The sequence below is a fragment of the Myodes glareolus genome, chromosome 18 (genome assembly GCF_982192425.1).
Source record: "Myodes glareolus chromosome 18, mMyoGla1.1, whole genome shotgun sequence".
In the NCBI taxonomy this organism is placed as follows: Eukaryota; Metazoa; Chordata; class Mammalia; order Rodentia; family Cricetidae; genus Myodes; species Myodes glareolus.
The window spans coordinates 7110115-7182203 of NC_142043.1; the positions used below are offsets into that span (position 1 = coordinate 7110115).

Here is a 72089-nt window from a genome sequence, read left to right on the forward strand (position 1 = left end):
CATCCATCCGGTGCTGTTTGTGTGGCTAGATACCCTCTGTGTGCTTCCTTAAATGAGTTTAAAGATGGGGTGAGATGAAGGTGTTCCCCCCAAAATCATTCTGAAATAAATTCCCATTCTTAGCTACTTAAGAGAGTATAAATATAACCTGACCATAGTTCTGTGGAAGTCAGACATTTGGGGAATGATGACTATTCAATAAGACCATGAGTTGGGACCCTTGTCCCAAGGGACTGGTGGCTTTACTAGAGACCTAAGCTAGAATGAAAGGGAGAAAGAGAAACTGGGCCTGTTGAGCATTTGAAGCCTCAAAGACCAGCTCCAGTGACACACTTCCTCCAGCAAGGTCACATCTCCTCGTCCCTGTCAAGTAGCACCAACCCCCAATGACCAAGCATTCAAATCTATGAGTCTGTGGGGCCGTCCATCCCTATTTAAACCACAAGGGGAGTCAGACAGGAACGCAGAAGGTAATCAAGGTTGGAACAAGGCTGAGAATAGTTATCTTAAACCATGGTTCAGATGTTGTCACTGAATAACAGGACACTCCAACTGTAAGGCCCTTCAAGTGGATACCAACAGTTGCAGCTAAGCTTGTGAGACTACCACAGCCAGGACAGATGAAGTCAATTTTTTCAGTCACTTGTCTGTCCGTCCATTCATCCATCCATCCATCCATCCATCCATCCATCCATCCATCCATCCACCCATCCATCAAACCATCAACCCATCCACCCATCCACCCACCCATCCATCCAGATTGGTTACATCTGTGTCTCTGTGCCCAGATGTGACCTGCAGGAGGAGGGACTTATCTTGGCTCATAGTCTCAGAGAGGCCATGCATGTAAAACATGACGGTGGGAAGACCGTGTGAAGGTTCTGTTCATTTCCTCATAGACACAGAACTGGGAAACAGGAGGAATGTGGGAACCAAACAACTACATTTCCTGTGGGGTGTGCTTCTGCTAGGCAGACCCCATGTCCTGAGGTCACCACGACCTCCCCAGACAGCCTGTCCATCTGGCGACAAGAGCCTACGGGGATATTGCATATCTAACCCATAGTACTATCCATCTGTGTGTCCACTAACTCTTTATCTTCCCTCCAAGCCCCTCCAGGCAGTCTCTCTTTTTTTCTTTTTATTACTGTTTACTCATTTGGGGCTGTGGGGGGCAGCAAGAGTGTGGAGGTCAGAGGACAACCTGTGGTAGTCAGTTCTCTCCTTCCACCATGTGCTGCCAGGGATCAAATGCAGGCCCTCCAGTTTGGTGTAAGGTCTGAACCCACCAGCCATCTAGCCAGCCCTATAAACCATCTTTTATTTTCTTTCAAGACAGGGTTTCTCTGTGTAACAGCTCTGGTATCCTGAAACTCACTTCATAGACCAGATTGGCCTTGAACTCACCAAGATCTACAGACTGACTCCTGAGTGCTAGGATTAATAGTATGCACGTCATCACCTCCCAGCTATCAGTCTTAAATATATTAGTAAAAAACTCACAAAGGCTTTATGCTCTATGAATCCCTCACAGGAAACAGTCCTAAGGAGCCAGGAGAAGCTCCACTCCTTCTAACAACCTAGCCTTGGAATTCCACAGCAACACTTTACCTCACTCTGCTGTCAGAGCCCCGCGCCCACCCAGATTCAAAGTCAGAGACACCTATCCTTCGGGAGGAACAGTACTGGAAGAAGAATATGGAAGAATGTGGAGGAATCGCGGCTGCCATATTTGAAGTTACAAGTCGCCACAGGCTGAGTTCTGCAGAAGAAAAGCTGAAATTGTGAGTCCTTTGTGAAGGGATGGGGATAGAAAGAAGGTGTGACATGAATAGACAACTCCCCGGCTCAGGTCGTCAATGGGAGTCCACTGAATGGATTCTGGCCAGCTCACGCATGGCAAGCATGGCTCTGACAGGCCTTGCCCTTATCCTCCATCCCTCTGCCTTCTAAACACTGTTAGGTTACATTCCCAAAGCAGGCCACCAAGGTCTATTCCCTCATTTGAACACTCTCCTCCTCAGGCTGACTACCAAAGTCCAAATATAAAAGGCCCCTTTGGCTCACCTAATGAACGTGCCTGTTTAAAGTTAAACACCTCCTCGTAAGACAGGGCTTCCCATTTTACCTTGGTAAACTGTTATTTGTCTGTGAGCCTCTTCCATCCCCCATTTATCCAGAGGTAGTCTTTTGTCTCTCTAGGACAAAGCCCCTGTCCCTCTCCCTTTTTCCATCCCATTTTCCTTGTCACTCATCTCCTTTACCACAGCATCCCAGCCCATTCTAACACAGCTCCCCTTCTCCTACTCCTTAAAATTATATCTGTGAGGTCATTTGCTGCTGCTTTCCTGCCAGAGTCAGAAATCAGCCACTTTTTTTTCTTCCCTCCTTAATAAAGAATCTTTCTGTAAAGCAAGTGTTTGGGTGTAGTTTGTGCGCAAATGGGGATCTGGAAGGGAGCCCCTGTTGTGTGAGAGTCCCCTTTATCCACAGCATCTGGCCCTCCAGGGGCCTAAACAGCCCCCTCTGGCCCACAGCAGCCAGCTTCTTTCTAGGGAGACACAGGTACCTCACAGAGAGTTAGGTTCAAATCCTTGAGAGCACTCATTGCTCATGTAAGCTTTGCTCTGGGGGCCTTCAGCAGCAGTAGGTGAAAAAGACATCGGGGAAGAAAGACTGTGACCCAAGAGCCTCTCCTACAGTAGGACACAGGACATATTCACGAGCTCTCGACCAATGAGGAAAGACAAGGTCCATTACGAGCTGTGAGATGTTGAAGACGGGAGCTGAAATCACATGACTGATGTGGTTAATTCATATAGATGTAGGAACTGTATTGGTTAGTTTCTCACTGCTGTGACAATATGAAAGGGCAAAGTACGCATTCTGGTTCAGGTTTCAGAGGTCAGACGATGAGTATTTCCATATAACATGACAGCAGCACTGTGCATCAAGGACATTCTTCAGGCAGACAGGAAGCAGAGAGGAGGCGTCCCAGCTCCTTGTCCTTCTTAGAGTCCATCTAGGTTCTCAACCCACAGAATGGTGTTGTCCATATTCAGGGTGGCTCTTCCCTGACTTCCTTCACAGACCAGTGCTGTCCTCACAGTGTCCTAGGTGATTCTAACCCAGGCAAGGTGACAGGGACTAACTCTCATGGGAACCCAAGCACAGGACACTTAGAGTCAGGACTAGAGGCTCCTGGGGGTGATCCTAATCTTTGGGGGCTGTGGAGGATGCTGGAACCCAGAGGGTTTCTTAGTGAACTGGAGGCCAGCTGGACTACAGAGTAAGACTCCATCAAGGACAAAAAGGGAGAAGAAAAGAGCAAAGGAAAGAGGAGAGAGAGGAGAGGTGAAAGAGGAAGAGGAAGGGAAAGAGAAAGGAAAGACACTGTGGGGGAGGGCAAGAGGAACCACAAAGTGAACAGAAGCAAACACTAAGTGCATTGGTCCATAAATGAGTGAGTTAAAAGAAGCAGCTGGACTAAGCACTTGGCCAAGCTCCTGGAGTCCAGTTGAAGAGAGGGAGGAGGGATTATGTGAGAAAAGGGGTCAAGATTGTGATGGGGAAACCCACAGAGACAGCTGACCTGAGCTAGTAGGAACTCATTGACCCTGGACTGACAGATGGGAAATCTGCAAAGGACCAGATGATGCCCTCTGAAAATGGGTAACAGTTCTGTGACTTGGGCACTCAGTGGGGCCACTGTGTGGTACCAGGATTTATCACCAGGGCATGAACTGTATTTTTGAAGCCCATTCCTTATGGGAGAATACAATTCTCAGCCTTGATAGAGGGGAGGGACTTGGTCCTGCCTGAACTTGATAGGCCAGACTTTGTTGACTCCCTATGGTAGGCCTTACCTTCTATGAGGAGTTTGGGGAGTTGGTTGAGGGAAAATGTGTGTGGGGAAGAGAAGGTGAACTGTGGTTGGTATGTAAAATGGTAAAAAAAAATACTTTAAAATAAAAAATTTCATTTTAATAAAAGTAAGCGGGGAAAGCAACAACTACAGTAGAATACTGAGGTTTTTGTTCAGCTGTGATTGGCCCAGTGCAAGTGACATCACAGGGAGTCATTGTGACATCAGCTAGAGACCAGACCATATAAGGAGCTGCCTGGGGCTGGGTTTTGTCCTTGTATCCCAGAGGAGGAGTTGGTTGGTGGATAAGGATTTGGACTCAATTATTCCTCGTATTCTTGGATATCCAAAAGTGGGTGATCCTGAAAAAAGTGAGCTTCTCTTGTTTTCTGTTCGACTTTCAACATTTGGCATTATTGATTGATTCTTTTCGACCATATTCAACTTGTTTTAAATCGTGGCTGTTATTTCTATTCTTTCACTGACTGAGATTTTCCTTTTTATCCAATCTCATTTCTTTGTCATTCTTCACTGTTCTCTGTTTTTTTTTTTAACTTTCTGGTTTGTAGGCACACAGTGAGGAATTTACTGAACTGTGCTGAAGATTCACCAGTCTTGTGTAATCTCCCTGCCAATGTCAGGTGACCAGTGTTTCTATTAACAAGAAATTCATCTTTTCTTCTGACTATGATGAAATAAATATTTTCATGTTTGTAGAATAAGATTGTTTATAACAGAACATTCTCTCATTCTATGCTTGTCCCTGGCAGTGGCATTTCTTTTCTTTTCAGGGGTGACTATGTTTTCTTGATGTTGGACTATGCTTGCTCTTTTGTCAATTTTTGTATGTAGATTGATTCTTCTGTTCTCCTGAAGGTATCTTGATCATGAAGTATCATCATTTTAATGTGTTACTAAGAAGTAAAGGAGCAAGTGCTTTCCTTAAGGATATTTTAATGTTCGTAGTCATTGCCCCTGTCAGATACTCATCTCTTTTCAAGGTGCTTTACTAGGCTAAAGAGTAAGGGCTTTATGAGAAGAGTTTGTTTTATAAAAAGATTTGAATGCATCCCTTGCTCAGTTTTATGGGCTAATGGAATATCTGTAGATCATTACAGTTATTTCTTGAGATTGTATGATCCGTCAGTGAATTATCCCAGTAACAATACAAGGCATTGTCAACCTATTTGTTCTTTCATATTGTGTTGTCTAGCTTTATATTTCAACGTTAAAGTTTTCCACAGATTCTTGTATCTTTCCTTGGTATATGAGTCTGCATCTTTACTGGGGAGTGAGGAAATATGGGAGCTACAAAGAGACGGTGATGCTTAGAGAGATTCCATCCATGCACAAGGACTCTAGCAATGATGGCCATGCAGTGGGAGTCTGAAGCAGTTGCATTCCTGTCAGACAAAGCATGTCTTCATGGAATTGCAGGTTTCTGAGGGAAAGGGAGGTTCTATACCAATTGGAAGCAGGTTCATTTAGAATGAGACCTGTGCTACACTACAGAGGATGGGGCCTGGAATCGGGCTACTTGAAGGGTCCATTCTTTCTCTGGTGGAGGTGGATGGAACAGACACAGGCAATGTGTGACTGTGTGACAGCAATGAGTCTGCCTTGACTTCTGGGCCGTATGGGTAGGTAGGGTGGGGATGAGGGCAACCAGCTCTGCTAAGCCCATGTTTATTGGCTAGCATTCTGTTGTGATAGAAGTCATAAACCTGGAATCTTAAGAGAGGGTGAGCATGTCTGTGTGACTTAGTTTTGGAGGGACAAGAGCCCATGGTGGTGAGTCAGAATCACAGAGGTCAGCTGGAACCCTGAAGGCAAATGCAGAAAACTGAGATGTCACACACTGCAACTCCAGCAAGAAGTAGAAGAGGGCATGAAGACTATGCTGTTTCTTCTCAAGGACAGTGCCACGGATGGAGTTCAGCTTCTATGGTTGCAACCTATGACGTTTCTAAACAGTACCATCTATTTTTCTTGTGTGTCCATGTGTTCAAACACCCCATTTGTATCAGACATTTTTAATTCAAAGTACCACAGAGGGATTGTTGAATGTCAGATGTGATGACGACTTGACTCCTTGTTTAGGAATTTGTGGAACGCATGAATGTGGGGCTAGCTAGAGGACCTGTGCCTCTTGGTGATCGAGAACTTCTAATTCAGGGTCACCAACCACCTAAGCGACAGCTCTATTTGGGAAGGAAATGTGCCACCATCATGGCTTCAGTGTCTCTTTAAAGTGAGTACACGCATGTGCACAAACACACACGCGCGCGTGCATACACACACACACAAACCCTTCTCCCTGGAATTGATTCTGGTCTGGGATTTGGTACCAGCCATGAGAAAAATACTCAGGTCACTGGTTGTGTCACAGAACCTGGTCAAAACCACTGTCAGTTATGGAAGCCATGATTGGCCAGCTCATTTGGGTGACATCACAAGGAAGCATTATGAAGTATGCTAACAACTACTCTGTTTTAGGCCCTGCCTGAATTGGGTTTCTGGTTTGTATCTCGGAGTAGCTGTTGCTGGGCTACAGAACAAGTGTCACTGAATATTCTGTGACAGACTAGGAATCTCCAATCTACAGGACTTTGCTAGAGTGAGTTCCTTTCCAGTTACTGGTTTTGGTTCCAGGGTTAAGTTTTGCTATTTCATGTTTACATGTATGCTGTTAGTTTCCATCCTAGGTTTGATCTGTGAATGTTGTATCTATTTTTTCATTATTACCCAATTTCCTGTTTCAAAATTCATTTATTCTCTACTTTTCCCCCATTTTCTTCAGTTGGAACACGTGTTACCATAAACACGTGCATGCCTAGCCTGCATTTTGGTCAAACTCTCCTGCTCTATCGCTTCCTCCACTCCATCTCTGTGACTAATACTGTTTCTTTGATAAACGCTCAGCCCTCCTCTTCCTTAAACCCACAGAAGAAGAAAATATCAGTTTCTCTTTGTGGACTTTGTTTCTCTTAGATGAGATTTTCTCTACTAGAAGCTACTTTCCACAGAGTATAAACGTTCAGTCGTCCCTTTGTCTGAGTATGGGCTATTCCCCAGAATCAGAACAGATGCTGCTACACTTGTGTTCAGTGTCTTTATGTCAATTACCTTCTGGATTATTCTTGTACTTCTTGGTCTTAAAGGCATCATTTGCTTGTTTGGGTTATCTCAGATTTCAAGACAGAGAATTCATACCTATCAACTTCCATTCTAAAACCATATCATTTCTTCCCTAGCATCGTGTGTCCCTGAAATTGCCCAAATACAGAGAACTTGAGGTAACCATCATGGCCAGCACCCAGGAAGACGACATCCTTAGGAAGAATTATAAATTTTTAACATCTCTGGGGTGTGGTGCATTTGGGGAGGTGGTACTTGCCCAGCACCTTCCAACGAAAACGGAGGTGGCTATCAAGGTGCTTGAGAAAGAGTACAATGATGAGGAGTACATCAGGTCTGAAGTTGCGATCCATAAGTCCCTGCAACACAGCAACATCATCCAGTTATTCCACGCTATCAACACGCTGCAGACCACCTATCTCATCATGGAGTACCATAAAGGAAAAGACTTGGTGATGTTGATCAGGGAGGTGGGCTGTCTAACAGAGGAGGAGGCTAGGCCAATAATCAATCAGTTGGCGTCTGCTGTGCACTTCCTGCACCAGAGACGGATCGCGCACCGCGACATCAAGCTAGAAAACATACTTCTGGGGGAAGGCGGCAAAGTCAAACTTTGCGATTTCGGGTTGGCCACTCAGCTTGCAGAGGGCCAGATGCTGGAGGAGCTGTGGGGCACCTTGCCATATTTGGCCCCTGAGATCTTGGCCGGAACACCATATGACGCTATGGCAGGGGATATGTGGAGCTTAGGGATTGTCTTCTACGTCCTGGTCACCGGACAATTGCCCTATGTAGCATCGACCCCTGAAGCTATGTACCATCTGATCACCACCACCCCGTGCCGCATTCCATACCATCTTTCTAAGGCCTGTTATCTCACCTTGGCCAGACTGCTCACCGGTTACATTTGGTTCAGGCTAACTTCATCTCGGCTTGTGGAACGACCTTGGCTGGGCCATATTCAGGAACACGTAACACCTCCTGCCAAGGATATCCTCCCCAAGGTTGTGGAGACCATGTGTAACATCGGGTACACCTGTGAGCAGGTTATATCATCGCTAAAAGACCCACAGTCAAACCTAACAGCAACGATTAACATACTAAAATTCAAAGTCAGCTCTGGGGATAGCAGCCTGCAAACGATCATCCCTGCAGTCGCTATTAGTGTCCCTGTGGCCATGAAGAGGAGCCACAGCGAACCGGCTCTGCTGTCCAGGGGCAGAAGCAAAGCAGGGCTCCACACACACACCTGCCCGGAGGAGCTGCACTATTCAGATAACACAGCCCCAGAAGGAGATGCATTGGCCACTGAAACCATCAACTCCGCTACAGGGGACACCACAGTCAACACGATGTCACTGGATAGCCTGGCTGACGAATCCTCCTCCCATGAACCACCTCTGAATGGGAGATGCATGGGACTGGTGAACATGGCCTTCAGCGAAGAACAATCCACAGAGCCAGAGGTGCCCAGTGACCAGCCCCAGGTTGTACCCACAGCCTCTGGAACCAGGCCACTCCGGGGCTGGAAGCGAATGAAGAAGAGAATTTCCCGGGCACTGAGAGCACTGTGCTGCTGCTGCCTGCCTGCCCCACGTGGGCAAACGGAAGTGGCCTAGGAGAATTCCAGCCCTGATGAGGAGTGCCTGCTGCAGGAGGGAGCCAGGACAGAAGCTCAGATGGGTGCGGCCCTGCAACCCAGGGCAACAGGTCCCTGCGTCCATAATCCAGCTACAGGTTCTGCGCTTTCTCTTTTAGCTTACTGCTGCCCCGGCACTGATTTCCGGATCCAGGGCTGGACAGAAGGCCCATCTGCCCGCTGAGACTCCACCTCCCCAGCTTTGTTTGCATTTAGGACCGTTACCCACAACATCTAACACACCTCCCTCTGCTACCAGCCATGACTTAGATGCCCACCTCATGCTGATCATCATCTTGGTCACTTCCTCTGCTCCAGCTTAATATGAACTGTCTGTTGGGCAGACCTGCAACAATGCATGTCCTTGAATCTGATTGACAGGGACAATGGATACAGAGTTTGAGCTTATGCTTCAATCTGAACTCCCACTATTTCAATAGTTCTGATTTTTGTGTTATGTGTTATTTTTTAAAATTTGCTTACTTGTTATTTGTTAGTTTTTATATATCTTTAACATAAATGTGTTCATTAGGAAGTTCAATTTAAATAGAAAAAGTAGTTAATTAATATTGTTAATGCTTCATGTAAATATCTGGACAGTCATTAGTAACTATGAAAGCCCAATGTGGACAATAAATATTCATATGAGCCACAAAAGAGAGGACCTTTTGGTCCTAGCTTGTAGGAGACACTGTCGGCCAGCCTCCCTAAGCCTCAGCTCTCCTGCCAAAACCAGCCTACCCAAGTCTCAGCCGTCCTTCCAAAACAAGCCACATGAGCATGCATGGCAGGAACTTCTTCCCTGAGCCAATCAAAATCTCCTGCTATGCCCAGAGACTGTTGACTAATGGACACGTGATCAGAGTTGTCAGTGAAGAACAAACTCAGGTCATCAGGCTTGGTGGCCAACACCTTTACCTGATGAGCCATCCCATTGACCTGGAAGATTTATTGGACTGGTTAACCTAAGGCCTAGTGTATTCCTCATTTACAACATGCAGGCCAAGTCTGGAATCTGGATGCCTCTGCAGTTTTTGTGTGCTGCTGGTGACCTAGAATCTCCCTAGCACAGAGTTCACATTGAAGGCAGAAGGCGTTAGCGTTGTGTCCTTGGAAGATGGCTACAACAATGGGTGAATTCCTCAAAGAAGGGGCTTGCACACCCAGGATTTCCTGCTCCCCTAGTCTGCTCCCTGGGCTCCCAGCACTTTGGATGGTACCATTTACAATCAGGATGGGTCTACTCCAGTCACTGTCCCACATGCCAACCCTCTCTGGAAATTCCTCTCAATGCACAAGTGTGTGCTACCCATCCTAGACACTCATGCAGTCAGGTAGAGAACCACCACTTCACAGTTCTGCCTGAATGCCTGGGAAATGCTTACCCAAGAAGTCATGGTGACACTCTTACCCCTGGGAGGATACATCCACAGGACTGGACACATGACCTGAAGACCTAGTAATCTGAAGACCTGGTCCTGGTGGTGAGCCTCTAGGAAGTCATGTGGTCTGGGCAGGCCAATCATCATCCCTCCACAAGACTTTTCTCACAGAGAAAAGACAGATCTCATTTTTGGTAATCGAGGCAGAAACAGGATCTGCTGGTAGAGAAGCTGAATCCACAGAAGGAAAAATTGTGTGGGAGAGATTAAAGAATTGCCTGCAGTAGAGAGCAGCCCATGACAGACCAAAGAAAGACTCCACCCAGACCAGAGTGGTGAAGCACGGAGTTTACTGGAGTTATTCGTGAATTGTTCATAGATATAGGAAGACCCAGTCCCATGTGGGTGGCACCATTCCCTAGGTTGAGCCCTGGACTGTCTAAGAATGAAGCAAGCTAGCAAAGATGAGTTTATTCTCTTTGCCATGGACTATGAGTGTGATATGACAAGCAGCTAGAGTTCCTGCCTTAAAATCCCAAAACTGATGGATTGTATCTTGGATTGATGAGTCAAATAAGCCCTTTCCTCCCCTGTGCAGTATTTGTTACAGCAGCAGAAACAAAACTAGAACTTATGTCAGAGATCTTTACCAGCCGAGCTTCCTCCTTGGGACCTGACAAACCCACCTGCTTTGTTTAAGAGCCTGGATTTTGAGGTGCTCCTGGTAAAAAGCGGTTGAGCCTATAATGCTTAAAGAAAAGAGAAATAAGCTCACATCTGTTGCCACTACCCACTCCATACTGTTGGTAAGATGTATTTGGAAAATCCTCTGTCTTGTGAACTAAAATAAGCACCCGTGGATCCCTTCCCCATTCTCATTAGTGAGCTCTGCTAGGACACATGATGTGTTCAGGAGATAGATGCCAAGCACAGCTCTTTCAACTCCTATTTTGAACTTGACCTTTGCAGCTACTCCGGGTTTGAGAATGCACAGAGGTGTTCCCTCTTACCCTAAACTTGACACTTCTGATATTCATCCTTGTATGTCTTCACTTAGACTACAAAGACATGGAAAATTCTGAAGTATTTGTCAACAAAAAGAGACTTGTTGAAGATGGCTTCCTATAATTAAAGATGTCACATAGCCTAGAGACTAGTGAAGATGGGGAAACCATGCCTATTATTTTAAAGATGAACATGACAGACACCAGTGAGCAGTCCTAGGAACTCAGATACAGTCATACCCTAAAATCATCAGATTCCCTGAGGAAAGGACAAGGGAGAGAAAGCTGGGGATGGGGAATGTCAGACAATCTGAAGGAAGAACTGGGTGTGAGATGCCTTTCTTCTAGAAAAACAGCAAGTGAATCTCCAGGCTGATTCCTTCCTGCTACTCATTGAGGTTCAAAACCGAGAAAAGCAAGTCACTTAGGCACAATGAAGAAAAGTAAATGTGGACAAATGCCAACACTCAACTCTGCAGTGCTGCAGGGAGGAGAATGAGCTCATGTAATATTGACACCAAGGTCATGGAGTACCTCTGTCTACAGGAGTTTGTGCTCTGCCAACAAGACCAAAATCCAGTGTCCTGATTAGTGTTGCTTACATGAATAAACATTAGTCTGACCTTGTCTCAGTTCAGCCAGGTGCGCTTGGTTCCGGGATGAAACGGTCGACTTAAAGAAGTCATTACTGTCCCTGTCAGTTGGAGGTACTGGAAAGAAACGGTCCAGTTGGAGATGTCATCACTCTCTCCGTCAGCTGTAGGTACCGGGAATAAACGGTCCAGTTGGAGCAAACACCGCTCTCTCCATCAGCTGTAGGTACCGGGAATAAACTGTCCAGTTGGAGCAAACACCACTCTCTCCATCAGCTGTAGGTACCGAGAATAAATGGTACAGTTGGAGAAATCACCGCTCTCTCCATCAGCTGTAGGTACCAGGAAGAAATGGTCCAGTTGAAGAAATCATCGTTCTCTTCACTATCTGTGGGTACCGGGAATAAACGGTCCAGTTGGAGAAATCACCGCTCTCTCCATCAGCTGTTGGTACCGGGAAGAAACGGTCCAGGTGGAGAAATCATCGCTTTCTCTATCACCTGTAGGTACCAGGAAGAAAAGGTCCAGGTGGAGAAATCATCGCTTTCTCCATCACCTGTAGGTACCGGAAAGAAAAATGGTCCAGTTGAAGAAGTCATAGCTCTCTCCATCAGCTGTAGGTACCAGGAAGAGAAGTGGTCCAGGTAGAGAAATCGTTGATCTCTTCATCAACGGTAGGTTCCGCAAAGAAACGATGGAGTTGGAGAAGTCATAGCTAACTCCATCAGCTTAGGTACCGGGAAGAGAAGCGGTCCAGGTAGAGACGTCATTGCTCTCTTCATCAGCTTATGTACCAGGAAGCGAAACGGTCCAGGTTGAGAAGTCACCGCTCTCTTCATCAGCTGTGGGCTTCGGGTGCTGATTGAACCCTTGACCCACTTCAACCTCCCTAAAGTAACTTGTTTGGTGTGGTTCCAATGAAGAATTCATCATTTCCTGCAAAGTGGAAGACTTACAAGGTTTGAGTCAACTATTCCCTTTCCAAGGTGAGTGGGACACACTATACACATTGTAGTCAGTCTAGGGCTACAGGCAAATATGCTGTTCCTAAGAAAAGGAAGCAGAATTTTATAGACTGCTTTTCTGAGCTGCTCTGTGAGTCAGACACTCCTACTGTATTAGTCAGTTTTCTGACACTGTAACTGAAATCCTGAGCCTGACTGCTTTATCCACAAAAGAGGCTTATTTATTTCAGCATTCTAGACCTCAAGGGTCTGGTGTGGTGAGGCTCATGAGGAACAGTACCCCAACAGAAGTAGAGAGGCAGGAAGACAGAGAGAGGGGAGAACCGCTTTTGCTCTTCTTTACAATACCCCTATACAAGAACAAATGCAAGCTCCCAGTCCTCACTTGCGGCTTTCCTGCAAGGAAAAAAAATATGCCAAAAAGCAGCTCCAGGAGGAAAGGCTAATCTCAGCTTTCCCTTGACAGCTCAGCACATAAAACTGTGAGTGACAGCAGCCCCTGAGCTAGAGACCTGAGGTGAATAAAAAGGACAGATTGATTGGAGGACCAGCATGCATGCCTCTGATTCTAACAACAGATACAATGTAACCAGAAGCCCGAAGCTCTTGCCTGCCCTGTGGTGCGAGACAATTCTGTTTTCTGTCAATTATGTTTTAAATAAATGCTTATTGGCCAGTTAACAAGGCAGGAAGTATAGATGGGACAACCAGACAAGAAGAAGAGGCAGAGCATTGAGAACAGGTGAATTCTGGAAAGAAGGAAGCTCCTTTCCCAGTACAATGGAGACACTGAAGATGCAGTATGTGACCTGCCCCACTGAAAAAGGTACTGAGCCATGTGAATAACATACATAAGAAATAATGGGTTTATATAAGGTATAAGAGCTAATACAAAGCCTGAGTTAATGGACAAATCAGAGTATTTCTTATGAAGACCTCTGTGTGGTTTTCTTTGGGACGTACCAGCTGTGGGAACCGGGCATGACAGAAACCCCAACAAAGCAGGTCCTCACGTTACAGAATGGTGCCCACGAGGACAACTTCATCCACATAAAACCTGAGAGAGCTTGGAAGTAATTCTAGAGAGAAAAGAATAGAGTAAAGCATGACTTCTTAGTAGCAGAAATTTCTCAGGTCTGCTCTGCTTGCTAGAGTCAAGCAAGCTCTCTCTTTTAAGAAAGGCTTCCTGACTCAGTTTTAGCTGCAAGGTTTTTTAAAGAGGTCCTGCCACGAAATACTTAAATGGGCATGATGAAAAGCTGAACAAATGATTTTTGGTATTCAGTTGTAGCAGGAATAAAGTCATGCTGTTTTAAAATGCTGGCTTTATGGGTCATCCTGACAATGCAAACTCTGACTCTTTCAGGCAGGTGGTCCGACTATAGAGAATTTGAGTGCAGTGTGTGAGCACACTGCTGCAGCTTGCTTGTTGGCACAGACATTAAAATTCAATAGAGTTGTGGCAATAAACGTGACTATAGCCGGTACATCTGCCATGAGCATGGAATCTCGGAAAAGACTCATGTGGTCAGAAAAAGAGAGATATACATCAAAGTGAGATTCAAAGACAAAGAAAACCTCTAAATGCTTTACAGTGTGTTAAAAATAGATGCAAGCTTAAAAAAAAAAGGTTAAAGACCATAAAACAAAGAGTAAGAAAGAGAGTAGCTGGGTGTGGTCGCATACACCTTTAATCACAACACTTGGGAGGCAGATGCAGACAGAGATATCTGTGAGTTCAAGGTATGGTGGCACACACCTTTAAACTCAGCACTGGGGAGGCAGAGACAGGCATATCTCTGTGAGTTCAAGGACAGCCTGGTCTACAGCGTGAGTTCCAGGACAAAATACATAGAAACCCTGTCTCAAAAACCAAAAATTAAAAATAAACAAAATAGAGTTTAAAATAAAGCCATGTAATGATGGAAAACACACAGAGAATCTGGATACTGTATGTTATTATGCTCTCTTTGAATTGTTTGAATGCTGAGGAAGGAACAACAGCCGTTAAAAGATATCTGCTTATAAATACTGCTGAATTAATACAAGATAGGGATTTAGAACATATCTTGAATTCAAAATTGAAGTCAGAATGTATGTTACTTTATAGAAAACATTTTGCTTTTGTTTCCACAGGAAATGAGAGGCTTTGGATTCATTCTGAGTTAAGAAAAATCAGCTTTGATCAAGGAAGACCAAGTGAGAAATCTCCACTAGGAACAGATGGCACAGATGTCTGAGTTCTGTGTCCAGAACAGATTTAACACTTCTGCCTGAGATGATCAAGAATCGCAAGATATTCCAGTAAGGACTTGTTCATAATTCTAAATTTTCTTTATGTCTCCATAAGATTATCAGCACACCCAAACAGCAGGAAGTAGCCTGGAATACTACACCACATTCCCAAAAAATGGACTATGTGATGTGAGAGAATTCTGTATTCTTTCAATTATGTTTTAAATAAATGCTTAGGGACCAGTAGCCAGGCAGGAAGTATAGGCAGGACAACTAGACAGGAAGTAGAGGCAGGGCAATGAGAACAGGAGAATTCTGGGAAGATGGAAGCTCCTTTCCCAGTCCCGTGAAGAAACTGAAGATGAAGGATGTGACCTGCCCCACTGAAAAAGGTACTGATCCTTGTGGCTAACATAGATAAGAATAAGAGGTTAATAGATGTTATAAGAGCTAATATGAAGACTGAGTTAATAGGCCAGTGTATTACCAATGGAGAGCTCTGTGTGGTTTCCTTTGGGACGTACCAGCTGTGGGAACTGGGCAGGACAGAAACCCCAACAGAGCAAGCCCTCATGTTACAGCCATGAAATAAGCCTCTTATACACTGGAAATATTTGTCACTCAAATTGGTTTAATAAAACACTGATTGGCCAGTATCCAGGCAGGGCAACCAAACTAAGGGAGATGGGAAGGAGAAGGATGGAGTCAGGAGTCACCAGGAGGTACAAAGGGGAGCAGGAGTTGAATGCACCATGCTAATAAAGGTACTGTGACATGGCAGAGAGTAAAGAATAGTGGGTTAACTTCAAAATGTAAGAACTATAACAGTAATTAAAAAATCACTCGTCATTAATATCCCTTAATCTCAATGGACTCAATTTACCTATAAAAAGACACAGGCTAAGACAATGGATACAAAAGCAGGATCCAGTCTTCTGCTGTATACAAGAAACACAACCTCAACCTCAAAGACAGATATTACATCAGAGTATAGGATTTGGACAAGATTTTCCAAAAAATGGACCTAAGAAAAAAGCTGGTGTAGCTACCCTAATATTTAACAAAATAGACTTCAAAGTAAAATCAATCAAAAGGGATGGAGAAGTATACTTTATCCTGATAACAAGAATAATTCATCAAGATGAAGTCTCAATACTAAACATCGATGCCCCAAATACTAGGTCACCCTTATGTAAAAGAAACAATACTAAAGCTTAAACACAATCAAACCCCACATACTAATATGGGAAAATTTCAACACACTACTGTCCTAATGGACAGGTCAACCAGACAGAATTCTAAGAGACAAATAAGAGAGCTAACACATATCATGACTCAAATGGATTTAACAGACATCTAATGAATATTCTACCGAAACACAAAAGAGTATATGTTATTCTCAGCACCTCATGGAACCTCCTTTAAAATTGATTACATACTCTGTAATAAAGCAAACCTCCACAGATACAAAATATTTGGATTAATCCCCTGGGTCTTATCAGTCTACCATGGTTTAAAATTAGAATTCAACAGAAATACAAACTTCAGAATGCAGAAAAACACATGGAAATAAAATAGTGCACTATTGAATCACATCTGGGTCAAGGAAGAAATAAAGAAGGGAATTAAAGACTTCCTTGAATTCAAAGAAAGTGAAGGCACAACATATCCAAACCTATGGGACACCATGAAGCAGTGCTATGAGGAAAGTTCTTAGCACTAACGGCCCACATAAGGAAAATGAAGTAAGCTCACATTAGTGACTTAACAGCACACCTGAAAGCTCTAGAACAAAAAGATGCGGATTCATCCAGGAGGAACAGAAGACAGGAAATAATCAAATTAAGGGCTGAAATCAACAAAATAGAAACAAAGAAAACAATACAATGAATCAAGGAAACCAAGAGCTGGTTCTTTGAGAAAATCAACAAGCTAGACAAACTCTCATTCAAACTAATCAAAAAGTAGAGAGAGAGAGAACATACAAGTTAACAAAATCAGAAATGAAAAGGGGGACATAACAACAGACACTGAACAATTCAGAGAATCATTAAGTCTTGCTACAAAAATCTGTACTCCACAAAACAGTAAAATGAAAAAGAAATGGACAGATTTCTAGATAGATACCACCTACCAAAATTAAATTAAGATCACGTGGACAATTTAAATAGACCTATAACCTGCAAGGAAATAGAAACTGTCATCAAAAGCCTCCCAACCAATTTAAAAAAAAAACCCAAGAGCCTGATGGGTTTAGTGCAGAATTCTTCCATAACTTCCAAGAACTAATAGCTGTACTCTTGAAAATGTTCCACATAATAGAAACAGAAGGAACATTGCCACACTCTTTTTATGAGGCTACAGTTATCCAGATACCAAAACCAAACAAAGACTAAACCAAGAAAGAGAACTACAGACCAGTCTCATTAATGAACATGTATGCAAAAATACTCAATAAACTACTGGCAAACCAAATTCAAGAACACATCAGAAAAATCATCCCAGAGATGCAGGGATGGTTCAACATACAATAATCTACCAACGTAATTCACCATATTCAAGGTAATCATCATCAAAATCCCAACACAATTCTTCACAGACCTTGAAAGAACAATAATCAACTTCATTTAGAAAAACAAAAACCCAGGACAACAAAATAAAACCCTGAACCATAAAGGAACTTCCAGAGGCATCACCATTCCTGACCTCAAGCTCTATTACACAGCTATAGTAATGAAAACAGCTTGGTATTGGCATAAAAACAGAAATGTTGACCAAGGGAATCTAATAAAAGACCTGGATATTATTCCACACACCTATGAACACCTGATTCTTGACAAAGAAGCTAAAATTATACAATGGAAAAAGGAAAACAGCTTCGACAAATGGTGCTGGCATAACTGAATGTCAACCTGTAGAAGAATGAAAATAGATCCATCTCAGGTTCTATGCACTAAACTCAAGTCCAAATGGATTAAAAACCTGAAGACAAATCGGGCCACACTGAACCTGATAAAAGAGAAAGTGGGAAGTAGCCTTCATTACATGAACACAGGATACCACTTGCTAAATATAACCCCAGTAGCACAGACATTGAGAGCAACAATAAATGAATGGGATCTCCTGAAACTGAGAAGCTTCTGTAAAGAAAAGGACACAGTCAATAAGATTAAAAAAAAAGACAGCCTACTGAATGGTAAAATATCTTTACTATCCCCATATCAGATAGAGAACTGATCTCCAAAATATATGAAGAACTAAAGAAATTAGACATAAAAATTCTAAGTAACTCAACTAAAAAACGGTGTACTGAACTAAACAGAGAGTGCTCAACCAAAGAACCTCAAATGGGCAAAGAGATACTTAAGGAAATGTCCAAAATTCTTAGCCATCAGGGAAATGCAAATAAAAACAACTCTGAGATGCCATATTATACCAGTCAGAATGGATAAGATCAAAAAGACCAATGATAGATTATTCTGTAGAGAATGTGAACTGAGGGGAACACTCATCCATTGCTTGTATGATTATAAACTTGTACAACCACTTTGGAAATCAGTATGGCAGTTTCTCAGAAGTTGGGAATCAACCAACTTCAGGACTGAAAAATACCACCCACCCTTGGACATATACCCAGGAGATGCTCAATCATACTACAAAGACATTTGTTCAACTATGTTCATAGCAGCATTATTTCTAATAGCCAGAACCTGGAAAGAAACAAGATGTCCCTCAACAGAAAAATGGAAAACAAAATGTGACACATTTACACATTGGAGTAGTACTCAGCTGGGAAAAAAATGACATATTGAAATTTGCATGCAAATGTATGGGACTAGGAAAAAAACATCCTGAGTGATGTAACCCAGACCCAGAGAGTTGAATATGGCAGTACTCACTCATTAGTGGATACTAGTTGTAAAGTAAGGATATTGAGCCTATAGTTCATATCTAGAGTAGCCAAGTAACAAGGTGAACCCTAAGAAACACATATATAGAACAACCTGGAAAGGGGAAATAGACAAGATCGCCTACAAAATTGGGAGCATGGGGATGGGCAATTAGGGAGGGTAGAAGGTGAAGATGAAGGGAGAGGGAAGGGGGAAGGAGAACTTGAGGGAACAGGATGGTCGAGATGGAGGAAGGACAAATGAGAGCAAGGAAAGAGATATTTGGATTGGGGAGCCATTTTGGTGCTAACAATAAACCTGGCACTGGAGAAATTCCCAGGAATCCACAAGGATGACCACAGTTAAAACCCAAAGCAACAGAAGAGAGGGTGCCTGAACTGGACTTTCCCTGTAGTCAGATTGAAGAATATCTTAAATTTCACCACTGAATCTCCATTCAGCAATAGGTGGGAACATAGCCAGAGACCTGCATTGGGGCACTGGACTGAGCTCCCAAAGAGTGGGAGGAGTGAGACTATGAGCCAAGAGGTCAAGACTTCAATGGACACACCCACTGAAACAGGTTACCTAAGCTAAAGGGAGCTCACCACTCCAGCCGGACAGGGAAAGAAATACCTAAGGTCTAAACTAGTCCTTCTGAATGGGGGTGACGGTTGTATGGCTGTAGCAGACTGTGGGACACTAGCAGTCATGGAAACTGCCAAGAGGTCTTGTCCCTGGAAGGCAGTGATCAGAAAGGCAGGGCTACAATATGAGACCCCATTTTCAGTTGGCTTTCCACTGCCTCCTCTGCTTCCCAGCAAAGTATTTACCAGAGGCTCAGATTAGTGCCCTTGCAAACCGCTTTGTGAATATATTGACTGTCAGGCTTAATCCTCTTTCAAAGTAACAAAGAAAGAAGAGGCAAACTATAGTGATTTACAGACTGATTTCTTTACACAATGCGATATTTCCCAAACAAGTAGATGGTGGTCTTGTGTTTCAAGAGTTCCAAGCCTCTGGGCAGAGTGAGCTCAGTACAGGAAGAGCAAGTGGCAGTGATGCCAGCTTCCCTTCCTGCCTCTCAACATGACTGAAGAGCCTACTGAGAACAAGTCGCCTGGATGCTCTGGCAGTGATCTACTGTGCACACATGATGTCACTATAGCCACACCCATCAGCAGCAACCTCACCATCAACATCACACTCCAGCCCCAACCAACCTTGCCTACGCTCATGGGGCCCTGAATCTGATACCATGTGATCATATAGATCCACAAGAAACTGATCCATTGAGCATGTTCAATAAACCCGATGTCCTGACATCTTACAACCAGAAACTCCAGGAAATGACACGACTGTATTGCTTAACAATACTTGCTTTCTGTGGGGCAAGAGAGGTGCTGAGTGTTTTGAAAACATTCCCCTATTCTTCTAAAAAACATACACTTCCTCTAACTTTACAAATGATCAAATAAATTCTATCCTGTGTTAAGTTATAAAATTTACCTTCTCTCTTCCAGCATGAGGCATGCCCACAAACATGACAAGAGTCCCATGCCTTGATCATCCTTTTTGTGTGCTTTTGGCTAGACAAATAAAAGGGCTGGAACTGTGTTTGCTGACACCATCCCCAAAGTCCTATGAATGACTGGTCTCTACTTTCCCATGTTTCCCTGATTTAGCTTGGGTTCCCACACAGCCTTCCATCCACATCAAATTCACTAGATGCCAGGGCAAATATGTTAGCCACTTATCCTGAGTTCTAATGGATTTTACAAACTAATTTCCTAGTAATACTACATTATAGGGTTAACAGAAAGGTTATGCTGATCATGTGGAATACTGTGAGGGAGGATGTGAAAGAGGAGGGAAGGTCAACACCTATAGGTGAGGTTCTCTGGGCCTACCCAGCACATACTGGTCCTAGGTATAAGTGAAACACCACAAGAAACCTACACAGAAACAGGTTTAAGATCTTGTCTTCTTACCTTGAGTAGCAAGAGACATGGAGACCTTATTTTTATTTTACGGGTACAAGCTGATAATATAATTATACCTCCTTCTACCCCTTCTTAAAATATACATCAACATGAATTAATATACCATAACATCCTGTTTAAAAAATACAGAAGTTTTGTCAGTATGAAATAAAAATTTTAATAAAATAAACTGCTAAAAATGCAGAAAACTAAAATTTTCAATGCTATTCCATTGAAAAGTTAGTTATCAAGTAATTAGTTCTTTCAAATTTTTTTGTTACTTAATCAAACACCTTTTTTGATTGTGTCTGACTATGGAACAAATTATGTGTTTGTATATATGTATATTATAATAAGTATAATATCCCATAAACATCGTATTTTCTTATCTTTTTGTTTCATCTAATAGCTGGGAGTTTGATGTTCCGTTCGGTGCCCATGGTGGAGACTGATGAAATGAAGCTGGTGCAGACCAGAGTCATTCTCAGCCACATTGCCACCAAATGTGCCCTCCATGGGAAGGACATGAAGGAGAGAGGTATGGATGAAATACTTAGTCTGGGAAATAGTTACGTCATGACTTGAGTGAACAGAACCATGGCAAAGGACTCGTGACATAATGCCTGGGTGTTTGGGCATGCATATACTGACTTCAGTTAAGAAGAATGCTATGGAATTGAGGGAAGAATAGGAGGGATTGTGGGTGTCCTGTAGAATAGGAGATGGTGGAGTCCGGTATCCCTTTGATTCATCTTCACAGGAAACATTCTATCCAATAGGTTTGGATAGATAGACCCAAAGGGCAGTAAAGAGAAGGATCCAAATAACTTCTCTTCCAGTTCTGACAATTACAGTCATGACCCTAGCTTACCATGTAAATCTACATGCAGTCAGGCTGATTGTGGCTCACAGAGTCTGGTACAGAAGTACCAGGGTTGCATGAAGCTTTTTTGGGGAAGGCTGTTCTGATCTGTCAAGACTGATCATGTGGTCTCCTCTTTTTTGTGATAGACCATGCCATTCCAACTGAATATTCTGTGGAACTGTAGGTGTTTTCTCAGAAAGTTAAACATGGAGTCTCCAATAACCCAGCAGTTACATTACTAGATAAATATGCAAGAGAAATAAAAATACATTCCTGGGTTATTCATAGATGTGTTAGTTATAATGTTCAATAAATAGGAAATGAGCCAGACATTAACAGAAGAATGGAGTCAGAGAGCAGCCTTGCTTGCCAGCCCTTTAGGGCATTGAAATAGGAATGTGACTGGAGGTGGTGGCATTTGCCTTTATCTTAGCACTTGGTGACAAAAGGAGGAGAATTCTGGGAGTTTAAGGCCAGTGTGTCTACATAGTACATATACAGGTCAGACAAAGCTACATAAAGAGATCCTGTCTCAGTACAAATTGTAAAAGGATTGCTAACGTGCAAGTAAAAATCTATTATTACTGCCGCTACAGCTCTGTCAGAGGGGAACCTAATTTACCACAGCCTTTTATGGTTTTTGACTGTAAAATCTGAGGCAGGAGGGTTCTGGCAGAATATCTGTCTGTTTTCACCATTGACATGTATACTGAAGGGTTTGGATTACTCAGTTCTCCATCAACCTTACATTCCCCAACTGAGAAAGAGGCTAGCCTTGCCAAGGCCAAGGACAAAGCTAGGAACCATTATTTGCCTGCTTATGAGAAGGTGAGTGCAAGTGGTTTGACCTTTAGAGCATTCAGAAGTCATTGGAGCAGCTAACACTGCTGCACCAAATTGTGTCACGCAAATGTTAAGTGTTAAACACTTATTTCTCACTGTGCTATGAAGTTTACAATCAAGACATCGCTGATTGGAGTCTGACCAAACTTACTCATTGATTCATCTATGCCTGCTTTCTGTCTGGATCTTCAATGGCAGGTGGGACTGCAATATCTTCAGTGTGCCCTTTAGGGAGCAGAAATGCCATCCATGAACACTTATGGTGTAGGATCTATTCCCCTCTCTAGAGTTCTTCTTACAAACAGCATCATGCTGAGGGCTGGGGTACTTACCTTCTTGATTTGGGGGACACAGAGATCCTCAGTCACAACAGAGGCAACAGGAAATGATTTGGGTGCCTTTGATCACCTCCGACTCTCTCCCTTCGCCCTTGGGATCTGACAGATTAGGATTCATCCCATGAAAAGATGCTTTCTATTCATTACAACTTATCCCCTATACTGTGAAAACAGAAATCCCCTTGAAGATCAGTAAAACACATAAATTACAGTATCAGTTAGTTCTTTTACCAAGCAGTCATCCACATTTCTGTATGTACAGATAATCTGATATGTATTTGATGACATTATTTTTAGTTGGTAGTACTATAACATTTTTCTTATTCTTCATTGATGCGGGAGAATTGTCTCTGTTCTGTCAATCATGTTTTAAATAAACGCTGATTGGCCAGGCAGGAGGTATAGGTGGAAAAACCAGACAGAAAGTAGAAATGATGCAAGGAGAGCAGGAGAATTCTGGGGAGGAGGAAGTTAATTCCTCCCACTCCTGTCCAGATCACTGAAGCAGCAGGATGTGAAGTGCCCCACTGAAAAAGGTACTGAGCCACATGGCTAACACAGATCAGAAAAATGGGTTAATCAAGATGTGAGAGTTAGCCAATAAGAAGCCTGACCTAACGGGCCAATCAGCTTTAATAACTTATAGGGATCACAGTGTGATTTTCTCTGGGACTAAACAGCTGGGGGGCCGGGCGGGAAAGAAACCCGCAAACAAACAGGCCCCACTCATGTTACACTTCATGACTTTAACCTTGAAAGATCATTTTAGCAAACATATGTTACTCCAATTTTTAATAAAAACTTTCATGCATCTAGGTTGAGAGAGGCATGGTGATGCAAGCCTCTCTTTTTTAGCCAGACAGCAGAGAGTTTCCAGCTCCCCCAAAACCCAAACCCATCCAGTGACTACCATAAACTACTAGCCTCAACCCACCCCCAACCATGCTTATTCCCCTGCAACCTCAGTGAATCTCTAAAATACAGCTTGCTCCAATATTGTGGGGACTTAAGAAGTGAGTGAACAGCCACACAACATGACACACCACTCATTAGGACCTCAACAGTGGGACAAAATCCTAGGCCCCTCCACCAACTCCCTTGTCTTTTCCTGAAAATAGGCTCCTCAAAAATCCAACCCAATCTACTTGACCATGCAAGCTAAAAGTGACACCCCACCTAAGAGCTCAGAGATTGCTACAATGCTGAGGGGACCAAGAGCTGCTGCTATAACACTGAGGGACCAAGAGAAAACACCAAGAGAAAAACCTGGAGAGAAGAGTAAGAGAGTGGGTTTATAGAGCCCTCAGCGGCTTTCTGAGTCAGACATTGACAGTACAGAGCAGACCAAGAAAAATTCCCAAACACTCAGACAGCCATTGCAAGGATTGAACCAAGACCCAAGAACACTGCTGGACTCATCTGAAGAAAGAGATGGATAGGCAACAATGCAAGAATTCCTTCAACAACCTCAAAAGCAACATGATAACACCAGACCCCAATGGTCATGCAATAGAAAGACTTGATCATTCTAACCTAGAAGAACCAGAAGAAAATGACTTTAAATGTAAGTTTATGAAAATGATGGAGACCTTTAAAGAGGAAATGAAAACTCCCTTAAAGAAATGAAAGAAGACAAATAAAAAATTGGAAGAAATTAATAAATCCCTCAAAGAAACCCAAGAAAACTAAGAAAAAATCAAACAGGTGAAGCAAATAGTTCAAGACTTGAAGACTGCAATAGAGGTAATAAAGAAAAGACAAACTGAGGGAATTCTGGATATTTAAAATCTGGCTAAACAGACAGGAACTACAGAGACAAGTATAATCAACAGAATACAAGAGACAGAAGAAAGAATCTCAGGTGCTAAAAATACTGTAGAGAAAATAGACTCATTGGTCAAAACAAAAATTACATCCAACAAATTCATAACACAAAACATCCAGGAAATCTGTGATACCATGAAAAGACCAAACCTAAGGATAATAGAGGTAGGAGAAGGAAAAGAACTCCAGCTCAAAGGCGCAGAAAATATATTTAAGAAATCACAGAAGAAAACTTTCCCAACTTAAAGAAGGTTAGGAAGGATAGGTTCATATCCCTATGAAGGTATAAGAAGTTTGCAGAACACCAAATAGACTGGATCAGAAAAAAAATCCTCCCCATATAATAATCAAACACAAAACATACAGACTATGAGCTACAAAGGAAAAAGGTCAAGTAACATATTAAGGTAAACCTATTAGAATTACATCTGACTTCTCAATGAAAACTATGAAAGTCAGAAGGTCCTGGATAGATGTGCTGCAGACACTAAGAGACCATGGAGTCAAGCTGAGACTACTATACCTAGTAAAACTTTCAATCACCATCAATGAAGAAAACAAGATATTCCATGACAAAAACATATTTAAACAATACATATCCTCAAACCCAACCCTACAGAAAGTATTAGAAGGAAATCCCAACTCAAGAAAGCTAACTGCACCCACAAAAACACAGGCATCTGCTAAACCCCTACCAGCGTAACTCAAAGAAGTGATGCACACAAACACTACTAACAAAAATAACCAGAATTAACTACCACTGGTCATTAATATTGTTTAATATTAATGGACTCAATTCACCTATAAAAAAACCACAGGCTAAGAAAATGGGTATGAAAACAGGATCCAACCTTCTGCTTTATACAACAGACACACTTCAACCTCAAAGAGAGACGTTACAACACAGTAAAGGGTTCGGAACCGTTTTCTAATCAAATGGACCTAAGAATCAAGTGGGTGTGGCTATCCTAAAATCTAACAAAAACATATTTCAAACAAAAATCAATCAGAAGAGATGGAGAAGGACACTTTATACTCATGACAGGAACAATTCATCAAGATGTAGTCTCAATCCTGAACATCGATGCCCCAATACAAGATCACTAACATACGTAAAAGAACATTATAAAAACTTAAATTACACATCAAACCCGACACAAAAACAGTAGGAGACTTCCACACCCCACTCTCACCAATGGACATGTCTACCAGACAGAAACATAACAGAGAAATAAGAAAACTAACATATGTCATGAATCAAATGGACTTAATAGACATTACCATTCCACCCTGACACAAGAGAACATATAGAACATACCGTCTTCTTAGAACCTCATGGAACCTTCTCTAAAATTAACCACACACTCAGTAACAAAGCAAACCTTCACAGATACAAAAAATTGGAGTAACCCCTTGTGTCTTGTCGGATCACCATAGATTAAAGTTAGACTCTAAGAACAATACTACTCTCAGAAAGCCTACAAACTCATGGAAATTAAACAGTGCACTATGGAACGACCCATGGGTCAAGGAAGAAATAAAGAAGAAAATTAAAGACTTCCATGAATTCTTTAATTCATGGAAAAAATAGAGATACAACATATCCAAACCTATGGGACACCATGAAAGCAGTGCTAAGAGGAAAGTTCATAGCACCAACTACCCACATTAAGAAAACAGAGAAAGCTCACATTAGTGACTTAACAGCATACCTGAAAGCTCTCGAACAAAAACAAGTAAACTCATCTAGGAGGAGTAGAAGACAGGAAATAATCAAATTGAGGGCTGAAATAAACAAAATAGAAAAAAAATACAAAGAATCAATGAAACAAAGAGCTTATTCTTTGAGAAAATCAACAAAATACACAAACCTTTAGCCAAATTAATCAAAAGGCAGAGAGAGACCATCCAAATAACAAAATCAGAAATGAAAAGAAGGACATAACAACAGACACTGAGGAAATTCAGAGAATCATTAAGTCATTCTAAAAAAAAAAACTACACTCCACAAAATTGGAAAATATAAAAAGAATGGACATTTTTTTTAGATAGATACCATATACCAAAATTAAATCAAGGCCAGGTGAGCAATTTAATAAAACTTTTAAATAACTGCAAGGAAATAGAAGCTGCTATCAGAAGCCTCCCAACCAGAAAAAGCCCAGAGACAAGAGGTTTTAGTGAAGAATTCTAACAGAACTTCCAAAAAGAGCAAATACCTCAAAGTGTTCTACAAAATAGAAAAAAAAGTGACATTGACAAACTCTTTTTATGGAGGTTACAATTACTCTGATACCAAAACCACACAGAGACTCAACCAATAAAGAGAAATACAGTCCAATCTCACTCATGAACATGGATGCAAAAATACTCAATCAAACTTGGATATTTCACAGTGGGTGATCCTGAAAAAAGGGAGTTTCCCTTGCTTTCTGTTCGACTTTCCATGTTTGACATTTATTGATTGATTCTTTTTGATCATATTCAATTTTGTTTTAAATCGGGGTGTTATTTCTATTCTTTCACTGACTGAGATTTTTCTTTTCATCCAATCTCATTTCTTTGTCATTCTTCACTGTGCTCTGTTTTTTTTTTTTTTAACTTTCTGGTTTGTAGGCACACAGTGAAGAATTCCTGACTGTGCTGAAGACTCACCAGCTGTGTGTCACCTCCCTGCCAATGTCAGGTGAGAAGTATTTCTATTAACAAGAAATTCATCTTCTCTTCTAACTATGCTGAAAATAAATATTTTCATGCTTGTAGAATAGGATTATTTAAAATAAAGCATTCTCTAATTTAATGTTGTCCCCGGCAATGGCATTTCTTTTCTTTTCAGGGGTGACTATGCTTTCTTGATTTTGGACTATGCTTGCTCTTTTGTCAATTTTTATATGTAGATTAATTCCTGTGTTCCCCTGAAGGTATCTTGATCATGAAGAATGATCATTTTAATGTGTCACTGACTAAGAATTGAAGGAGCAAGTGCTCTACTTAAGGATATTTTAATGTTCATAAGTCATTGCCTCTGTCAGATACTCATCTCTTTTTAAGGTGTCTTCTTGGCTAGAGAGTAGGGGCTTTATGTGAATAGTTTGTTTTATACAAAGATTTGAAAATAAAACTTGCCTCAGTTTTATGTGCTAATGGAATATCTGTGGATCCTTACAGTCATTTCTTTAGATTGTATGATCTGTCGGTGAATTGTCCCAGGAAAATACAGGGTTTTGTCAACCTATTTGTTCTTTCATATTGTGTTGCCTAGTTTTATATTTTAACTTTAAAGTTTTCCACAGATTCTTGTATCTTTCCTTGGTATATGAGTGCCCATCATTAGTAGGGAGAGAAAAAAGATGGGAGCTACAGAGAGATGGTGATGCTAGGTGAGATTCTCCATCCAGGCACAAGGATTCTAGCAATGAAGGCCACACAGTGGGAGTTTGAAACAGTTTCATTCCTGTCAGACAAAGCATGTCTCCAAGGAAATGCAGGTTTCTGAGGGACAGGGAGTTCCTGTATAAACATGAAGCTTGTTCATTTAGTATGAGACCTGTGCTACACTACAGAGGATGTTGCCTGAAATCCAGGCTGCTTGAAGGAACCATTTTTAATCTGGTCGAGGTCAGTGGAACATATACAGTCAATGTGTGACTGTGACAGCAATGAGTCTGCCTTGACTCCTGTGCCGCATGGGTAGCATGGGGATGGGGAGCAACCAGCTCTGCTAAGCCCATGTTTATTGTCTAGCATTCTGTTGTGATAGAAACTTATGAACATGACATCTTAAGAGAGAGTGAGCATGCCTGTCTGACTTAGTTTTGAAGGGACAAGAGCCCATGGGGGTGGGTCAGAGTCATGGAAGCTAGCTGGAACCCTGAAGGCAAAGGCAGAAAAAATGAGAAGTCACCAACTCAAACTCAAGCAAGAAGTAGAAGAGGACATGAAGACTATGCTGTTTCTTCTCAAGGACAGTGCCACGGATGGAGTTCTCCTAACATGGCTCCAACCTAAAAAGTTTCCAAATGATACCATCTACTTTTCTTGTGAGTCCATGTGTTCAAACACCCCATTTGTATCAGACATTTCTAATTCAAAGTAACAGAGGGATTGTTGAATGTCAGATGTGCTCAGGACTTGACTCCTTCTTTGGGAATTTGTGAAGCACATAGATGTGGGGCTAACTAGAGGACCTGTGCCTCTTGGTGATCGAGAACTCTAATTCAGTGTCACCAACCACTTAAGTGCCAGTTCTATTTGGGAAGGACATGTGCCACCACCATGGCTTCAGTGTCTCTTGAAAGTGCATATACGCATGTGCACACACACGCATAGACACACCCACACAAGATACTGGTTGTGTTACAGAACCTGGTCAAACCACTGTTAGATATGGCTAGCCATGATTAGTCTGGCATTTTGGGTGACATCACAAGGAAACATTATGAAGTATGCTAACAACTACTTTGTTTTAGGCCCTGCCTGCATTGGGCTCCTGTCCTTGTATCTCGAAGTAGCTGGTCTACAGAACAAGTCTACAGACTATTGCCTGTGACAGACTAGGAATCTCCAGTCTACTAGACTTTGATAGAGTGAGTTCCTTTCCAGTTATTGGTTTTGGTTCCAGGGTTAAGTTTTGCTATTTCATGTTTACATGTATGCTATTAGTTTACATCCTAGGTTTGATTTGTGAATGTTCTATTTTTTCAGTATTACCCAATTTTCTGTTTCAAAATTCATTTATTCTTTACTTTTTTCTACTGTGGTTTCAATTTTCTTCAGATGGAACACGTGTTACTGTAAACTAACTATAGCAATTACATTATAAATTTCCCATCCATGCCTTGCCTGCATTTTGGTCAAACTCTCCTGCTCTATTGCTTCCTCCACTCCATCTCTGTGACTAATACTGTTTCTTTGATAAACGCTCAGCCCTCCTCTTCCTTAAACCCACAGGAGAAGAAAATATCACATTTCTCTTTGTGGACTTTGTTTCTCTTAGATGAGATTTACTTTTTGTGTAGCTACTTTCCCAGAGCATAAGCGATCAGTGGTTCCTGTGTCTGAGAATGGGCTCCTCCCCAGAATCTGAGCAGATGCTGCCACATTCTTGTTCAGTGTCTTTATGTCAATTGTCCTCTGGATTATTCTTGTACTTCTTGGTCTTAAAGACATAATTAGGTTGTTTGGGTTATCTCAGATTTCAAGACAGAGAATTCATACCTATAAACCTACATTCTAAAACCATAATCATTTTTCCCTAGCACCGTGTGTCCTTGAAATTTTCCAAAATACAGAGAACTTGAGGTAACCATCATGGCCAGCACCCAGGAAGACGACATCCTTAAGAAGAATTATAAATTTTTAACATCTCTGGGGTGTGGTGCATTTGGGGAGGTGAATCTTGCCCAACACCTTCCAACGAAAACCCAGGTGGCTATCAAGGTGCTTGAGAAAGAGTACAATGATGAGGAGTACATCAGGTCTGAAGTTGCGATCCATAAGTCCCTGCAACACAGCAACATCATCCAGTTTTTCCATGCTATCAACATGCTGACCACGTATCTGGAGGAACTTCTGGTCCTAGCTTGTAGGAGAAACTGTCAGTCAGCCTTCCTAAGCCTTAGCTGTCCTGCCAAAACCAGCCTACCCAAGCCTCAGCCATCCTGCCAAAACCAGCCCACAAGAGCATGCATGGAAGGAACTTCCTCCCTTAACCAGTCGAAGGCCTGCTGTTATGCCCAGAGAGTGCTGACTAATGGACACATGACCGGAGATGACAATGAAGGAAGAACCACACCGAAGAATTGGCCACCTGAGCCAATGGGACCTTGGGACGGGATATGAGAGGCCTGGCCATACCCTCAATAAAGGAGTTGGCTTTTCATAGTCACCAGACTTCCAGAGTCTATGTGGTTGACTCCATGCCTTCTCGCCCCCTCCCGCAAGTGGTTTCCCTGCTGGATTGCCTCAACACAGGTTGATCTTGGCTCAGTTTTCCTTCAAAAATCTCTCCCTCCTCCTCCTGCCCTTCTTCTCTCTCTTTTTTTTTTTGTGTTCACAGGTGGCTCTCAGGAGCTCACCATCTCATCTTGTCCTGGTTCAGTAGAAGCCCAGGCAACATCAACCCACTCTGTCCTCCAAGGTCACCTATGAGAAGAGGACATTTAGTCCCAGTCAGCCTCACAGAAAGTCCTATCTCTGAGTATCTTCAGCTCCATTGCCAAGACTAGTCACGAGGTTATTGTTGAGCCAATCCCTGTGTTCTAGGTAGTATGATGTTCTGATTGGTCAGGCCTGAGTCATAAGATCACCCAGGCTGTTCATGAAATTAATTTATTTAGAAACACAGACACTGAGAATAAAGGCAAAGCAATGGACAGGAAAAGAAGGGCAGTTATCAGGTGTGGGTGCAGGCCAGCTTCCTGCTAAAGAAGGAAGCAGCCTCAGGACACCAGTCACAGGGACAGAAGGACAGGTTAAGTCGTTATGCCATTCACACCAAGTCCATTAGGAGACTGACCCAAACCTCTCTGCCCAGAGAAAACTTGTAATTTCTTTCTTCACTTTTAGAATTTTAATTTCACATGTCTGGAGGTCACAGAATAACTGATAGTCAACTCTCACCTGCCATGTGGTTCCCAGGGATCAAACTCAGGTCTTTCCTCTTGGCAGCAACCATATACACCTAGCGGCTCTGCCATGTACTTGTAGCTCTGCCTTCAGCAGGAGGGTTTGAATTCAGGCCACAGTTATCACAGTTTTGTTTTCTAGCTAACCCAAAGTGGGTGCTTTGTGACCATATCTGGTTTAAGAACTACCCCTAGTTTTCATTTGATAAAATCTCTGGTAAAGATTGGAGGTTTGTGAGATCAGATCTGTGAAGAAGTAAAAGGAACAGATGTTAATGCCGGGATGAGTACGCTAAAGCACACAGCATAAGTGAAGATACACTTAATGAACTCATCTCCCAAGAAAGGAGGGAAAAATGGCAGCAGCCATTCCTGAGGTCAGCTGAGGATGAAATAAAAAGCAATCCAGATTAATTGAACCATTAGGGAATCAAACACGAAATAAATCTTTGTTCAACCATGGCCTAAATTTTAATCTCTAATTGTGAGGCTCTTCTGGGCACAAAATAATGTAATCCTCATCTTCAGATGGCAGAATTGATGGAGATCACAAAACTGCTGGGTTCAGGACTCTACGACACAGCTTCTACTGCCTTTGACACTTTATCTACGTTAGAAGTGGGTCCAATCTCTTCAGCATACTCATCATTAGGAGTATTTGGGATGCAAGTACCAGACACTTGACTTTACTGTTTAAAGAAAAACACATGATGGTCCTTACTTTCAGTTCGTATTCTTTATAGTTTGCAAGGTGGCTACTACAATAGCAGGTACCATTACCACTTTTCATCAGAAGTAAGAGGGAAGGTGGTTCTGTGAAAACTTGTGGTCCTGAGTTCAAGTACTCAGCACCAATGTAATATCAGAGTCATTGGTTTGTGCATTTGTGATCCCAGCACTCCTACAGTAAGATGGGAGGTAGAACCAGGATAGTTCCCAGATGCTCACAGACCACTAGCCTGTATATACAGTGGCTGTGAGCCTCTGTATCCAACAGATGGAGGACAAGGACCAACACCCAAACTTTTCCTTTGACCTCCATGTGTGTGCTGTGACACACATAGCCCTGTCATACATATTCCACTCTGTGTATGCGTGTGTGTGTGTGCCTCTATCTGTAACTCTGTATCTGTCTATCTCTGTTTCTCTCTCACACATGCATACACACACAGAGACAGACACACATACTACTAAGAAGCAAAGAAGTAGAGAGAGGGAATAGGAAGAGGAAACATGCAATCAGGAAACTTCATGCCTGTCAATGTGAGTTTATGTTTGTCTGGTCACCTCCATCTGCACTATGACTAAGGGGAAGGTGTGAGAATGAGGTTGTACCATTTCAATCCACCCTATTTGCAACATCTTTTCCAGTACCTGCCTCTGAACAAAGTGTGGACAGGTTTTTTTTTTTTGTTTGTTTGTTTGTTTGTTTTGTAGCTATTGCTCTCGTTTCAGGAATATCTAGACCACCTCTCTTCAATTTCAGTTTTCCCAGCCGATTAACCATTCACAGTTGGCCCTTGTACTTGTCGGCATTCTCCAGAGGAAGAGGTGGGCATAGAAGGAGATCTACTTATCATTCGTGCTATTAATATTTTACACAATATTTTAATTCATATTAGCATTTTATTACTGTGTGTGTATAGTTTCTGGAGATCAAACCCAACTCCTCAGGCTTGGTGGCAAGCATCTTTACCTGGTGAGCAATCTCTCTGTCCCTGGAAGATTTATGGGACTGGTTAAAATAAGGTTTGGCATAGTCCACCATTGGCCACCTGCATGTCCAGTACAGATGTAAATGCCTCAGCAGTTCCAGTCTGCTGCTGAAGATGTAGAAACCCCCAAGCATTGGTTTCATTGAAGGCATAAGGAGTTAGCGTGATGTCCATGGAGGACTGCTACAACAATGGGTGAATCCTCAGGAAAAGAAGAAACTTGCACACCCAATTCTCCCTGATCCCCTAATCTCCTCACCTGGCTCCCAGATCTTTGGAGGGCACCATTCACTATCAGGGTGGGTCTTGTCTCTCCAGCCACTGTTGCAAATGCCAACCTTCTCTGGAAATTCCCCAACAAACATGCAAATGAATGCCATCCATCTTAGACACTCAGTCCAGCCAGGTAGAAAACCAAACCTTCAGAGCTCTGCCTGTTAGCCTGGGAAATGCTTGCCACAAAATCATGGTGACACTGATTACCTCAGGGAGGATACATCCACAGGGCAGGACATTTACCTGGTACTCCGAGGGGGTAAACCAGAGCCAGAGTCCTTTATAGTGCCAACCCCAAGCCAGGGACCTCTGTAGGGTCCTGTCTCCCATTACTCCTTGAGGCGCAAATCACAAGGACTGTTTTGGCTAGCCAGCAAGCTTCCTGTTAATTTCGGTGCCCATTCTGCTTTTAGCCTGGTGATTTAGCTGTAGGCTTTGTTATATCTTTGGTGTGGCAATTTCTCACCTGCCCAGGAGAGTACACGGCGCCAAGGTCCCTCTCCACTGTCTGTCACTGCCCTCCACCTCTCGCCTACCTGTCTGTGAAGGAATTTCCCACACAGCGCCAGGTCCTTCGCACCTGGCCCCCCGTCTGGCTGGGAAGGGATTTCCTTTACTGGGGCCAAAGGTATATTAGCTTGGCATTAAGTTAAGTAAATCGGCATTTGGTGATCTCTTGTCGAATGACCCAAGTCTCTTGTGTCTGTGTCTTGTATTCAATTCCCAGGCCCTTGTCTCAACTCGTGGGAGGTACGGAAGCGCAGACTGTACTGGGAGAGGGAGGCACAGACTCGGGTGTTCTACATCTTCAGGAACAGATCCAGATCAGGGACATTTACAGAAACAGGTCTGAGCCAACAACCTAGGCTAGAGCAGGCCTGAGACAGCAAACTCCAAGGGAGTGGAGCAAAGCCTGGGAGTGCTGAGTGACCTCCAGGAACATGGAGTGACCAAAGGGGTAACTAGAACCAAGAGGCACTGACTGTACCATGAGGAACAACCATCTGAGCCTTGGATTCACTGGCACATAGAAGATTAATCAACAGAATCACAGACAGCCCCCAAAGATACCTATTAGAGGAAAAGATGAGTAGAAAAGATAAGAACACATGCAACACCGTGAAGAGCAACATGACACCAGTAAAACCTAAAGACCCTACAACAGCAAGACTTGAATAACCAAATATAGATGTAGCAGAAGAAAATGACCTAAAAATAACTTCAGGAGAATGTTTGAAACTCTTAAAGAGGAAATGAAAAATTGCATCAAAGAAATGGAAGAAAAGACAAACAAAAAATTGGAAGACATCAACAAATCCCTTAAAGAAACCAAGAAAAAGCAATCAAGCAATCAAATGAAAGAAAGTATCCAAGACTTGAAAGCAATAAATAAAATAAAAGCTGAGGGAAATATAGAAACAGAAATCGTGAGAAAATGATCAAGAACCACAAAGGCAAGCATGAACAGCAGAATACAAGAGATGGAAGAGAGAATCTCAAGCACTGAAGATACAATAGAGAAAATAGACTCATCAGTCAATGAAAACATTAAATCCAACAAAAGCTTAATCCAAAATATCCAGGAATTAAGGGACACCATGAAAAGGCCAAACCTAAGAGTAATAGGTATAGAAGGAGAAGAAGTTCAACTCAAAACCACAGAAAATATTATTTAACAAAATCATAAAAGAAAACTTTCCCAACCCAAAGAAGATATACCTATGAAGATACAAGAAGCTTATCGAACACCAAATAGACTGGATCAAAAAAAAGTCCCCTCACCACATAATAGTCAAAACCCTAAACATACAGAGTAAAGCATATTGGGAGCTGCAAAAGAAAAAAGGCCAAGTAACATATATAGGCCGACCTATCAGAATTACAGCTGACTTCTCATTGGAGGCAATGAAAACCAGGTCATGGTCAAGTGTTGTGCAGACATTAAGAGACCATGGATGCCAGCCCAGACTACTATACCCAGCAAAACTTTCAAACATCACAGAAGGATAAAACAAGATATTCCATGACAAAAAAGATTTAACCAATACCTAGTCATAAAACCAGCTCTACACAAAATACTAGAAGGAAAACTCCAACCCAAGGAAGTTGGCTACATCAACAAAAACACAGACAATTGATGGTCTCATAACAGCAAATCCAAAAAAGAGGGAAACACACAAATTAACATCACCAACAATGAAAACTAAATTAATAGGGGATAGAAATCACTGATCGCTGATATCCCTTAATATAAATGCTGTCAACTTGCCTATTAAAAGCCACAGTCTAACAGACTGGATACGAAAACAGAAACCATCCATCTTCTGCATACAAGAAATACAACTCAACCTCAAAGACAGACATCATCTCAGAGTGAAGGACTGGGAAAAAATATTCCAATCAAATGGACCTAAGAAACAAGCTGGTGTAGCTATCTTAATGTCTAACAAAATAGACTTCAAACTAAAATCAATCAAAAGAAACGAAGAAGGACATTTCATATTAGTCACAGGAAAAATCCATCAAGAGGAATTCTCAATACTGAACATCTATGCCCCAAATACAAGCACACCTTCATATGTAAAAGAAACACTTATAAAGTTTAAATCATACATTAAACCCCACACACTAATAGTGGGAGACTTCAATACTCCTCTCTCACCACTGGACAGGTCAGGCAGACAAAAAATGAACAGAGAAATAAAGGAACTGACAGATGTTATGACTCAAATGTACTTAACAGACATCTATAGAATATTCCATCCAAACATAAAGAATATACCTTCTTCTCAGCACCTCATGGAACCTTCTAAAAAATTGACTACATATTTGGTAACAAAACAAATCTAAACAAATACAAAAAAATTGGAATAACCCCATGTATCTTATCAGATCACCATGATTTAAAATTAGAATTCAATAGCAATACTAATTCCAGAAAGCCCACAAACACATCAAAATTAAACAGTGCTCACCTCACCAATGGGTCAAGAAACAAAAGGATAAGTTAAAGCCTTCCTCAATGAAAATGACCACACAACATACCCAAATTTATGGGACACAATGAAAGCAATGTTAAGAGGAAATTCACAGCTCTAAATGCCCACATAAAGAAGCTGCACTAGTGAATTAACAGAATGTTTGAAAATTCTAGAACAAAAAGAAGCAAACTCACCTAAGAGAACTAGATGGCAGGAAATAATCAAATTGAGAGCTGAAATCAACAAAATAGAAACAAATAAAACAATACAAAGAATCAATGAGACATAGAGTTGGTTCTTCGAGAAAATCAAGAAAATAGACAAACCTTACCCAAACTAACCAAAAGGCAGCGAGAGACTATCCAAATTAACAAAATCAAAAATGTAAAGAGGGACATAACAACAGACATGGAGGAAATACAGAGAATCATCAGGTCATATTTTGAAAACCTGTACTCCACCAAATTGGAAAACTTAAAGTAAATAAACAACTTTCTGGATAAATATCACTTACCATAATTAAATCAAGACCAGATAAGCAAATTAAACAGACCTATCACTGCTGAAGAAATAGAAACAGTTATCATAAGTCTCTCAACCAAAAAAAGCCCAGGACCAGATGTTTTCAGCTCAGAATTCTACAATATTTTCAAAGAAGAACTAATACTAATACTCCTCAAATTATTCCACACAATAGAGACAGAAGGAACATTGCCAAACACTTTTTATGAGGTTACAATTATCCTGACACCAAAACAACAGAAAGACATTACTAAGAAAGAGAATTACAGACCAATCTCACTCATGAACATTGATGCAAAAATACTAAATAAAATACTGGCAAATCGAATCAAATAACACATCAGAACCATCATCCACCATGATCAAGTAGACTTCATCCCAGAGATGCAGGGATGGTTCAACAAACGAAAATCTGTCAACGTAATCCACCATATAAACAAACTGAAAAATAAAAACCACATGATCATCTCATTAGATGCTGAAAAAGCTTTCAACAAAATACGACATCCCTTCATGATAAAGGTCTGGGAGAGAGTAGGGATACAAGGAACATACCTAAATATAAGAAAGGCAATATACAGCAAGCCAACAGCCAACATCAAACTAATTGGAGGGAAACTCCCAATGATCCCGCTGAAATCACAAGCAAGACAAGGTTGTCCACTCTCTCCATATCTATTTAATATGGTTCTTGAGGTTCTAGCTACAGCAGTAAGACACCAAAAGGAGATCAAGAGGATACAAATCAGAAAAGAAAAAGTCACACTCTCACTATTTGCTCATGATATGATAGTTTACATAAGCGACCCCAAAAATTCTACCAAGGAATTTCCACAATTCCTAAACACTTTCAGGGATGTAGCAGGATACAAGATTAATTGAAAAAAATTCAGTAGCTCTCCTGTACACAGACGATAAAAGGGCTGGGAAAGAAATTAGAGAAACATCACCCTTCACAATAGTCACAAATAACATAAAATATCTTGGAGTAACTCTAACCAAACAAGTGAAAGACCTTTATTTCCAGAGACTGTATAGCACAGCCCCCTCCACGTGTGGTTCCTGAGATGCAGAAAGCAATTACCTCCAGGCAACTCAGTGACTGCTAAATGAGCGTGTTAAGGGCCGAGGAGAAAACACCCAAGGACCACTGTGGTGCTGTCTGCATGCGCATTTGGCAATGTTACAGATGATTCTGGTTATAGCAATTCTATTAATATACTTGTTCTCCATGTTCTTTTCTCTCTCCACACCAGTGGCTTCTGAAAATATGGATGTGCTGTACCATACGAGTCCTCCTGATCTGATGGAGTGGGCAGGCATTGAAGCTGTAAAGCAGGTAATGAGAAAAAAGCTTGACTGTGGAAAGAATTGGGGAAATTTAGAGAAAATGCAGAACTTGTTCTTTGCCTGATTATAAAACTTAGCAAAAGAATTATAATGAGACAGAAATGAACTTGGCTTTGATGAACGAAGTTTCTGAAGAACCTAGGGCTTAAGGGCTGACTGCCTATGACCTTAGAAATCAAAACTGGAACCGTGAGGACCAACAATGGGAAGGGTAAGACTATGGAGTGAAACCCACTGAAGTATGCTTCTGTAACTGTAAGTAGTTAGCATCTGAAGTGAAAGCCTCAGAAGTTGTTTTATGAGTAACTCAGCTAAGAATTAAGAATATAGTGGCTGGCATGGGGCTTGGGAACTGTTGGGAAATGTCATGATGAATGATGATGTTCTGATTTCAAAGAATCTTTATACTTTTTGTGAACTGCTTTGCCCAGGTAATGATTAACCTGTGGTAAGAAAACAATCATTTTCCTTGTGTAAAATTTACAATGACTGAGGTGTGAAGCTCAGGGCAGAAGAAGAACCAGCCCTGCAGCTGATAGGCTGTCAGCTTGCATCCTGTGTTCCTATACTCATTTCTCCTTCCAGACATCCCAGATCCGAGACCCACTTCTCTGCTGAGGCTGCTCCCCAGTACTGTATGACAAGAATTTTAAGTCTTTGAAGAAAGAAATTGAAGAAGATACCAGAAAATGGAAAAATCTCCCATGTTTTGGGACAGGTAGAATTAACATATTAAAAATGAACTTAGCAAAGGCAATCTACAGATACAATGCAATGTGCACCAAAATCCCAGCAAAATTCTTCACAGACCTTGAAAAAACAATACTCAACATCATATGGAAAAACAAAAAACCCAGGATAGCCAAGACAGTCCTGTACAAGAAAGGACTCCAAAACTTTTGGAGGTGTCACAATCCCTGCTTTCAAATTCTACTACAGAGCTACAGTACTGAAAACAGCCTGGTATTGGCATAAAAACAGACAGCAGGACCAATGGAATTGTATTGAAGACCTGGATATCAACCCACACATCTATGAACACCTCATTTTTACAAAGGAGCAAAAAAAATAAGATGGAAAAAATAAAACATGTTGAACAAATGGTGCTGACATAACTGATGTCAACATGTAGAAGAACGAAAATAGATCCATATCTATCACCATGCACAAAACTTAATTCCAAATGGATCGAAGACCTCAGCATAAAACCAATCACACTGAACCTCATAGCAGAGAAAATGAGAAATACACTTGAATGCATTGGCATAGGAGAACACTTCCTAAATATAACGCAGTAGCATAGATACTGAGAGAAACAATTAATAAATGGGACCTCCTGAAATGGAGAGGCTTCTGTAAAGCAACGAACATCATCAAGAAGACAAAACGGCAGCCTACAGAATGGGAAAAGATCTTCACCAACCCACATCAGACAAAGGGCTGCTCCCCCAAATATACGAAGAACTCAAGAAATTGGTTATCAAAAGAACAAATAATCCAATAAAAAAATGAAGTCCAGACCTAAACAGAGAACTCTCAACAGAGGAATCTAAGATGCTGAAAGATACTTAAGAAAATGTCCAATATCCTTAGTCGTCAGAGAAAGGCAAATCAAAACAATTCTGAGATTCCATCTTACTCCTGTAAGAATGGCCTAAATCAAAAACACTGATGACAACTTATGCTGGAGAGGATGTGGGGCAAGGGAACACTCCTGCATTGTTGGTGGGAGTGTAAGTTGGTACAGCCCCTTTGGCTATCAGTATGGTGATTTCTCAGAAAATTAGGAAACAGCTTTCCTCAAGACCCAGCAATACCACTTTTGGGTATATACCCAAAGGATGTTCAAACATATCACAAGGACATGTGCTCAACTATGCTCACAGCAGCATTGTTTGTCATAGCCAGAACCTGGAAACAACCTATATGCCCCTCGACCGAAGAATGGATGAAGATGATGAGGTACATTTACACAATGGAGTACTACACAGAGGGGAAAAATGGGATCTTGAAATCTGAGGACAAATAGATGGATCTAGAAAATATCACATTTAGTGAGGAAACCCAAACCCAGAGAGACAAATGTAATATGTTCTCACTCATACGTGGCTTTTAGATATAAAGCAAAGAAAAATCAACCTACAACTCACAATCCCAGAGAACCTAGACAACAGTGAGGACCCTAAGAGAGACATACATGAATCTAATCTACATGGGAAGTAGAAAAAGATACGATCACCTGAGTAAATTGGGAGTGTGGGGATCACACAAGCTATCTTCTGGGCTCCATAACCATGCCACCCTGTGCACATGCATGCACGCTCTCCACCCCTACCCCGCAGATGCCACATGGGCTAGGAAACATCAGAGCTTGGCTGTAGCCCACAGACCGCTATATAGCACACAGGACTTAGAACTGGGAGAAGACACAGGACCAACCTGAGGATGGGATGGAGCAGGTGCTGGAAGCCCAGGAAAAGTCATTGTGACTGAGTTCACCTGATGCGGGAGAATTGTCTGTATTCTGTCAATCATATTTTAATAAAATGCTGATTGGCCAGGCAGGCAGTATAGGTGGGAAAACCAGACAGGAAGTAGAGGTGATGCAATGAGAACAGGAGAATTCTGGGAAGTAAGGAGGTTCCTCTGCCACTCCTGTGCAGACCACTGAAGAGGCAGCATGTAAGCTGTCACAGCTGAGAAAGGTACAGAGCCATTATGGCTAACATAGATGAGAATAATGGGTTAATATAAGTTATAAGAGTTAACAAGAAGCCTGACCTAATGAGCCAATCAGTTTATAACCTTATGGAGTCCTGTGTGTGATTTTTCTTTGGGGCCTGCCTGCTGTGGGGTACTGGGCGGGACAGATACCCCAACAAGCCGGCCCTCATGCTACATTCACCTGCGTCAGAGATGAGGCAGCACACTGGCTGACCACAGGTAGCTGACTGCACTTGATGGCCCATGCTGGAGGTACTGTGCCTGGGTCACCCCCACCACACCTCCCTGCTGCCAGTGTGCCAAACCTGGCCTGCTGAGACCCCTGTTATACCTGGTAGTCTGACACTTGAAATACAATGTCTGTAAACTGTTCCGTCCATCTCTGTCCATCTCTGTACACGCTCACCTCCTTGACCTGCTCAGAAAGACTAAACAACACGCTAACACTGGCTGCCCTGGTTTGTAGTATAAAGGTATGGTCTACCCCATGTGACTGCTGGGGAGTGGTACACAGGGCTTTTGTGGGGGCAGGGGTGTCTATGGAGGTGGAGGGTTTAATACTAATTACTTTTTAAGTGTGTGAACCAGGGACTTGTTCAACACATTCTAGAGACTAAGATGGCTGTTTCTACAGTACACAAACCTCATCCCTGACAGGTGGCTCATAGTATCGAAGGCACCGTGAAAGTCACCAAGAGGACCGTTCGGTAGTCTTATCTGACTGCAGGGCCCACAAACCACCACAACAACTGGACTGGCAATATTTCCACAGTGTGGAAACAGTGGCACTTTTATCTTGGGTGTTGCCCAAGGGCTAATGACCTAAAAGCCCCAGATGAGCTGAGAAGCTCTAGACAGGAAAGCTGACAAGCTGATAACATCTGCAGGCCTTAGGATCCTGGAAGCTCCTGACAGGAAGGTCACATATAATCTCCACCGGTATTTACAACTTCCAGACTGCAGAGGAACTCTTCCATCCCGGAAGTTCCTTTTCTGCCCTATGGAAACCTTGCATCTCAGCACCTCGCTGAGTCTCTACTGCCACCAAATGACCCCTGCTCTTCATTGCTCTGGTCAATGGCAGTCTGCTTCTGAGGTTGGCCCCTTTCTTTTCCCAATCTAATATTTGGCAAACCCAAGAGGGGTCTGGGCTCCCACTCCCTGGTGATCCTTCTCTCTCTCCTCCCCCATCTCCTCCCATTTTCTGATGCCCATCCCACTGAAACTGTGATTTACTTGGTTTACTACAGATTGAACAGCTGCCAGTGGCAACTTGAAAGCTCTGGGGCTTGGGGGCCTTTGTCTACATAAGTGGTGCAAGCCCCATTCTGGAGTGCTATTGGCATGCCACATAAGCTCAGCTTGGGTTGTTTTCCTAATTCGGCTTCCCGTGTCTCCTATCACTAACTACTGACCTCCAGGCTCCTGACTGTTTCCTAGACCACACCACTGCTACACACTCATTGCTAAGGTGGGTTTACGCCCATATTAGGAGGGGCCCCAGACCTAGGCGTCTCCAGAACTCCAGGAGTGCCTTGGCTTTTGTCACTTGATTTCCACTGGCAGGGGACACCCTCCTTTGCAAATCATGCTTGTCCCTCCAGCTGCTGTCTGAGCCCAGGTGACACCTAGGGGAATGACCGTAGGCTCCTTCTTCTTCGCCTTCTCGGATGAGCTCCAATTGTCTGTGCCAAGGACGTTCTTAGGTGTGCTTAAAGTCAAACCTGAAAACTTCAGGTCTGGCCAACCTCAGTTCCACTACATCTGCTCAGACATGGCCTTGATATCAATTATACAACAGCTCTACCTGGCCAGGATTCTGTGCTTTTGATTTCCAAATTCTCACTGACAGTAGAGGACTTCATTAGACAAAGGTGTGAAGTTCCTGCCTTCACGCTTTCCTTTATCTTCACTCCTGAGCTTCTCTCTTTCTTCCATTTCCATGTAACTGCTCGAGCTTTTTAACCCAATCCCTAAACTCTCTCTCAGATGTTGATCACCTAGTGAGCCTCCTCACCATCAAGCTTCTTCCCACTTTGCCTATCCACACCCCACGGACACACTGCTGACACAAAGACCTCTTTTTGACAATGAAGGTCAGCTCTGGTTTGCATGCTGGCGGTTCTATCATCCCAGGTGTGGCACAATGGAATTGGAGCAGAGCAGCCTCTATGTATGGGCACTTGGGCAAATTGTGCTGCGTGGTTTAAGCTGTCAGGAGTTGGCACTTGGTCCTTTCATTTCAGCTGCAAGTTTGAGTGTTATAGCGTCTGTCAAACTCCTGTCTTAGGTTGGGCTGGCCTCCTGACTCTGACAAGATAAAAAGAGACCAAAACAGCCTGAAAGGTCTTAACCTTTCCTATGTCCTTAAGGACAGCTAAACTATTTCCAGCATACGTTACTGTCATTTATCTCACAATATCGAGGTGTCTTTAATAAAAACGACTCCTACGAAAGGGTAAAGAAGCAGAAGCTATTCCCTGACTCTGTGCAGGGAGAAAGTATACACTCTTGCTGAGCTGCCAGTACCCTTCTCCCATCCGGGAACTGGGATGTTAACATTCCATAAAGAAATTTTGGAAGTTACTGTCCACCTAGACACAAACTTTTGAGTTTTTAGCTCTTTCTCCTTCCCTTTGGAAGTCCTGGCCTAGGGCCTCCATCTTTGGAGGCCCCATCCCTGTGCTTGCCAAGCCTTGACCCCCCCACCCCTCCCTTCCTGGAGGAGTATCAAGGCAGCCCATCAAATCTTGACCACCTCCTCAGTCTATTTAAACTGCTCCCCGGAAAGTTCCTTTGTGGTCTTCCCTCTTTCCCCACTGTGATCATGTTGGCAGTTTCCGGGTTCCCCTGGGAGGGAGCACCCGAGAGTGCAGCAGTCCCATTAAACCTGGATATCCTTTAATTCGCCCTTTTTCTGATTCGGCTGGATTGGGGTTTTTGCATTGGCAGAGAGCTCGCGTTAGGAAATATTTTTAATACCCTTGTCTTTCCTACAACCCTAACAGAGACTCATAGTGTGGTTGTGGAGTATCTAACAGCAACATATGGACTCTGCTTCCTTGGGTTGAGACAGTGGAATTCCTTCCTGCTTTTTACTGTGTTATTTTGGGCCTACCTGCTAAGGCCATGGGTATAGTCTCCTCTCAGTGGCACATGTTTCCAGAGAGGGCCAAGCAGATGACAGTGGTCTGGGCTGCAGCCTAGGGCTATTTTGAGGCCCTTGGCCAGGCTGCCATTGGGGGCCATGTTGATATGAACTGAACTGCCACCTGAGAACACAATGAGGTCCCGGTCCTTGCTGCCACCGAAGATCACATCTGGGCCCGATGCCCTGCCACAGCTGCGGTCTGTGTTGAGACCCATGGTCCAGGCTGCCACCAGGGCCAATGCGGAAGTGTGGGGGGGGGGTCTGTGCTTCCACCTGAAGCCATGCTGATGTCTGTAGGCTGTGCTGCCCCCAGGGATCATACTGATCTGAGCAGCCTGTGCTGCCACAGATGGAGATCATGCTGATGTCTAGGCCTGAGCTACCACAGAGGGTCATATCTGGGTCTGTGATCCTACTGCAGCTAGGGTCTGCATTGATGTCATGGTCCGAGTTACCACCAAAGGCTATGGGGATGTCCATGGCAGATGCTACCACCTAAAGCCATGTCGCTCTCCGTGGGCCATGCAGCCACTGGGAGCCACCTGAAGCCATCTTGATGTTTGGGTTCTAGGCAGCCCCCTGAGGGCCTTGTCTGAGTCCATGGTCTTGCTCTAGCAGGGGTTATATTTGTGGTCTGTGGTCACCAGATACCGAGGGGAGCCCATGACCTGTGCTCCCATTGAGTACAAAGAGCAAGGAAGCTACTTCTGCCATTACATGGATGGCTGCAGGTGCACCGTTGAAGAGAGACATGGAGGCCCTTGTGACAACTCCTACCCACCCCAGCCTGCCCATCTCAAAAGTAAAGTAACAGCCTAAACAGGAAGCCACCAAAGAAAACTTTTAAAAAAGAGTAACAGAGATGCCACCGAAGAGTAGCTCTCCACAATCGCAGGCTTCTGACAGAGGTGTGAGAGAAGGACTTGGCTGTAGCTCAAGGGCCACTAAGAACTTGACCATGCTCCAGAAAGCATACAGCTAACACAAAGTGAACTCTTCTTTTTTAACCTTTTACTTCTTTTTCAGGGAGGTCACAAGGGGGTAGAGTGGTCATGAGAGGACTGAGAAGGGGTTGTGGTGGGTGGTGTAGGAGGGGCTTCTTTCTATGTGTTGCTTTCACTGGTCAAATAAAGAAACTGCCTAGGCCTTTTGATAGGGCAGCACTTACGTGAGTGGAGTAGACAGAACAGAAAGCTGGGAGAAAGAAAGCAGAGTCAGGCAGACGCCATGGTTCTTCTCTCTGAGACGGACGCTGGTTAGACGCATGCCGGTAAGCCACAGTCAAGTGGTGACACAGATTATTAGAAATGGGCTGGATCAATATGTGAGAGTTAGCCAATAAGAGGCTAGAACTTATTAATGGGCCAGGCAGTGTTTAAATGAATACAATTTGTGTGTTGTTATTTCTAGTTATAAGCTAGCCAAGCAGCCAGGAGCCGGGTGGCGGGAAGCGGCCCACGACTCCTTTTTACAACAGATGATATGGAACTCCCCATCAATAAATATGTTATATGAGGAAAAAGTCTATGCATGTGAGGAAAGGAGACACTCATAAAGATGCAGTGGCTCACAGGCAAGCACTGGGCCCAGCTCCTGGAGTCCAGCTGAAAAGAGGGAGGAGGGATCATATGAACAAGGGGTTCAAGATCATGATGGGGCAGCCACAGAGATAGCTGACCCAAACCAGTGGGAGCTCACAGACTCTGGACTGACAGCTAGGGAATCTGCATGGGACCAAACTAGACCTTCTGAATGTGGGTGAGTTATGGCTTTACCTGTTGCAAGGGAAAGACCTAGCAGTTGGACCAGGACTTATCCTGGATATATGAAGTGGCTTTTGTAGCTCATTCTCTCTGGTGGGATACCTTGCTTGGTCATGATATGGGGGTTAGGGGCTTGGTCCTGCCTCAGCTTGGCATGCCAGACTTTGTTGACTCCCCAAGGGAAGCCTTAACCCCTCTGAGGAGTGAAGGGGGGTTGGGAAGGGGAGAGGTGGGAGGCAGGAGTAGGGGAGGGAGGGGGAACTGGGGTTGGTATGTAAAATGAAAAAAAAAATAAATACATGAAAGAGAAAAGAAAACCTTTCTAATCCCAACGAACCCTCAAGGATTCACTGCATCCCTTTGGTTACCAAGGTGTTTTTTTTTTTAAATTGTAATGCTTTGCGATTCAAAAGATAAACTGCCAGTTGCAAGACGCGCTGCCACAGTGAGGGTCCCCTGCAGCAGCTCTGCTGGGTCTCAGGGCTTGCTGTCCATTTCTGCCTCCTCTCTCCAGGCCCATCTTCAGCTGAGACAGAACCCTCTCCACCCTCAAAGCTCACACCATTTAATCTAACAGTTTATCTCCTAGAGATCCCTATGTTACATTTCCTTTTCACAGTAAAAATTACAAATTGTATTAATCAATTACAGAAAACCTCAACAAACAATAGCAGTGAAAATCTGGTTTCTCATGTATCTTATGCCTGATTGTATTTATATGGACTGACTACATGTGATCATGGTTTGTACATCATGTACTTATACCAAATTGACTTAGAAGTAAGTGCTCATGTAAACTGAAGTTGGTAACTTGGCCCAACTTTATTTTGTTCATAGTAAAACTAAAATTTTGAGGAAAAATATTGATTAAATACAAAAATATATTTAAAAACTGGGACCACATTGGTTAAAAAAATAGAGATGGCTAATGGTTTTGAACTTTTTTGGGACAATTAGCATGAGTTTTAAAAGTGGAAAATTTTTCATTTATATTTTAATTTATATTTACTATTTAATTTAAATTTTAATTTATATATATTAAAAATATATGTACTAAAAAGGTGGCTAAGAAGAGGGAGATCTACTATATGGCTATTAAAATACCTTCATATATACTGAGAAAAACTTTTCAGTGGGGGATAAGCTTGATTCATTGGCACAAGAGGGGGCTTTCTGAATAGAATACTGATAGCAAGGGTATGAAGACCAAAACCTAATAAATAAGCCCTCATCAAGGTGAAAACCTTCTGTATGACAAAGGACAGCATCATTTAGCAAATCAAGAAACAAAACCCAACTAGAAAATGGGATATAGAATTAAGCAGAGTTCTCAAAAGACAAAACACAAATGTCTGAGAAGCACAGTGGAATATTATTCATCTATTAAGAAAAATGAGCTGGGCAGTGGTGGCACACACCTTTAATCCCAGCACTTGGGAGGCAGAGGCAGGCGGATCTCTGTGAGTTCGAGGACAGCCTGGGCTACAAGAGCTAGTTCCAGGACAGGTTCCAAAAGCTACAGAGAAACCCTGTCTTGAAAAAAAAAAAGAAATTTGCAGGTAAATGGATGGAATTATAAAAATTACTGAGTGAGATAACTCCCCATAACAAATATTGTATGTTTTCCTTTAAATGTAGACATTAGTTTTTATATGCTTCTTAGAAAATTTTTTGATATGCGTGCTTCAAGTCAAATAACCACTGGGATTATGTACCTAGTAAGGGACCAGATGGAGAAAGGGAAATAGGATCTATTGCTATGGAGTGGTAAGGGGGAAATTAAAATAGCAGGATAATTAGGAAGGGGGCTGGGAAAGCAGGTAGAGGAGGAGGTAATATGGGGAGGGACAACTACACTACAGGGATTTTGAAAGTTACATGGAAGCCTCTTAATGCAGAAGCTTCCTAAAGCATATACATATAGGAAAGACACCTAAATGAAGTCACCATATATGGGTGAGACAATGCCCCAATTAGACCTCATATGCTACCGTGTAAACCATCTAGTGCCAGGAATGCATCATATGGAGTCATTAGCCAAAAGGGTTCCACAGACCCCCCTCCCAACATCACAGGCTATTTATTGCCAAAGCTATTAGTTGCTCTCTACAACCTGATGAAGATTACACTGCGGTCATTGAACACAGAGAAGATGAGCTGGTTCCTAACTAGAAGCTGCACCCTATCTTGGTCAGTGTTCTATTGCTATGAGGAGACACCATGACCATGGCAACTCTTGAAAAAAGAGAGCATTCAGTTAGGGCTTCCTTATATTTTTAGCAGTCTCATGCACTGCCATCATGGTGAGGAGAATGCAGGCATGAAAGCAGGCATGGTAGCTCAGAGTTCTACCTCTGGATCCAAAGGCAGCAGGAAGAGAGAGTCACTAGGCCTAACATGGACTTTTGAAACCCCCAAAGGCCACCCCAATGACATTCTTCCTCTAACAAGGCCACACCCACTCCAAGACCACACCTCCTCCTTCTCAAGTAGTGACACTCCTGAATAACCTAGCATTCAGATATATGAACATGGGACTGGAGAGATGGCTCAGTGGTTAAGAGCATTGGCTGCTCTTCCCGAGGTCCTGAGTTCAATTCCCAGCAACCACATGGTGACTCACAACCATCTGTAATGAGATCTGGAGCCCTCTTCTGGTATATGGGCATACATGGAGGCAGAATGTTGTATACTTAATAAATAAATAAATCTTAAAAAAAGATATATGAACATGTAGGGGTCACTCTATTCAAACCACCAGACACCCCTACTAACTAGTGTTTATGGTGGCAGACAGTACACCAAAGGCTCCCAGAAGACAAAGGTAATCACCCAGCTACAAACCCTTTGACCTGCCTGCAAGATATACTAGTGCAGTCATGGTACAAATATTATGGGTAACTTTTTTAAAGCCCACTCTATGAGATAGAACCTATATCTGCCAAGAACCTGAGACTAAATAGGTCATAGGCCTGGAGGAATCTATCACAATTATTTTGCTAAAGGAACATATCAATGACTTCTAGTAGCATATTGTTAATCCATATCAGTGCCTTACTCAACTCAACATCAGTGAAACTTCTTCTTGAAGTAGATGAAAATTAACACAGAGACCCACAACTGGACAGTGTGCAGAGAGTGAGAGACTTTGGAGCACCCGGTCATAAGTGGGATATCTTCATCAAATCCCTCCCCTCAGTACTCAGGGATCTATGCAAAAGAGGAGGTGAAGAGCTAGAGGTGATGGATGATTCCAACTAAATAGTATCTTCCAGATAAGACAGAACTGATCCATATACGAACAAAAGAAACTTTTGCATGCATAGTGGCATGCACAGTACCTGCACAGGACCTACATGGGTTCAAGGAGATGCGATCCTATCATTGAGGGGGGAAATGGACACAATTTCCAACTTCTAACCAAGAAGCTAGCTGTTGTGGTTTTTTTTTTTTTTTTCCTGTATAGCCCTGGTTGACCTGGAACTCTCTTTGTAGACCAGGTTGGCCTTGAACTAGGAGCTACCTACTTCTGCCTCCTGAGTGCTAGAATTAAATGCATGTGCCACTACCACCCTGTCTGATATTTTTGAACTGATACCTGCTGGGAAAGGGAACATTTGTTTTCTGCAATGCAGAATCATTTGGTATATTAGCCACACATGAAGGTAGACCCATGCCTGGGAGCAGTTGGCCAATACATAGGAAACTCCATAGGTTTTGTTATTGTTGTTTGCTTGTTGTGTGTGTGTGTGTACTTTTTGTTTTGGCATTATTTAATCTTATTGGACTTTTGCTTGTTTGGTTTTTATTTTATGGGGGTTTTGTTGAGAGATAAACAGAAAAGACACAAATTACCATAGGCAGGAAGTCGAGGAGGATCTTGGAGGAGTTGGGGGAGGGGAAACATGATTAAAATAAATTGAAGGAAAAAAAAATAATTTTAAAAAAGACCTGAACAATTACAGCACCAGTTGACATCCAGATAAAGATGGGAGAATGTCATGGGACCCCACCCCTAGATGAGGAGCTACAAGTAATTTACAATTGCTGAGAGAGGGAGAATTAGTCTTTTCCAGGCATGAGCCTCCTGACTGATTATCCAATGTCAAGTGGTCAGCCCTAGAAACATATGCAGATAGGCAACACGGAATGGATACAGTTAATTGGGTTTGCATATTTGCTTATTTGTATGTATATGCAAGAATGGTTAAAACAAAATAAAACAGGAGGTCACAGGAATTTGGAAAGAGGATGGTTCATGGTAGGGGGTAGAGGGATGAGAGGAAGAAGGAAAATGACTTAATTATATTTTAATTAAAATTTAAAAAAGAATTTACTACAAGCACAAGGAAAATAATCCAGGAAGATCTGAGAAATGCAAGCAAATAAATGATAAGCAAAATGTTGTTTATGTGGTTGGGTCTAAAAACATGACAGCTAATTTACAGGTTAGCAGAAGGAAACTATAAACTGACCAGTTAAACTGAGAGAAGGGATTTACCAGTTAAAATACCCTGAGGCCCTTGAACTATTTCAGAGGAAAGATGTGTATTCACTCTCTATTTACAGTGTACGTCAATGCAGTAAAAGAAATGCTTGAGCAATACAGAACGCTTGACGTCGTGAAGGAAAAGAGTAGTCAGAAAAAGCAAAAAGTACACACAATCCAAACATTTCACTCTTATTCATGGTAAATGCTTTACAATCTTCTGTTGTGAGGGCTCTACTCCCTCCGTGTGTGTGTGTGTGTGTGTGTGTGTGTGTGTGTGTGTGTACGCATGCATGTGTGCGTATGTATGTGTGAGTGTGTGTGTGTGCATGTTCTACAGTGAATTAAACCCAACACATCCTTCATACGTACTTGCAAGCCTGCTGCACTGTGCTGTATCCTCAGCCCTTTCTTTCCTTCTATTTTGAAACAGTGTCAGTAAATCGTTACCGCAGGCCCTGAATTTTTAGCTCTCCTCCCAAACAGCTGGGATTAGGAAAACACGTCACTAGGCTCACTTCCTGTAGGCTTATCTTTGAAAACTCCTTTGCTACGGATTCCGGAAACACAGTGCCTAGAGGGGAGAGTGAAGTGGGAAGACCAGTTTCTTCATTTTGAGATTCGACTAACATACATGTCATAAATGTAAATTCGGGAAATACAGGTATAGTTTCAAATTCTAATCAGAGACAAACGACTTGTTTTTATTACTATTGTCTTCACGGCGCTCTCCGCCCTCAGTCCACCCTTTCATTAGGACGGGGCCTTTCAAGGGTGCTGATGTGTGGCAGGGTATTCCGTTCCAGACAGCGCTCTGCACTACTTCAGCTTGGCCCTTCCACCGCTACTCATCTAGGCCTTCCTGCAGCTACAGGTTAGCACCATCCAATCCATCATCATAAAGCTGCCATTCCAGACCGTTTGTGCTTTTTTTTCCTCTGTATTAGGACAGCCCAGGCACTTTGTATGACTGTTCTCACTACGACCTAGCCACCTATCGAAAGCCAGAGAGACCCAGATTGTTACCATTCTAGTGTCTAGCTTGTTTTCCTTTCCCGTACCTTGGAATTTCTCCGTTTTAAATGGGCGCCTCTATAAAGCCATGTTCTAAATAAGGCTAGCTAGCTAGTTATTTTATCCACCATTATTGTCTGCATAATGAAAAATTTAAGTCTATCATGTTGCTGTCAAAAAATCATTTAAATACATTACATCTATACAAAAGACAAGTTTTGGCCATTGGTGGTGCAAGCCTTTCATCCCAGCACTCGGGAGGCAAAGGCAGGAGGATCTCTGTGAGTTCGAGGCCACCCTGGTCTCCAGGACGGACTCCAAAGCTAGACAGAGAGATCTTGTCTCGGAAAACCCATGATGTTCTAAGGGGTTGAAGTGGTTCTACAAGGCACGATTGTCTCCATCGCCCACCTAGAGCTTGGCTCTGCTGTAGGTAGGCCCGCTTTCGCTAACGTTAGAATGTTCTAGAATTCTCTTCACAGGCCTACCTTGCTTCTGTAAAGCCTACAAGAGAAATGCTTCCCTTACAACTTAAACTCCATGCGGGAAGAAATATTCTCATGTGTTCACTGCTATATCTGTTTTTCCTGGTAATTCAGGTACTCAATTTATTTGGAAAAAAAAAAAAGAAAAAGGAAGCGGTCTTGGCGCTGTGGGTCGGTGGCCGTGGAGTCCCTCTCAAGGGCTCCGCCTAATACATGTGGCAGAAGGCGGCAAGGGGTTCGGCCAGGCGACACCCGAGACTCGCTCATTTTGTTCATTTCAAACCGGTGGCTACACTTTTTGGATTCAAGGGGCCATTTTGTGGCCATAACCTAAATAAAAGTTTTCGAAACAAAACTCTGGACACCATTCAGCACATAGCAAATTTCAGGGGGTCGAGCGCGTGGAGTTGCTGCGTCTGTGGGGACGCGGCCTAGCAGGGCGGCCAGGGGCACCGTACCTCGCGCATGCCCCGTGGCACCCCCTCACGCACCCGGAGGGCAACGTGGGTCCCCGGCCCCCCCCTGCGAGGGCCCGGCGTGGCCGCCCATTGGCTGAGGCCCACTACACGGTCAGGTCACGCACAGTCACCCCCGGCCCCCGCCCGCCACGCCTCAGTGCCTCGGCGACCCCAGCCCGGCTCGCTTCGGGGCTGCGCGTCTCCGTCCTTCTCCTCGCCCGTTGGAGGCCCACAGCGCGTCCAGAGCCGCCCGGGTGAGGCTGCCGCGCAGCCTACTCCACCTCGAGGTGTTTTCACTGAACTCCAGCCGCCATCATGGTGAGTCGAGGGCAGGTGGGGGAGGGCCTGGCTGGAGGCCACACTCCTCAGACGGGGGTGAAATTTGGCTTTTTTGGGGTAGCATGGAGATGAGGCGAAAGGGAAAGGTGGGGTTCCTTGAGGTTTTAGGTTGTGGGGCCCGCCTGACACCCCCAGGGACGGCCCTGTGGACTTTGCGGCCTACCAGCACACCGGGGCTGCTGGGACATGGCTGGAGGCCGGTGGACACGGCCGCCGGGGACCTCAGGTGCTCCGGTCCGGGCCGCGTGCGCAGCCTGGGCCTCGCGCCACATCTCTTTCCCGCCTTCTGGCCTCGGGGCCTGCAGGAGCCCGCCTTGGGCGAGGCCTGGCACAGCCCGCCCCCATCGCGCCCGTCCCCACCTCCACCCGCGCCCCGTCCCCACCCCCCGCCCCGCGCCCCGTCCCCTCCCCCGCCCCGCGCCCCGTCCCCTCCCCCGCCCCGCGCCCCGTCCCCTCCCCCGCCCCGCGCCCCGTCCCCTCCCCCGCCCCGCGCCCCGTCCCCTCCCCCACCCCGCGCCCCATCCCCACCCCGCGCCTCGCCCCACCCCCATCCTTGCCCCGCCCGCTGGCGCAGCCCTGTGGCCGCCATTGGCTAGGCCTTGTAGGAAGTGGCACCTGAGAGGCCAGGTGGTGGCTCTGGGTAGGCTTGTGCGCATGCGCGTGCGGGAGCGGGAACCAGGCAGCTGGCGGCCTGAACCGGAAAGCAATTCTGCTACAATCCCAGCACAGAAAAGGCTGCGGGAGGAGATGCGAGTTCTAGGCTAGCTTGGGCAGGCTATAGAGCCAGGGAACAATATCGAGCGTGTCGGTAGCCATTGTCACATATGTTGCATTTCAATTACACAGGTTTCCCCATTTTAATGGTAAAGGAAGAAAATCTATATAATTTATGACGATGTTAAAATAAGGTTGGACAATTTCATGTAAATATTTTAGTTGTGAAATTACTACTTGTCAATCTCAGTAAGTTAAAATCACAGTACTGTAAAGTACTTGTGAACAGTTTTCTCCATTAGAGTTAGAAATTTGATGACATCAGACTTTCTATCTGGGGCAGTATTTGTAACATACATGGTAATTTGCTTACCATGGTGATTAAATTGATTTCAAAGACATTATCTTGGAATTTTTAGTAACAATATTCTCAGCTTCTAGCTATTTTTGATGTGGATATTCAAATATAATGTTATTGTACTGTGGAGAGTTGATGTGTGATGGCTTCCAAGTTCATTGTTAGTATCTTAATATTTCTCAATTCATTTGGAGGTAGAATTGATAAATTGTCTTATACTTAATAGTTTGTTTTCAATATGCTATTACATTTATTAGTGGATTTTTTTTTTTTTTTTTTTTACCAAGCTCAGTATATTTTGTGGATAATCTCAACTACTGGAGGCAGTAGGGGCCAGGTGCCTAAGGCAAGAGGATCACTTGAGTGCCTCAGTAGTTTAAAGCTAACCTTGGCAACATGAGACACTGTCTTTAAAAATAGACAATAGAAGGCAAAGGAAGGTGGAAATCCATGACTCTGAGGGCAGACTCATCTACATAGCACGCTTCAGGCCAGGCAAAGTTACATAGTAAGACCCTGTCTCTAAATAAATAAAGTTCAAAAATTACACTATCTTGAACATTAAATTCTGACTTAATGATTATTTGGTTGAAGAGTGGTTTTGATCATGTTTTAAAAAGCATCTATTGGTTGTGAGTGTTTTAATAAACTAAGTGAAGCATACAGTAGCATCTCTGCCTGTGGGCCAGGGCTTCTTAAAATGAGTACTTTTGCTTTGTTAGCTTTGAGTGCCACCTACTGGATAAGGGCCAGGGTATGGTGTGCCGCCTTTAATACATCATTACACTATTAAGATGAGACAAATTTTATACTTAGGAGCCTAAGCCCAAATCAAGTGTCCTATACTACTTGATGCTTTATTTTTCTCATTATTAAATTTTTCTCAAACACCTATCTTAACTTTTATATAAAGAAAATAATAAGACATTTGAGCTCTTTTCTAATTGTTTAATTTTCAAGCAAGGAAATCAAGATCCTGAAAACAGGTACTTTATTGAAGAACGAAAAATCAAGTTCTTCCCCAACAATCATGTTTCTCTTCAATTCTAGGGATATCACACATAACAATTTTTCAGCACATTCTTATACAGGTTTTGGTACCAGCAGTCCTTTGTTGGCTGCGGTGGTGGTTGTAGTTGGTATTATGGGATATTGAAGTAATATCCCTGACTGTCTACCTACCAGATGTCAGATGTTTACCTCACTGGTGATATTCAGAAATATCTCTAGATATTAAGTGCCCCTGAAGCACTGAGAATCAGTGCATTTATTACTTAGACTCAGACACAGTTATCTGGTGAAGTATAACACCTCTAAATGAAAAAGCGTCTATGCCTTGTGTTACAGACATCAGAAATAAAGAAATATTTATCAAATAAATGTAGCCTATTTTCATTCATAAAAGGAGAGACAATTGAGGAGGGGAGTCCTATAAAAATTACAGAACCTTTGTTTATGTTTTGAATTTATTTTTGAATGAAAAATTGAGAAGAGTTGGACAGATTGTTAGGAAAGCAAATCTAGTCAAGTTCTAAAGAGTTGAAGATACATAGCATATGTATCTTAGAAAAAAAAGTAAAATCGTATGACTTTAAAAGAAGGGAAAACATTAATCTTTTTACTCCCTGCCATTTCAGTGTCATGAAATAATTGTTGAAGGGAATTTGCTGTTCAAAGGAATAAGGTTGTTCTTAACTAGGAACACAAAATAGCCTCAGAGCTGGCTTAAGCTTTTGAAATCTGGAAGCCCAACTCTGAAGAGGCCACACCTACTCCAAGGCCACAACCCCTAATCTTTTCAAGAGGTGACTATTCTTACTCAGATTAACACACTGTTTTAAAAAAGATGACTGTGAGAAGCATCATATTTCAGAAAGTACTGCATTCTTTGTTTAATTTCCACACCAGTTCTCTGCTAATTGTTGTCCCTGAAGCTAAACTAAGCTGTATAGGTAGGTGATTTAGAGTAACACTAACTTACATTAACTACAAAAGGTATATTTTTTATATAGTTCGTCATATGCACTTGTGTATATGTATTTTTTAAATTGTTTATTTTCTAAATTACAGTCTGCCACAACTTCTGAGACTTCAAATTCAGCTGTCTCCAGGGAGGCCAGCACCCAGTCTTCATCAGCAGCCACCAGTCAAGGATATGTTTTGCCAGAAGGCAAAATCATGCCAAACACTGTTTTTGTTGGTGGAATTGATGTTAGGGTATTGTATTCATATTTTGTTTGCATTTTAAAATACATTGCGAAGCCAGGGAGTGTTTGGGTGAGAAAAAGTGGGAGTAGTGCTTGAGTCCTGGACTTCCAAGAGGAGCCCTGGCAACAGTTAAGACCCTCAAAAAATTATTTAAAATGTTGTGGATGATGGGATTTGATGTGTAGACCTAAAAGGGTTTTTCGTTGTTGTAAATTTTTTGCAGTTTGGTTTTAACCCATAGAGACTAAAACTACACTCACCAAAATAGAGTAATTTTGGAATACCAGAGATTGACTTGCATATAATCAAATCTCTTTTTCACAATACAATTAGAAATCTTGAATGCTTAGTTTTTACTCTTGGAGTTCATTTATTCTCATAGATGGATGAAACCGAAATTAGGAGTTTCTTTACCAGATATGGCTCAGTAAAAGAAGTGAAGATAATCACTGATCGAACTGGTGTGTCAAAGGGGTATGTAAACATATTTGCTATAGCTACTGTTTATAGAACTGAGCATGGCTGGAGAGATGCCTGGATATCAGACAAGACTCAAAGTGGGCATTCTAACATTAATAAAATTTGTTCCTTTTGATTATTTTATGGATAAAGGCTTTTTTAATCAGTTCATTTTCCTAGTATTTGTATTTTGGTATTTCCTAACTTCACACAAATCTAATAACATGGGTTATTAGATTCCTTTTGCACATTTCACCGTATCTTAAATTTTAGCTGTCTTGCCTTACATGATCTTTGTTAATGAATATTAGCCCATTCTGACTTTAGACTAAGAAAACAAAGTGGTATTTACAGAGGATCTGTTGTCTATGTCTAAACATATTTATGACAGTATATTCATCTTCCATTATCACCATTTCTGCTATTTTATAGAATATTAGATGGTGTAAATCATGGTACTATATAGTTACAATTTTGTATCTCATTTATCTGCTTTCTAGCTATGGATTTGTTTCATTTTATAATGACGTGGATGTGCAGAAGATAGTAGAAGTAAGTAATAGTCTTACAGAAAATTTCTTTAGCAGTGCTTTAGAGTTGAGAAGTACTGGATATTCAGTCTTATGTAAATACAGAGAAAAATAGGCTTTTTTTCTGTTTAAAATAAAAAAATTCTTTTAATTTTTGTCTTTTGAGACAGGGTTTTGCTGTAGCTTTGGAGGCTGTCCTGGAACTAGCTCTGTAGGCCAGAGTGGCCTTGAACTCAGAGTTCTGCCTGCCTCTGCCTCCAGAGTGCTGGGATTAAAGGTGTGCGCCACCACCACGTGGCCAAAATGTAATTTTACGTAGTTTGACAAAGCCGCTTTTTGGGGGGGCCTCTAGCTTTATCAACTAGAGACAGAGTTAGAAATGGGATGAAAGGCTTTACAAAATTTAACTTGATGCTTTGGGATGCTTTGATTAGAGTTCTAAGGCTGAGCACAGTAGTAGTTGCCCAAGTCTTGGAAATGAAGGATTAAATTATCATTTGTTAACTGTTTTTAGTCACAGATAAATTTTCATGGTAAAAAGCTGAAACTGGGCCCTGCAATCAGGAAACAAAATTTATGTGAGTAAAACCAGAAATTGTTCTTGATAAAACTGTCCAGGTTTTCAGAGAACACTATGTAAGTTTTTCTCTTGTTCCTTTTAAAAGGTACTTATCATGTGCAGCCACGTCCTTTGATTTTTAATCCTCCTCCACCACCACAGTTTCAGAGTGTTTGGAGTAGTCCAAATGCTGAGACATACATGCAGCCTCCAACCATGATGAATCCTATAACTCAGTATGTTCAGGTAATAACGGCCTGTATTCTTGTTCTTAGGTTTGTTTAGTCTTTTTAAGCTCTGAAATCATATGCATGGTTTGGATGTTAAGTGTAATACAGTCCAGTCCTTATTGGAATACTTGAAATGGGAGGAATTTCTTTTGTTTATTCTCATTCTTAATTGCTGTTTTCCTCATGCTGAGATGAAATCTGCCTCTGTATAGTTTGTAAGCGTTTGTCGTAGAACCTTGGTGCCACATGAGATATATTCCTTTTTCCCAAAGTTTATATTTCAGACACATAAAATATATATAGAAGAATTTTACTATTGCCTCTTTTTTTTCAAGTTGAAGAAGTTCTTTAAATGTTCAGGAACAGCTTTGCATGTCCTCTTAATTGGTTCTTCCCAAAGAAGATCAGTATCTGTGTTTGACCTGTAGTGAATTACAAATGCCTCCTCATGTAGGTTGTTGACGCCTGGATTTATTTTAGCTCTAAAATTGATAGGTTTTATCTATAAATCATAAGTTTCTTGAATTTTAATTTGAGCTGGGTTAATATTTAAATTTTCCTGCTTACTATGCCTATTTATGCTAAATAACATTCTTGGTATGTTTTACTTTTATGCTTTTCAATTGTAGAGACTGTTTTTGGCAAAAAAATAGTAAAATCATTTTTTTTTGTATGTGGAATATAGACTGCATCTTACCTTATTTTTCTTGTTCAAAATATGTCTTAGAAGAAAATCTATACTTACTCCTAATATTTATTATGAATCATTACTGATATAAGGCATTTGTGTGTTGCTACTACTTGATTTTAGTCAATAAATACTGAAGTATAGAAAACAATGATTTATCCGGGTGTGGTGGACCTCGCCTGTAGTCCCAGCTACTCTGGAAGTTGAGACAGGAGGATCGCTTGAGTCCAGGAGTTCTGGGTTATAGTGCACTATGCTGATCAGGTGTGGGTGTCCATACTAAGTTCAGCATCAATATGGTAACCTCCCAGGAGCAGGGGACCACCAGGTTGCCTAAGGAAGGGTGAACCAGCCCAGGTCAGAAAACAATGATTTAATCACTTCTCCAGTTTCAGATTGTATTTACCTTAACTTTCAGAAATTAAAAGAAGCTGTAGAAAAGTTAGAGCTTTTCTGTTCTGTTAACATTGCTATGAGTACATATTCTGTGACAATATTTTCATAAAGAAACAGAAGATGTTATTTATTGAACTCCCTTATTAGAACTGTATGTATAATTAGTGTATAGCAACTTCCAAAGGGGAATTTTGGCTTAGAAAAGCAGTGATTTAAGTTGTCTTTTTCCTCCTTCCTGTGTAGTGGGTTATCATTTGACAAATATTTTCCTCATATTTCAATTTTTTAGATTTCTGATTTGCTTATATGTATATATATATATGAAAAGAGAAAAAATACTTTTTTGTTGTATTGTGAATGATACTCCTCATTTTCTCAAATTTATTGTATTAATCCAACTTTTCTGTGAACTCTATTCTCAGGCATACCCTCCTTATCCAAGTTCACCAGTTCAGGTCATCACTGGGTATCAGCTGCCAGTTTATAATTATCAGGTATTTTTTTCCTTTAATTGAAAATGACTTTTTTCGCACACATATTTCCCGATTGTGGTTTCCCCTTTCTTTACTCCTCACAGCCCCTGCCCCCATTCATCCTATCCAGATCTACTCCTTATAAACAGGCTTATAAGGTGTCTTAGTGTTCTAGTGCTGTGAAGAGACACCATGACCACAGCAATTATTATAAAAGAAAGCATTTAATAATTGAGGCCAGCTTACAGTTTCAGAGGTTTAGTCCCGTATCAGCATGGTAGCATGCAGGCAGACATAGTGCTGGAGAGGTAGCTGAGAGTTCTACATCTTGGATCCATAGGCAGCAGGAACAGACAGCCCCTGTCTGTCTTGGGCTTTTGAAAATCTCAAAGGCCACCCCCAGTGACACATTTCTTCCAACAAGGTCACACCCCTTTCTTTTTTTTTTATTTAATGATTTATTTTTATTCCATGTGCATTGGTGTTTTGCCTACATACATGTCGGAGAGGGTGTCGGATCCCCTGGAACTTGAACTGCAGATAATTGTCTGCCATGTTGATGCTGGGAATTGAATGTGGGACCTCTGGAAGAGCAGCCAGTGCTCTTAACCACTTAGCCATCTCTCCAGTCCCCCAAGGCTACACCTCTTAATCCTTTCAAATAGTGCCATTTCCTGGTGACCAAGCATTCAAGTATATGGGCCTATGGGGCCATTCTCTTTCAGTCCACCACAAGAGGAATAAAGTATATTAGAGAAAACTACCATAGCAAAATTGAGCCAGGGAGAAAAAAACACAAAAGGAAAAAGAGCTCAAGAAAAGTCACAAGAATTAGAGATCCATTTGTTTGCACACTCAGGAATGTCATAAATAACTAAACTGGAAGCCATAATACATGGGCAGAGGAGCTGGTGCAAGTCTGTGCATGCAACCTCAGTCCCTATGCGTTCTTAAGAGCTTTGATTATGTTGATTTATATAGGGCCTTATTGTCCCGGTGTTCTCTATCCCCTCTGATTCCTCTTCTCCAGCGTTCCCTGAGTACTGAGAAGGACTTGAATAATCAGATAATTTAAGGGAATGTAAAATAACTTGGAGATACTGCTTTGGTCTTTCTTTATATACGATTACTACATAGTGTGCTATATAAATGATCTAAAATTAAAGGGAAGTAGAATTAGTCTATAATTCAGACATCAATATTATTTAGACAATATTATTTTGACAAGGAAAAAACATTTGTTGAGACTGTTTACGAAGATTCCGTATCTTCTGTTCTTATTTCAACATACATTCTTTTATTTCTGTCAAATATCTTAAAAATCCATGCTGACTTAGAAGTTTTTATAAGATAGGTTGAAATAAAAATATTACCCAGTACTTAGAGCACCAAATTTTGATTGATAGTGTATACTTTTGCTAGATGCTATAGAATAGTAGTTCCACGAATTTCTTCCAATAGATGTGACCATATTTATGAGCCACAACTGTAGCTGTAGTAATAATTTCCAAGTGCTCCTGTTTTTTTAATTTTTCTGAATGCCAACTTCCAATTGAGAAAATGTGAGTTTTATATATGGAAGAAATTGAAAAATGCAGATAGTAGCATAAAGGTACCTATCTTTTGTTCTGTTTTGTAATAAGAAATTAAGAGTCAGCATGATAAAGACTATAACATTGTCTTATTACCTTTTTTGAAAAGATGTGTAGGTGTTTAAATAATCTTTGTTTTCTTTTCTTAAGATGCCACCGCAGTGGCCGGCTGGGGAACAGAGGAGTTATGTTATACCTCCGGTAAAATGAATTAGCTGAATGTACTCTGCTTACTTAGTCTTACAGTTTTCTCTAATACTTATTTTGCCTTATTGTGTAGGTTTATAAATATTCTAATTACTTTATTTTAGGTATTTTACTTTGTTATCTCAGTTTTATACTCACATGAGAAAAAAACCTGCTTTTTGTTTTTCACATTATTGTGTGCCCAATCAACAATAAGTTTTTGGTTACTTGTTGGCATGATATATAATCAAGGAAAATATTATTAAATATTAGATTCAGAGTTAGCATGTGGTTTTTCTAGAATCTGCCTGAGTTTGCAACTAATCAAAAATATATAGAAGAGAAACATTTTACCCTAAATATTATTTTATAAAAGGAATATAAGGTGATGCCATCTATCAGTAAACCACCTGAGCTTCTGTTAACTAACTTTCATAAAGATAAAGATTGGATATATGAAAAACAGAGAATTCTCAGTACTCCGTTAACTACATATTATTGTTACTTCAACTCCTACTGACTTTGATGTTGACAGGCATTTTTAAAATAAAAGACTTCATTTTAAAACAGTGTAGTTTTAAACATTTAGTTTAAAACAATTTCTGAAATAGCCTTCAGAATGACTTAGAAATGTATCTTGTTTCTTGTTAATTATACTTTTATCGTTTTAAATTTAGGCTTATACAACTGTTAACTACCATTGCAGTGAAGTTGACTCAGGAACTGAAGTTTTGTCAAATGAATGTTCAGTTCATGAAGCTACTCCAGCCTCTGGAAATGGCTCACAAAAGGCAAACATCTAATTTTATTTACTGTTTTTAAATTTTATTTTATATTAATTAATGATTCTTTGACCTATTTGCCCAGATTTAAAAATGAAAGTTACAACTTGCAGAGCTCAGGGAACTTACCGCTGCAATTAATGTACAAGGAAATGATACCTCAGATACTCAAAACTTGGAGTTTCTGATTCCTTTCTTGGATCGTCTTTTCTAATTGCATTTTTCTTAAATCATATTTTAGTTACTGGTCTATAGTATGATTTGGTAGAATTCAGTGGCCAGATTTCTACAGTTAGTATGATTATTTGCCATGTCTTTTACAGTTAAAAATTTTTATTTAGCTAAATAGTAATATGTATTATTTATGGTAGTCTGTGAAATTATATATTTTTAAAATGGTAATTGTTTGATACCGAATTAAATAGTCCCCCCCCCCCCCGTTGGTTTTTAGAGACAGGGTTTCTCTGTGGCTTTGGAGCCTGTCCTGGAACTAGCTCTTGTAGACCAGGCTGGCCTTGAACTTACAGAGATCTGCCTACCTCTGCCTCCAGAGTGCTGGGATTAAAGGTGTGTGCCACCACCTCCTGACTTATTTCTTTAGTCATATTCTCATCTCAGAATTCTAATTCATATTATTGAATAAAGCAATTGACACGTTGGGAAAAATGAAAAATTTCACAGGACAGATCCCTCATCTGTGCTATAAGAAAACTACTGAACAATAGGATAACAAATTGCCTTATTTGATGCACAGTCTTAAAATTTGAAAATAAGGGCATAGTGATGAACAACTGTAATCCCAGCACTTTGGAGGTATAGCGGTAGAAGAATAAGGAGTTCAAAACTAGCATTGGCTATATGGCCAGTTTGAGGCAAGCCTAGGGTTACATAAGACCCTGCCTCAAAAAGAACAAACTTCACACAAATAAATAAACACATAAAATTAAAATAGCTTGATGAACAATTATACTAACATATCTTCCTGAATATTTTTTGAAATATTAAAATGTTGGATTCTTTCTGTAATATGGAAAAATAAATGCTTCAAAAATACAGTTTTAATAAATATAAATTTTTAAACTTGCTAAAATACTAAATTTAGGAGGACTATATATAAAGCGAACAAATGGTAAGAATTTGATGTTATAAAAGAATTTCTTAGAAGTGTATATGCTCAATATACTTTCAAAAAGCCATTAGCAGTGAATGAAAGATGTAGTCTTTAAACGTCTGTGTTTCAGAAGTCTGTGGACCGAAGCATACAGACGGTGGTCTCTTGTCTATTTAATCCTGAGAACAGACTGAGAAATTCTCTTGTTACTCAAGATGATTACTTCAAGGTAGGACAAGAATAGTATGCAGAATAGAATGTGTGTGTTAATATTGAAACTTAGTTTTTTCTGTAGTACATATATTTTTATAGTGATTAATTGAAGTGTTTATTATATAAACCCTTGGTAAACCATTTTAGTGTTTGAGTTTTACCCAGAGTATTTGGATGCTGTGCAAATCTTAAAATAATAAAGTTTTCTTTAGGGAAAAAAAGTTTTCAGGAGGTTGAGTTGATGAGCTGTTGGGCACTGGCTCAGTGAGTAAAGCACTTACTGAGCAAGTGTGAATTTGAACTCAGAATTTATAAATGCCAGATGGGTTTAGCAGCCTGCCTAGAATTCCAGTCCTCAGGGGTAAAGACAGGATCCTGAGCAAGCTGTGTAGCAAGGTCAGTCCCTACCAGTAATCTGTGGGTTCAGTGAGAAAAGGTAGAATGCAATCAGAAAGACTCCAGATGTTAACCTTAGACTTACATAGTATGCACACAAACTACAGAGAAATGGTTAGTAGTGTAAAAGGTTCATGAGAGTTGGCAGATAAAATAATTACTTGACAACGCAGAAAAATTTGAAATCAGAATGTAATTCATAGCTGTAGGATTAAAGAGAACAAAAGAACTACTTGGTTAATAGATTTGAATATTGTGGAGAATGAAAAGGAGTAAAACTGAGGAGGTTGAAAATAACCAAGTGAGAATTCAACAAAGTTTGGGTTTCTAATATGTTCACATTGCACAGATCACTTAATTTTAGGTCTAGAGTTTTGCTTCTACGTGGTGGTTTTATTTGAGGGTTAGAACTCAGGAAATTGGCCATGCTGTAATCACATGCCTTACTACTGAGCTGTTCTTCCAGTCCCAAGACTTTAATAAATGTAAAATGAGAATGAGTAGAACACAAAGTCTCTAAGGTTCTTTTACTTTTGAGTTCAAATATGAAGTCTATTAATTGGTTCATTGGAGAGAATACTACATTCTGGGGAAGATATTTTGAGATAATATATAAAGGATAGGTGTGTAATATGGATGTCATACAACTTATTTAAAGTATATAATTCAATGAATTTTTAGTATTTATTTATCTGTACAACCATAAGTCAAATTTTAAAATGTCTTAGCCATTCCAGAAATAAACCTCTTGCCTATTTCCATTTCTAACTTACTAGGCAGTGAAAGTTATTATCTACAGTGTGTTTGCAACATAATGAGTAAAAGATGCTCATTTAAAATTTTTTTTCTACACAGTGCAGCATGTCACTGCAGCAGTCAGCTTGCCCCAAAGTTCTAAAATGTGCTAAATGATGTTTGAAAATAGAAGTCTTCAAAATTGAGTTTTTACCTTGTGTTGGAAAGAAAGAATATTTCCCTTTGAACTCTAGAGATTTCTTTCCATCTAGTTAGGAATTAGAAATTAGTAGAGAAACCTGCTGTTGTCTGCTACGTGTGTGTGTGTGCGTGCGCATGCATGCATGCATGCATGCACAGATAAGTCAGAATATTTGTGTGGAGGCCCATAGTAGATGTTGGCATTCTTCGGATCCTAAGCTATTGTACTCCTGATTACAGAACAAGCACATGGAGCCACAGACCTATCATAAGCAACTAAATACTGGTTTTTATTGAAATTGAATGCCGTGTCTATTTCCATCATCATTCTTTTAACTTCAGCCCCGTAATTTTAATTCCTACCTAACGTCTAAAAATGTGTACATTTGTGTCTTAGGTCCCAACCTAAGTGGGATGTTATTCTATTGACATGTACCTGATAATGTGTGTACCTGTGTACATGTGAGGGTACTTGTAGCAGTCAGGTAGACATTGGTGTCTCACCACCTTTTTGAAACAGGATCTTCCACTGAATATTGAGCTTGTCCATTTGGCTAGGCTGGCTGATCTATGCCAGAGGGATTTGCCTGTTTCTGTTCTTCCAGCACTATGATTATATAGTACACCTCTAATACTAGCCTTTTAAAGGGGGTGCTAGGGACCTGAACTCAGGTCCTCAGGCTTGCACAGCAATACTTTGCCAAATGAGCCTCCTCTCCAATCACATAGAGATTTAGGTAGAATGTTCACATAGAACATTAGGTAGAAAAATTGAGAAATTTAAAGTATACAGAAAGATAACCAGTGTATTTGCAAACATACCTTATATAAGAGATTTGAGCAATCTTTAGGTCTTCATATCAATGGGGGAGAGTGTTCCTATGACCAACCCCTTGAGAAAACATTTTAACTATTCTTACCTTTGCTTCATAAAGAATGATACATCTTCAGATTAAAGCTAAGCCTTAAATATACAAGACTTAGAGCTTTTTAATAAAAATGAAGGATTTCAAATTGAAATACAGTACAGTTCTCAAATATGATTTCTGTCAGATGGAATAGTTAATAAAAAAATAGGGGTTTGTTTGTTTCTGTTGGGAGAGTTTTAATTCTCTCTTTAATTGTATACTGGTGCTTTGTCTGTGTGTATGTCTGTACTGCATATGTGCCTGATGCCCACAGAATCTAGATAAGAGTGTCTGATCCTTTGAAATTAGAGTTAACAGTTTGTGAGCTGAAACCACCAGACCATCTCTCCAGACCCAAGCCTTTGGGTTATTTTGTTGTTTTGTTAGATGGTTTTTATTTTGTTTTGCTGGCAAGGTGGCTCATCAGATAAAGGCAGTTGGCACAAAACCTGGTGACCTATGTTTAATCCGTGAAACCTATATATGTTGTAGGAGAGAAACTGACAGTGCACATTGTCCTCTTGACCTCCACATAATGGGCCATGCATGCCTCCTGCATGCATGCTTGTACACACAAAATAAATACTAGGGAAAAAATTTAAAGAGTAGTTTTAACAATTGTACAATATTCTACTGTCTTTGGTTCAGCTGCTAAATCATTAATTATTTAAAATGGTACAAATCGTAACATTTCTGAGTTTACTGGAATTCCTTTTTAATTTTGTCTTTTAACAAAGCCTTACCATTTGGTGCATTTATTGTTGGACAGAGTTCCACCAATTGCCTCCTCTTTCCTCATTTACTATGTTTAAACTTAAACCAACATATTTCATAATTTTAGCTCAGTAGTGATAGTATGGAATTTTCAATGATTTAAAATAATTTTGTCTCTTCTAGGACAAAAGAGTGCATCATTTTAGAAGAAGCCGGGCAGTCCTTAAATCTGATCATCTCTGCTAACTTTCTAGTCTCGCAAGGTTGTTAGTTTTGAATATTAAAAGAGATGGAAAGGTTTTACTATTACAGAATTTTTGACAAATCACACTCAGACTTTGTATTGTATAAAAGTTATATTAGATTGCCCAGTTTTATGTTGAATGTGTTAATTTGATGTTTAAATAGAAACTGATTTTGTGTTCATTATATAGTTGAAAGAAAAATAATTGCAAGTAAAAAAGATAAAAAATAATTTTCAAATAATTGAAAAATAGTTGAAAGGAATAACTTTTAAGACTTAAGGACTTGTAATTAAAATTGGCATTTTAAGAGTTCAAAAGCAAGTACTAATTTTCAAGAAAAAGGATTTTATAAACCTATTTTGGAAGGTCGGAATTTTGATAGTTTGGCTACAAGCAAGCATTTCACTTCTCAACAGGTACCTGAACAGTACAGTATTTACAATATTGTGCTTTACATTTATTATTTGTCTAAACATTTGCCACAAGAGCAGAATTTTTAGAACTGCATTTTTAATCAGTGGAACTCAGTATATAGTTTATTGAAGTCTTCCTTATCTAAGCCCAGGAAACAGATTCTTAATAGTCCAATCAGTGGGTCTTACATTTATACAAAATATTTTACCCTTTTGCTAGAATCCACACAAATGCACATATCTTATTTATTTGGTTGGGATGGTAATTAGGATATCTGAAATTCTGGGTGTAATTTTGTTTAAAGAATCCGAGACAAACTAAACTATGCTAGATGTATAAGCTATTCTCAGTGAGTTAATACTCTTTTTTTCTTAAAATGCTAAACTCAATGGCTGTCTTAAAATTGTGCAAAATACTGGCATTAAAGAGTGCTGAAGATTTTTTATGTCACTTAAAATTTAATCAGAGTATCTGAAAAATTTTTATAAAAACATTCAAAATATAAGTTGTTACAGAGTAAATAGATTTTTATTTTTGTTAGTCTCTTGTATTTCCTTTTGTAAAGTAAAATATGTCCAAAACAGTCAAAGTAGATAATTTTGACATTTCTAAACCACAAAATTTGTTTCATAATTGTATCCCAAGAATGTGGTAGTTAATCTGTTTTTAAATTAGATGATCTCTTAATTGGATATTATATATTGTAACAGCAGAGAGACTCTTTGTGCCCACAGTTGTTTTCAACCTGTATTCCCATTCTGTCAGGATTTGTTCCATGGTATAAGTAGGCAAGTAACAATTGTGAGCAGTTCAGGGGCTAAGCCTTAGGAATGTAGCTCTGGGACGGTACCTTTCTAAAGGGAACAATTGATAGATACCGTCTGACCTGCCATGTACATGAGTTTTACAGTGCCTTGTATTAGCCCTTTCCTTCAAATAGAGTCATGCCACAAGTGTCCATAATGATCTTAACTCTTAATTTCTGTATCTGAAGGACAAAATCTTTTTAAGTCTCCAAGAGGTCAGTGTACCAGAAAACTAGGAAGTATGCTGAAATTTGTTCTTTTGTTTGTCCCTTTTCCCCCATTTGTATTTTTTTTTGTGTTAATAGTCTTGCATGAACCACTCTGTGATTAAATCTCCAGCTTACTATGAATGATATCCTAAATTCTAAAAAACAATTGTAATTGTTGATGTATGACTTAAGGAAAAGTAAGGGAATAAACTTTCATCTGCTGTTTTGTTGGAGTCAAGTATTTAAGAGAAGGGAAAAAGAAAAGTACTGAGCCTTTCAAAATGAATGATTAATTTTAAACTTAAAAGTGTGTTCCTATTACCTATTGCTGATACTATCTTTGCATAAATGAATAAAGCTTTTTTTTCAAAAATATCATTGACTTACTGTCATATCTAAAAAATGATGGGAAATTTTGGTGGATAGTGTATGACAATGTATAAATCCTTGTGATTAAAATTGTAAATGGTCTGCATTTGCTAAGATGGCAGCTAATTATAAAATTTTGTGTCATTTTCTTGCTTTCTGTAGGATATTATATGTGTGTGTACACACACACTTTCACATTTATTTTCATGCCTTAGTCACTTTTATTGCCGTGAAAGGGGCACCATGACCAAGACAACCCTTTTTTTTTTAAAGACATTTTATTGATTGTATATTTTACATGATGCATCCTGGTCCCATTGATCTCCCCATCCTTTCATTCATATCTTCCTTCTGCCCTTGCACCCTCCCTACCTATAAAAGAAAAAAAATATTGTCATAAAAGCTGTAGTGTGACACAATGAGTCAGTCATACAGTGACCTCTTTAATCCATCTTTTCTTGGAAGTGTTTATTGCTACGAGTCATTTATCTGGTTCAAGGCCTCTGGCTTCTGTTGGGCCCTCACTGGGACTCCTTGAATATCCTGGAGTTCAAATATTGTTGTTGCCATGTGTCATGGAGATAATGCAGCTTTGAATCTCCAGGACAGAACTCTACCTGTTTTATATGCTTTGGGTTGTAAGAGGTGAGGCTGATGAGTGGGTAAGTCAACTCAGCCCTGGTTCTGCACCTAGATTGTTCAGTCCGCCACCTCTCCCTCATCAACAGGCATGCTTCCCAGAACCTCCCTGGCTAACTCTGCAACAAGGGGTGGTTCACACCACACCACCACCACCACAAAGGCCAGCTCTTGTGTTGCCCAAGTAAGACACGGGCCTCTCAAGTGTTGCAGCTGGTGAGGGACAGGGCCAGTTCTCCCACTTCTATGTGTGCCTCCCACCCCAGACCAGCACTCCTGCCTCCTGAAGGCGGTGAAGGGCAAGGAGAGGAAGGCATCTTTCCTTCACCCATACCACCCACCACCTGATAGGTGAGGGGGGTCAGCTCTTCTGCTTTCACACCCTGCCAACAGGGTCACCTCTGCTGTGCTGCCTAAGCAAGGTGTACGGGGCATGGTATCCTGAGTGCTGCAGTTGGTGAGGGGCAGGGTCAGCTCTCCTGCCGGCCACAAGAGGGCATCTTTTCTTCACCCATGCCACTACATGGCAGGTGGGAGGGGCAAGGCCAGCTCACCCACACCCTGGCCAACAGCCCATGTTCTTTCCTTCAAGCCCAGGGCAGACCCAGGTAGATGTTAATGGCATTGGGCAGGTTCTGATCAACCCAACTCTTAAAAAGAGTTGCTTAATTTTCAGGGGCTTAGTCTATTAGCATGGCAGAGAGCATGACATCATGCAGGCAGGCATGGACCTGGAGAAGTTGATGAGAGCTACATCCTGATCTGCTAGCAGAGAAAAGGAAAGCTTGAAGGTTTCAAAAGCCTACAATCTCCAGTGACACTTTCTTCACAAGGCCATACCTCATCCTGCTCAAACGTTATAACAGCCTATGGGGTACTTTTTGTTGTTTTAATTTTTCGAGGCAGAGTTTCTTTATCTTTGACTGTCCTGGACTAGCTTTATAGACAGACCTGGCCTCAAATTCACAGAGATCTGCCTGCCTTAAAGGCATGTGCTACTACAGCCTGGCTATGGGTCCATTCTTACTCAAACAACCACAGCACATATACCTTTTTATGAGAAAACTATGTGGTGCTAGAAATAGTTGATAGTTTTCATTGCAGAGCACGAACAGTGGTCCCTGTTGGGAATGCTGGAGCACACACGTTAATTACTTGGGCAAGGTCCCTTTCATTTTACAAGCAATGGAATGCTTTGTTGCCCACGTTTGGGACTGTTCTCTTTGACTTTTGTTTCTGTCCGCAGATATCCTATAGATCGGCATTGCATTTGCTTCACATAAGAGTGTGTCCAAAGTAATTTCTCTCAGTATCTCTGGAATGAAAGATACACTCACTGCTCTGAAAGTTTGAAAAGAAATTGTAAAACTATGTTGAGAAGATTGGTACTCAGTTCTGTTTCTATTTCTAGTTCAAGTCCTATGAGTTCTGCAAAAGGAGGCAGCAAGTGCAGGAATTCTTGCAGATAACTGGTGTATTTTAGTAATTAATAAGCTCTAAATAGCTAACTCTAATAGAAAATTGATTCAAGACTATATAGGATACAAAGGAGTGGCTTTGGGGATCATCAAAGATTAAAATTGATATTTAGTGTATAACTTAAAATTTTATGCATTTCTTTGAGTATTTTCATGCATATATACACGTGCATATATGTATACCAACTACAGCCACCAATTTAACTATCATAACTAATGACTTCTGTGGTGCAAGATACACTGTTGGCTTAAGACTTGTGTCCTCTTGTTGATGACTCAAATACTTTTGGTGCAGCTAGGTCACCCAGAGAAACCCAAAATTTATGCCTGTTCTCAGTCCTGCTGCAGGAGAAGAGTAGAAGTTCAGCTCTTTCACAGTTTATGTCCCAGTAATGTATGGAAGTGGAAGACCCCAAACCCTCCATCTTTGGAGAAGCTGCTGGCCTTTAGAGCCTGTTAAAAACAACCCATTGGAAACTTCTAAGGTAAGAGGGCTTTGGAGGATTTTCTTTAACAAACAGAAGGATGAAAAGTATCAGGTTACTCAAGGACCTGATGAATTGCCTTCTCGGTTTCTGGAAAGGCTCTGTGACACAAATTGGGTATTTACCCATATAGACCCAGATGCTCCCCAAAACAAGCAAACCACTGATACTGCTGTTGTCATGCAGCTGGCTCCAGATGTAAGGCGAAAGCTCCAAAAATTAGAGGTATTTGCAGGAATAAATAGATCTCAACTTTCAGAAATTGCTCAGGAAGTTCACAACAGCCGAGGTTGAAGGCAGGGAAGGAAGCTCTCGTGTGTGACATCTGTCCCTGGGGAAACAAGAGAGAAATGAAACAAACACAATGAGAAGGGATTCGGGTCTCACTAGCACTGTTTGTCAGGGCCCTGAGTGCAGATCTGTTGGAATTTAGACAAATAATACCCACAAAGCACCCTGCTCCAGTGTGTGCAGCTGGCCTCGTGGCTCTGAACAATGAGGAGGAGTGTGGCCAGGCAGCAGAATGGCTTTTAGTAGTCCTCCGATCCCAGAGAGAGAGAGTCTCAGTCGAGAAGACTCAGCTGTCCATCCTTCAGGTCACATGCCTAGACTATAGCCTAGATGAAGGAAAGCAGACACTTCCCAATACCACAATCCAGCCATCCTGCAGATCCCGCCCACATCAGAAAACAAAACAACAAAGAAGTGTGGGAATTCCTGGGGGTTGGCGGATACTGCAGGCTATTTGCTGAGATGGCCAAGACCAGGGGTATGTAGCCTTTGGAATGAACTGAGACAGAGGATGGGGCCTTTGAGGCCTTAATAAAGATCCTGCCCCAGCTTTGGCCCTCACAGACATTACTAAGACATTTCTCTTACACGTGGATAAGACCAGAGGCATTGCCTAGTGGGTCCTCATATGCAAACCCTGGGATCCTGTGAAAGACCAGTGGCATATCTATCCAAGGGATTTGACCCAGTCATAGCTGGATGGCCAGTGTGTGTAGGGTCATAGTTGCTAATTCCCTGATGGTAAAAACAAGCAAACAAAAAACCTGACAAATTTAATTTTAGTGCACAAACTGTTCCAGACAGTCTCACACTGTGTTAAGACCCTTTTGAGAAGGGAACCTAAGAGATGGATGTCTAATGTTTGGGTGACCCAATAACAAACCCTGCTTCTGGATCAACCTCTTATTTGGTTCCACAAGCTATCAACCCTCAACCCTATCAGTCTCCTGTCAGATGATGACCCTGTGTGTCCCCTGCATGATGCAATTTTTCAGCCTGATTTGACTGACATCCTGTTGGTGACACCAGACTTAGAGATGGGAGAAGTTTCAACCAAAATGGGATCAGGTATGCAAGGATCAAGCAGTGGTGATCCAAGATTGGACTTTCTGGGCACAATCTTTAAGCAGGTTCACCTTAGCTCACAGAGCTGACCTTTAGCTTTGACTTCCACACCCCATTGGGGAGAAAACATATACACTGGTAACTGATATGCTTTCACCATGGCCCATGTCCATGGGCTC

General features: G+C 41.5%; 2 protein-coding genes and 1 long non-coding RNA gene across 3 annotated transcripts; all 3 read left to right on the plus strand.

Annotated features, from left to right (window-relative positions):
• Positions 1 to 7125: 7125 nt before the first annotated feature.
• LOC148119056 (sperm motility kinase-like) lies at positions 7126 to 8946 on the plus strand. Its single transcript, XM_087897820.1, has one exon. It carries the CDS (start codon positions 7171 to 7173, stop codon positions 8620 to 8622), a length of 1452 nt encoding a protein of 483 aa, XP_087753946.1. The 5' UTR covers positions 7126 to 7170; the 3' UTR covers positions 8623 to 8946.
• Positions 8947 to 25475: 16529 nt separating this feature from the next.
• On the plus strand, positions 25476 to 30448 carry LOC148119057 (uncharacterized). Its single transcript, XR_015735395.1, has 3 exons — positions 25476 to 27249; positions 29033 to 29149; positions 29822 to 30448. It is a non-coding gene; the product is annotated as an uncharacterized LOC148119057 (long non-coding RNA).
• A 21676-nt stretch (positions 30449 to 52124) lies between these two features.
• Positions 52125 to 67956, plus strand: Dazl (deleted in azoospermia like). The gene is made up of 12 exons (XM_087897876.1): positions 52125 to 52435; positions 52518 to 52824; positions 55599 to 55745; positions 56119 to 56210; positions 56696 to 56747; positions 57240 to 57303; positions 57391 to 57530; positions 59021 to 59092; positions 60814 to 60864; positions 61527 to 61640; positions 62873 to 62971; positions 66093 to 67956. Exons 1-12 carry the CDS (start codon positions 52125 to 52127, stop codon positions 66153 to 66155), a joined length of 1512 nt encoding a protein of 503 aa, XP_087754002.1. The 3' UTR covers positions 66156 to 67956.
• The last annotated feature ends 4133 nt before the right edge of the window (positions 67957 to 72089 follow it).

Bases quoted from the DNA above. Each gene is read 5' to 3' on its own strand.
- LOC148119056 (XM_087897820.1), top strand. From the start codon at position 7,171: ATGGCCAGCACCCAGGAAGACGACATCCTTAGGAAGAATTATAAATTT.
- Dazl (XM_087897876.1), top strand. From the start codon at position 52,125: ATGCCCCGTGGCACCCCCTCACGCACCCGGAGGGCAACGTGGGTCCCC. The intron at 55,746-56,118 runs GTATTGTATTCA...TTATTCTCATAG, and splicing joins TTGGTGGAATTGATGTTAGG to ATGGATGAAACCGAAATTAG. The intron at 59,093-60,813 runs GTATTTTTTTCC...TCTTTTCTTAAG, and splicing joins TGCCAGTTTATAATTATCAG to ATGCCACCGCAGTGGCCGGC.